This window comes from Anomaloglossus baeobatrachus, chromosome 9, assembly GCF_048569485.1.
Source record: "Anomaloglossus baeobatrachus isolate aAnoBae1 chromosome 9, aAnoBae1.hap1, whole genome shotgun sequence".
Classification (NCBI taxonomy): domain Eukaryota; kingdom Metazoa; phylum Chordata; class Amphibia; order Anura; family Aromobatidae; genus Anomaloglossus; species Anomaloglossus baeobatrachus.
Genome location: NC_134361.1, coordinates 20,933,780 through 21,005,451, shown reverse-complemented (window position 1 = coordinate 21,005,451; position 71,672 = coordinate 20,933,780). Strand labels below are relative to the sequence as shown.

At 48.4% G+C, this 71,672-nt stretch overlaps 2 protein-coding genes across 8 annotated transcripts in view; one reads left to right on the top strand and one right to left on the bottom strand.

The window, feature by feature from the left end:
- Window positions 1–6,343, bottom strand: part of LOC142250300 (class II histocompatibility antigen, M alpha chain) — a 13,306-nt gene extending 6,963 nt beyond the window's left edge. The window contains exons 1-3 of the mRNA XM_075322438.1: window positions 5,977–6,343; window positions 2,963–3,223; window positions 2,059–2,343 (exon numbers count right to left, since the gene is read on the bottom strand). Coding sequence (XP_075178553.1) covers window positions 2,059–2,343; window positions 2,963–3,223; window positions 5,977–6,058 — 628 coding nt within the window. The 5' untranslated portion in view covers window positions 6,059–6,343. The remainder of the gene's footprint in view (window positions 1–2,058; window positions 2,344–2,962; window positions 3,224–5,976) is intronic.
- A 41,370-nt stretch (window positions 6,344–47,713) lies between these two features.
- Window positions 47,714–56,745, top strand: BRD2 (bromodomain containing 2). Of its 7 annotated transcripts, none has more exons than XM_075323229.1 (13): window positions 47,714–48,020; window positions 48,122–48,889; window positions 50,138–50,438; window positions 51,432–51,569; window positions 51,935–52,091; window positions 52,172–52,377; window positions 52,458–52,826; window positions 52,960–53,088; window positions 53,170–53,376; window positions 54,033–54,262; window positions 54,718–55,022; window positions 55,283–55,405; window positions 55,516–56,745. In XM_075323229.1, the coding sequence occupies exons 2-13, from the start codon at window positions 48,858–48,860 to the stop codon at window positions 55,650–55,652; spliced, it is 2,334 nt and encodes a 777-aa protein (XP_075179344.1). In that variant the 5' UTR covers window positions 47,714–48,020; window positions 48,122–48,857; the 3' UTR covers window positions 55,653–56,745. The 7 variants fall into 7 exon arrangements, with proteins under 7 accessions (XP_075179344.1, XP_075179340.1, XP_075179346.1 ...); XM_075323225.1 differs by having other exon boundaries at window positions 47,715–48,020; window positions 55,256–55,405; XM_075323231.1 differs by having other exon boundaries at window positions 47,716–48,020; window positions 51,947–52,091.
- The last annotated feature ends 14,927 nt before the right edge of the window (window positions 56,746–71,672 follow it).

The window sequence follows — 71,672 nt, the reverse complement described above, 5'->3', positions numbered from 1 at the left end:
CCAGCCGTCTGCACACAGCCGGAGCGGCGATACCGTGAGAGGAGCATGGCACCGGGAGGCTGCAGACAGGTGAGTAAAACTTTTTTTTTTTTCTACTGTTCACTTTTGATTTAGCAGCCGCTTCCACCTCCCACCCAGACATGGCGCCGCACGGCAGCTGACATGCACAGGACTGGAGGTGGAAGCGGCGGTGACGGTACCGGGAGGATTCACGCTTCTGTGTTTACTGACAGAAGGAATCCTCTTCCTGTACATGTCACTTTACTACCCACCTCCTGCGTTTATAGCTGCATTTTTGGTCTTAGAAACGCACCAAAACGCAGCTATTTGCGTTTCTCATTGCGTCTTTCAACATCCCATTGCACTCAATGGATGAAAAGTGCAGTGAAAAACGCGGGAATAATTGACATGCTGCGTTTTTGTGGCACCACAAAAACGCAGCTGAAAAAAAACGCTGTGTGCAGACAGCAAAAATGAAAACTCATAGACTTTGCTGGGGAAGCAAAATCATGCAGTTTTCTGAGCAAAAACGCACCCGAAAACTGCGCAAAAACGCCGCGAAAAACGCACTATGTGAACTTACCCTAAAGCAAATATCCTGCTAATCAGCATGCAGCAGAGTTAGCACCACTAATCCCCCCCAACGGTTTAGTATATTTGGATATCATACACATGTTAAAGGAGAAATTGCCTATCAGTAGCACTAAATTACTGATGATCATTGGATTCCCTCGCTGGACTTGGCTTCTTCAATCATGGGCTGAAGTGCGGCTCTGCTGTGACCAGTGATCATCTAATTGGGTTCTCTGCATTTTTAATCGCTGGATGGGGCGGGTCACCTCTGGTGGTCAGTTTTTACCTCCTCAGGTTAACTGTCGGTCTCTGTTTCCTCAACTGCCGTAGGCAAGTCACCGTGATGGCCACTTAATTGTGTACCCTTCTGGTTTCTAATTCTTCAGCCACTGGTTGAGGCTGGTCATCTTTGTGGTCAGTGACTACCTCCTGAGGTGGGTCACCTCTGGGATCAGCTAATTGGGTTCCCCTCTGGTTTCTGCTTCTTCAATAATTGACTGAGACGGGTCATCTCTGTGGTCAGTGACTACCTCCTGAGGTGGGTCATCTCTGTGATTGTATAATTGGGTTCCGCTCTGGTCTCTCCTTTAGTCACTGGCTAAGACAGGCCATCTCTGTGGTCAGCTAATTCAGTACCCTTCTGGTTTCTGCTTCTTCAGTCATTGGTTAAGGCGGGTCATCTCTGTGGTCAGTGACTACCTCCTGAGGTGGGTCACCTCTGTGATCAGCTAATTGGGTTCCCCTCTGGTTTCTGCTTCTTCAATAATTGACTGAGACGGATCATCTCTGTGGTCAGTGACTACCTCCTGAGGTGGGTCATCTCTGTGATTGGCTAATTGGGTTCCGCTCTGGTCTCTCCTTTAGTCACTGGCTAAGACGAGCCATCTCTGTGGTCAGCTAATTGACTACCCTTCTGGTTTCTGCTTCTTCAATCACTGGTTGAGGAGGGTCACTACTGAGGCCAGTGTCCACTTCCAGAGGTGGGTCACCTTTGTGATCAGCTGATTAGGTACCCTTCTGGTTTATGCTTCTTTAATCACTGGTTGAGGCGGGTCATCACTTTGGTCAGTGATTACGTCCTGAGGTGGGTCACCTCTGTGATCGGCTGATTGGGTTGTCCTCTGGTCTCTGTTTCTTCAGTCACTGGTTGAGGCGGGTCACTACTGAGGCCAGTGAATAGCTACATGGTCTTTCCTGGGTATTGAGATGGGACCAGGAAGCAGAGACCAGCGGGCGACCCAAAGATCATGAGAACAGAAGTAGAGTAGCAAGGGATCAGTGGGAATAAGTTTTGCTTCTTTTGTATTTTATGCTACCCAGAGACATAAAAATAATTGTCCAGCCAACCCTTCAACGTTAACTTGATCAATGACAATCAGAAAGGCAGTTAAGTAAGTCAATCTAGAGCATGTCTGAATCCCTCTGTCTATACAAATAAAGCCATTAGGTTTAGAATCTATTCACACATGACAGTGAGGTACTTACCCCAGAATGCTATAATAGTTCTATTATCCCCTGCCACTTGCACTTCACATGAGAAGCCATCACCCTGGTAGGGAGTGACATTGAGGTAGGAGAACGCCTGGAAGGACAGGTCATTCATCACCAGATATTTATTTGAGGGTAACGATGTTGTGGTTAGATTTTTGCCATTTTTCCTCCAGGTGATGGTGAGAGCCGGGGGATAGACGTCATCAATTTCACAGATCAACGTGTTCTGTTTGCCCATTTGGAGAGGATGTGCAGTGAAAACACTCACAAGTGTACCACCTAGCAGAAGGAGAAAAGGTCACTGTGTAATTTAAAATGAAGAAGCAGTACAATCCCTTGCTTCTAAAGACTTCCTTACTCTCGTTCACTTTTAAAATCCCGTAAGGTCATCCTTGAAGCCTGGTGTGAATGCTGCTCTGGAGTATAATACAGGTGATAACTCATTATCGGGACTAGATTATTAATGATTTGCATTATAAAGTTGATTTCTCCTACTTTAAAACATAGTATGAATGGGCCCAGGGTTGAGATTTAGAAATAGAACACCTCTACTTGGTCCCATTGGGCAGAATTGTGTAGGCCGCACTGTCATCTATGCTACAAGACCAAAGGGGGACCAGAAGCTAGTGTGGAGGATTGACGTTAGTCTAGATTTTTTCATTTTGAGTTCCCCACCCCCAGGTCTATACACAATAAACTTTAAATTTACCTTTCATGTAGATTTTATACATAAAATAGTTAAGTGATATAAAAACACTACACATAGGCTTATTTTTTTTAAACTGAAGTCAAAGGAACTATCTTCAGAACACATGAAATGCTCCCTTGGGACCCTGTAAACTGTCTTTTAACAATCGTTATTAATTTACAAATGTGGAAGACCCCATTAATATCTGACCTCTGGCTTCAGGAGTGATATCTATAAGGGCTTCGGTCAAGTCTTGTCTAAACCGGTTACATAGATCAGCAAGGAAGGAGATATTTGAAGGGTTGGGGAAAGCCTGGTCACGCCAGTTGTCAAAGTCATTCATCCAAGGAGAGATGGAGTTATTATCAAAGTTGTAACCGAACATCTGATCTCCATCAAACATCTTCAGGAGCCCCAAAGACGGATTGCTGGGCTGACAAAACAACACTTCACTTAAATAATGATCATCATCTGAAAAAGACAATATAAAAAATGGGAATGAAAAGTGATGGCGAGAACTAAAACAGACTACAAAAAACACATCAAACATAACATATTGTTACAATTCCCCAAATGCCTAGAAATAAATATCTGGCACCTAATGTTGTCGACTGGCCAATAAAATTAATGGTCGAGTCTAAGTGGCTCCTAAAGTGTTCATGCATTCTTGTATGAAAATATTTTACAGTTTAGCTATAGGAGTCTCATAAGCAAGAAAAGGCAAGTCCTTTAAGATAGTTATGGCCCCACCTGGCATAACTGAGGGAGAGGCATCACGTGGTCACGGCCATGGCACTTGTCTACCAGAAAAAAATGAGGCACGGACTTTCGAGCTGCGCTCTGAGCAAGAGTTGTAGGTTGTTCTCATCTTGTATCATCATTAGCGCGCAGCTCCTCTCCCTCCCGGCTCCCTGGGGGTGGAGCACTCCTGATAATTGACAGTTTGGACCAATGGCATGGCTAAGCTGCTGGTCCAACCTGTGTGCTTGCCAATGATGCAGGCAGAAGGAGCTTTGTCTTTGCAGCATTGAAGAAGCGCAGGGAACACCGGAGACGGCTGGATTCACAGTTCTGTCCACCTTCAGAGCAGCGCTTATAAGCGCCATAGCAATGGGCTCCTTGTCTAATACACTGACCACCACTGATGGACTGAAGTGATGGCCAGTAACCTCGGCAATGAGCGACACAATTTAAAATGACAAATCCCTCTTTTCTTGACAGGAGAAGGGTTTTTTCAATAAAGTAGCAAATTGCAAAGTTGTTTGTTTTCATAAATGCTTTGCAATTAGGCTATGTGTACACGTTGTGTATTTGCATGCAGTTACGCTGCGTATTGCACTGCAGCGTAACTGCATGTGTCCTGCGTCCACAGCACAATCTATGAAGATTGTGCATAATCCATGCCCACGTTGCGTTTTAGAACGCAGCGATTTGCATGCTGCCAAATCGCTGCGCTCTAAAAAGCAACATGTCCCTTCTTTCGTGCGCATTGCATGCGGTCTCCATTCTGTCTATAGGGAGAGGCAGCATCCAGAGCGCACGAATTCTGCAGTCACCAAAGTTTCAGAACGGAGCTTTTCAGCTGCGCTCTTAAGCGGACATGCAGTGACTTTTACGCTCCGGTGGGCACTTACCCCTAAAAGCAGATGAGACACAACACCTCAAGACTCTGTAAAGGGGTATCTCAGATTGCATTTAAGGGGAACCAACCACCAGGTTTTTTCTCTATTAACTAGAGGCAGTGCCATAATGACGTTAGGATGCTGATTAAAATAATACCTATAGGCCTTGTGTGCACGGTGCGTTTTTGATGTCTTGTTTGGTGTAGTTTTTTGCTCATATCTGCATGCCTGCAAAATCAATGAAAATGTTGAAGTGCTGTGTGCGTGTTCCTTCTTTTTTCCTTGCAGTTTTGGTTGCAGAAAAAAGAAATAGTATGTCAATTGGTGGTGCGTTTTCTTCTTGCATTTTGTAGCCCTTCTAGCCATTGATTTCACTAAAAAAACACGTGGCACAAAAACACTCCAAAAAATGCACCAAAACAAGCATGCGTTTTTTAGTGCGTTTTTCTGCCACCAGGTGCAGATTTTGGTGTAGAAAATTTCTGCTACAAAAATTCAGCAGACACACATACCCTTAATGAAGAAATAAGGCTTGATTGCAGAATATCCTTGTCAAACCTTCAGAAATGACGTCATTGGTGCAGTGGCTGGAGAATCGTTGCGGAACTTTGTTGCCCAGGTCCTCTATAATGATTCCTGCTCCTGCCTTTCCTCCTTTTCTTCATTTAAATTTTGCGGCGCCACCATTACCACTGTTGGTGGTGCGCGCTTATTGCTATTGTGACCGTGCCTTCAATAAAATGGAGCCAGGATCAGAGCATGCGCGTACTGCGGTCTCCAGCACTATTTTACTGAGGACACTGTGGAGATGACTATAAGAGACGGCGGCGCATGCGCTGATGACAAGAAAATTCAATCTGCGCATGCACTGCTCATATTTGTCTCCACAGTGTCTTCAATAAAATGGCGCCGGAGACCGTGATACGAGCGTACGCTGATTCCGGCATCATGCAATTTAAATAAAGAAAAGAAGGCAAGGCAGGAGGAGGAATGATTCCAGAGGACCTGACCCACAAAGTCCTGTCTTCATGCTCAAGCCACGGCACAAATTAAGTCATTTTTGGTTTGAACAAGGATTATTCTGCAATCAAGCCTCGGATTTCTCAACTAAAGATATAATTTTAATCTGCATCTGAGCGCCATTATGGCACCGCCTCTAGTTTATACTCCAAAAACATGGTGGTTTGTTCACTTTAATAAAATGAATATACTGTATGACTTGCTCTGCATACCTCCGTAGTGCTGAAATGAAGCTAAAAGGAATTTTCCATTCATTTGTAGTGCCGAGAGAGATAGATGCAGGCACCGCACCTATCAGACATTCATGGCATCGCCTGTGGTTGTGCCCCATAAATGTAACAGATGGGAATGCAACGTTAATAATATCTTTCACAGTCGGGAACAAAACTAATGTATATACAGTATTTGTTTCTAGCAGCCCTGAATTAATTGTGACCACCCTACCGATGAAGAACCGATGCAAAATTATAGAAAAAAATACATTTCCATATACAGTAAGTTATTAGTTGTAACCACAAAAACAATCATTCTCCCCATGGAACTAAACCCATAATACAACCTGCAGATTTCATTGTCACTTACCACAAAGCCCCAGTGTGGCCATCAGGGGGAGCACTAGCACCAGGGTGCGGAGCCTGTCCCGGGATGGCCAGAGCCGCGGCATGTCCAGTCTGAGGAGTTCGGACTGTAGTCAGCGAGCGCCCTATAACCAGTGCAGCATCTAACGAGCCGCTACTGGGGTAACTCTACAGCCCAGAACCAACCGTGTAATAACGGGGAGTGCGCGCATTCCTGTGCTCGGACCCAGAGCAGCCAATAATAATAATATTAGGGATATAATGCCGGCCGGGCATCCTCTACATAATGTGCTGCTGCACGTCAGAGCGCTGTCTGTGTGACGGGCATGGAGTCCGGCACTGCTGTATGTATAGCACTAGGAGTACCTACGGCTGCACCACACACAACACGCCTCTCACCCTCCACACTCACACTGCAGCCAATCCTCCAGCTCCGCTGCCGCTCATCACCTGTTGCTGGGTAGACTCCTCGCTCAGCCTCGTCCCGTCTGTGATCAGTGATGATGATTTGCTGGAAATCTTTGGATTTATATCTTCTTTTATGTTTATGTTTTATATCTACACTAATGGCTTCCTGTGTTACTCATTACATAAGTGACAGGAGATGACGGGTCTATGTGAGAGTGGGAATAGGGTCACACAGGGGTAAAAGATCCGGATCGGGCTGTGCAGCAGGGTCAGAGCGGAGAGCTGTGAATACGGGGGTCGTGTATTGTGATTCTGGGGTAAATTAGAGTAAGTGGAAAATAAAGATAGATAGAGGGATAGATAGATAGATAGATAGATAAATAGATAGATAGATAGATAGATAGATAGATAGATAGATAGATAGATAGATAGATAGATAGATAGATAGATAGAGGGATAGATAGATAGATAGAGGGATAGATAGATAGATAGATAGATAGATAGATAGATAGATAGATAGATAGAGGGATAGATAGAGGGATAGATAGATAGAGGGATAGATAGATAGATAGATAGAGGGATAGATAGAGGGATAGATAGAGGGATAGATAGATAGATAGATAGATAGATAGATAGATAGATAGATAGATAGATGGATAGATAGATAGATAGATAAATAGAGGGATAGATAGAGGGATACATAGAGGGATAGATAGATAGATAGAGGGATAGATAGAGGGATAGATAGATAGATAGATAGATAGATAGATAGATAGATAGATAAATAGAGGGATAGATAGAGGGATACATAGAGGGATAGATAGATAGATAGAGGGATAGATAGAGGGATAGATAGAGGGATACATAGAGGGATAGATAGATAGAGGGATAGATAGAGGGATAGATAGAGGGATAGATAGAGGGATAGATAGAGGGATAGCTAGATAGAGGGATAGATAGATAGATAGATAGAGGGATAGATAGATAGAGGGATAGATAGAGAGAGAGAGAGATAGACAGAGAGAGAGATAGATAGACTACATATATATATAAAGAAAAAAACAAAAAACAAAAAGCAGCACCAAATGTGCACTACAGCACTAAACATTCCAAACTGTACTTATTTTAAAAATTTTGAGATTTTTGGCAAAAAATTGCAATTTCTTGAGCTGCTTCGCCACGTCACGGCAAATCTCATTTGAAGCAGTCCTACACTAAAATATTTTTATAAAATGTGCCATACGGCCTCACATATGAATAGCAGAACTGCTCTCAGCAGCACTCACCTGGTCTATTTCAATCCCGTACCCATGACTGAGTCATGGCTGTGGGCGGGACAGGTCCAAGCAAATGCTGCATGAAGTAAATAGCCTGTGGACAAAGCCTGATGACTTAATGTGAACAGTCACCAACCGCCAAAATCTAGACAGATGGAATACATCCCAAATTGGGGTGCAAAGCAAGGTGGAGGTCAACCACCGACCAATTCAATGAAGAAAAAACAAAAAGCAGCACCAAATGTGCACTACAGCACTAAACATTCCAAACTGTACTTATTTTAAAAATTTTGAGATTTTTGGCAAAAAATTGCAATTTCTTGAGCTGCTTCGCCACGTCACGGCAAATCTCATTTGAAGCAGTCCTACACTAAAATATTTTTATAAAATGTGCCATACGGCCTCACATATGAATAGCAGAACTGCTCTCAGCAGCACTCACCTGGTCTATTTCAATCCCGTACCCATGACTGAGTCATGGCTGTGGGCGGGACAGGTCCAAGCAAATGCTGCATGAAGTAAATAGCCTGTGGACAAAGCCTGATGACTTAATGTGAACAGTCACCAACCGCCAAAATCTAGACAGATGGAATACATCCCAAATTGGGGTGCAAAGCAAGGTGGAGGTCAACCACCGACCAATTCAATGAAGAAAAAACAAAAAGCAGCACCAAATGTGCACTACAGCACTAAACATTCCAAACTGTACTTATTTTAAAAATTTTGAGATTTTTGGCAAAAAATTGCAATTTCTTGAGCTGCTTCGCCACGTCACGGCAAATCTCATTTGAAGCAGTCCTACACTGAGTCATCAGGCTTTGTCCACAGGCTATTTACTTCATGCAGCATTTGCTTGGACCTGTCCCGCCCACAGCCATGACTCTGTCATGGGTATGGGATTGAAATAGACCAGGTGAGTGCTGCTGAGAGCAGTTCTACTATTCATATGTGAGGCCGTATGGCACATTTTATAAAAATATTTTAGTGTAGGACTGCCTCTAATGAGATTTGCCGTGACGTGGCGAGGCAGCTCAAGAAATTGCAATTTTTTGCCAAAAATCTCAAAATTTTTATAATAAGTACAGTTTGGAATGTTTAGTGCTGAAGTGCACATTTGGTGCTGGCTTTTTGTTTTTTCTTCATTGAATTGGTCGGTGGTTGACCTCCACCTTGCTATGCACCCCAATTTGGGATGTATTCCATCTGTCTAGATTTTGGCGGTTGGTGACTGTTCACATTGAGTCATCAGGCTTTGTCCACAGGCTATTTACTTCATGCAGCATTTGCTTGGACCTGTCCCGCCCACAGCCATGACTCTGTCATGGGTATGGGATTGAAATAGACCAGGTGAGTGCTGCTGAGAGCAGTTCTACTATTCATATGTGAGGCCGTATGGCACATTTTATAAAAATATTTTAGTGTAGGACTGCCTCTAATGAGATTTGCCGTGACGTGGCGAGGCAGCTCAAGAAATTGCAATTTTTTGCCAAAAATCTCAAAATTTTTATAATAAGTACAGTTTGGAATGTTTAGTGCTGAAGTGCACATTTGGTGCTGGCTTTTTGTTTTTTCTTCATTGAATTGGTCGGTGGTTGACCTCCACCTTGCTATGCACCCCAATTTGGGATGTATTCCATCTGTCTAGATTTTGGCGGTTGGTGACTGTTCACATTGAGTCATCAGGCTTTGTCCACAGGCTATTTACTTCATGCAGCATTTGCTTGGACCTGTCCCGCCCACAGCCATGACTCTGTCATGGGTATGGGATTGAAATAGACCAGGTGAGTGCTGCTGAGAGCAGTTCTACTATTCATATGTGAGGCCGTATGGCACATTTTATAAAAATATTTTAGTGTAGGACTGCCTCTAATGAGATTTGCCGTGACGTGGCGAGGCAGCTCAAGAAATTGCAATTTTTTGCCAAAAATCTCAAAATTTTTATAATAAGTACAGTTTGGAATGTTTAGTGCTGAAGTGCACATTTGGTGCTGGCTTTTTGTTTTTTCTTCATTGAATTGGTCGGTGGTTGACCTCCACCTTGCTATGCACCCCAATTTGGGATGTATTCCATCTGTCTAGATTTTGGCGGTTGGTGACTGTTCACATTGAGTCATCAGGCTTTGTCCACAGGCTATTTACTTCATGCAGCATTTGCTTGGACCTGTCCCGCCCACAGCCATGACTCTGTCATGGGTATGGGATTGAAATAGACCAGGTGAGCGCTGCTGAGAGCAGTTCTACTATTCATATGTGAGGCCGTATGGCACATTTTATAAAAATATTTTAGTGTAGGACTGCCTCTAATGAGATTTGCCGTGACGTGGCGAGGCAGCTCAAGAAATTGCAATTTTTTGCCAAAAATCTCAAAATTTTTATAATAAGTACAGTTTGGAATGTTTAGTGCTGAAGTGCACATTTGGTGCTGGCTTTTTGTTTTTTCTTCATTGAATTGGTCGGTGGTTGACCTCCACCTTGCTATGCACCCCAATTTGGGATGTATTCCATCTGTCTAGATTTTGGCGGTTGGTGACTGTTCACATTGAGTCATCAGGCTTTGTCCACAGGCTATTTACTTCATGCAGCATTTGCTTGGACCTGTCCCGCCCACAGCCATGACTCTGTCATGGGTATGGGATTGAAATAGACCAGGTGAGTGCTGCTGAGAGCAGTTCTACTATTCATATGTGAGGCCGTATGGCACATTTTATAAAAATATTTTAGTGTAGGACTGCCTCTAATGAGATTTGCCGTGACGTGGCGAGGCAGCTCAAGAAATTGCATTTTTTTGCCAAAAATCTCAAAATTTTTATAATAAGTACAGTTTGGAATGTTTAGTGCTGAAGTGCACATTTGGTGCTGGCTTTTTGTTTTTTCTTCATTGAATTGGTCGGTGGTTGACCTCCACCTTGCTATGCACCCCAATTTGGGATGTATTCCATCTGTCTAGATTTTGGCGGTTGGTGACTGTTCACATTGAGTCATCAGGCTTTGTCCACAGGCTATTTACTTCATGCAGCATTTGCTTGGACCTGTCCCGCCCACAGCCATGACTCTGTCATGGGTATGGGATTGAAATAGACCAGGTGAGTGCTGCTGAGAGCAGTTCTACTATTCATATGTGAGGCCGTATGGCACATTTTATAAAAATATTTTAGTGTAGGACTGCCTCTAATGAGATTTGCCGTGACGTGGCGAGGCAGCTCAAGAAATTGCATTTTTTTGCCAAAAATCTCAAAATTTTTATAATAAGTACAGTTTGGAATGTTTAGTGCTGAAGTGCACATTTGGTGCTGCTTTTTGTTTTTTCTTCATTGAATTGGTCGGTGGTTGACCTCCACCTTGCTTTGCACCCCAATTTGGGATGTATTCCATCTGTCTAGATTTTGGCGGTTGGTGACTGTTCACATTGAGTCATCAGGCTTTGTCCACAGGCTATTTACTTCATGCAGCATTTGCTTGGACCTGTCCCGCCCACAGCCATGACTCTGTCATGGGTATGGGATTGAAATAGACCAGGTGAGTGCTGCTGAGAGCAGTTCTACTATTCATATGTGAGGCCGTATGGCACATTTTATAAAAATATTTTAGTGTAGGACTGCCTCTAATGAGATTTGCCGTGACGTGGCGAGGCAGCTCAAGAAATTGCAATTTTTTGCCAAAAATCTCAAAATTTTTATAATAAGTACAGTTTGGAATGTTTAGTGCTGAAGTGCACATTTGGTGCTGGCTTTTTGTTTTTTCTACATATATATATATATATAGTCATAGACTTTGAGAAAGAGAACTATGATAAGCCATACACTTCCATATCCCCCACCCTAGATATGCCCCCACAGTCCCCACCCTGGATGTGCCCCATCCATCCATCCATCATCGTCCCTAATGTACACTTGCTTTGGCAAAACTAATTTGTATTTGGTCCTGCCAATAAAGCTGATTTGATTTGATTTAATAGATAGATACAGTGAGAGAGGGTTTGATAAATAGATAGAGAGATGGATAGAGGGATAGATAGTGGGATAGATAGATAGATAGATAGATAGATAGAAAGAGGGATAGATAGTGGGATAGATAGATAGATAGATAGATAGATAGAGGGATAGATAGATAGATAGATAGATAGATAGAGGAATAGATAGATAGATAGATAGATAGAGGGATAGATAGATAATAGAGAGATAGATAGAGGGATAGATAGATAGAGGGATAGATAGATAATAGAGAGATAGATAGATAATAGATAGATAGAGGGATAGATAGATAATAGAGAGATAGATAGATAATAGAGAGATAGATAGAGGGATAGATAGATAGATAGAGAGAGATAGATAGTAGATAGATAGATAATAGAGAGATAGAGAGATAGATAGATAGATAATAGAGAGATAGATAGAGGGATAGATAGATAATAGAGAGATAGATAGATAGATAATAGATAGATAGATAGAGGGATAGATAGATAGATAGATAGATAATAGATAGATAGATAGAGGGATAGATAGATAGAGGGATAGATAGATAATAGAGAGATAGATAGAGGGATGGATAGATAGATAATAGAGAGATAGATAGATAATAGATAGATAGAGGGATAGATAGATAGATAGATAGAGGGATAGATAGATAATAGAGAGATAGATAGAGGGATAGATAGATAGATAGATAGAGGGATAGATAGATAGATAGATAATAGATAGATAGATAGAGGGATAGATAGATAGAGGGATAGATAGATAATAGAGAGATAGATAGAGGGATAGATAGATAGAGGGATAGATAGATAATAGAGAGATAGATAGATAATAGATAGATAGAGGGATAGATAGATAATAGAGAGATAGATAGATAGATAATAGAGAGATAGATAGAGGGATAGATAGATAGATAGAGATAGATAGTAGATAGATAGATAATAGAGAGATAGATAGATAATAGAGAGATAGATAGATAATAGATAGATAGATAGATAGAGGGATAGATAGATAGATAGAGGGATAGATAGATAGATATATCATAGATAGATAGAGAGATAGATAATAGATAGATAATAGAGAGATAGATAGATAGATAATAGAGAGATAGATAGAGAGATAGATAGATAATAGATAGATAATAGAGAGATAATAGAGAAATAGATAGATAATAGATAGATAATAGAGAGATAGATAGATAATAGATAGATAATAGAGAAATAGATAATAGAGAGATAGATATAGAACGAGAGAGTGTTTGATAGATACATAGATATGTCGCAGGTGGAGGAGGGGACGCTGCGCTCTCCCACTGCTCGGGTCCGGCTATGGCTGCTGCTGCTCGGTGGTGGCTCAAGCGGTGGGCCGAATCCCGGGGACTCGAGCGGCGCTCCTCGCCCGTGAGTGAAAAGGGATAGGGATTGATTGTGGGGATGTTTGGTTATTGTCCGTGACGCCACCCACGGTTGTGGTGATATTAGTGACACCACCACTGCTCTGGACGGGGATCCCGGGAGCGGTGACAGGGAGCAGCTTTGTTGTTAGTTCTCCCCTCCGTGGGTAGGGGGTTGGTTGTCCCGGGGCCCGGTGATGGGGGTAGGGATGGTTGGTGCAGGCGGGCTACGGGGCCTGGCGAGGTGCAGGGTCGCGGGGGCAGTGCTGTGCCGCACGGCACGGTGGTACTCACTCAGCCCAATGATGAAGACACAGTTCTCGGTAAAACACACGGCTGGATGGACGGGTCCCACAGACGGCTGCGGTAGTTTTTCCCCCTGACCCTGGTTGGTAGTGTAAGTCCTTTCTTTCGCCTCCGTGCACACTCCTCCTGCGCTCCGGTTTCCAGCTGGCTCCCCGGTTCGGTACCGGTGGGCCACCGCCCAGCCCCGGCTACCTACGGTTCCACCAACTGTCTTCCCGGCTCCCACAGACGGCCACTACCGTCTGCCTCACTCTCTACCCGAGGGTCCTAGGCTCCAACCTAGGCCCCTGTCTGCTTCTGTCTCCCTGCAGACCTCCTCTCTCTTCCTCTGCCTGGACTTGTCTGGACCTGCCTCCTGCCTCAGGCCAGCCAGACTCTTCGGTGGGCGTGCCTATCTGCTTGACTCCGCCCACCTAGTGTGTCTGTCTGAACCCGAGGGAAGGAATCAGGTCTCACTGGGGATGTCTGCTGCGAACTGCTGGGGGTGGGGGTGTGTGTGTGTTGTTACCCGTGGCCCCTGGCTTGTCCAGGGCGCCACATTCCCCCTTAGTAAAATGCAGACCGTCCGCGGGCTGCCCGTCCATCACCGGTTTTATTTTCCTCTTTTTTTTTTTTTTTTTTTAACTGCTAAAGAATAAAACATTTAACAGGCATTTTCAATCTTCCCACAACGGGATGCACATTACTTTAACGTTGCAACAACAATCAAACACTTTTAATAATAACAGTGGAACGGGTCCTTCAGTCACCCACCCAAACAACCTGGCCCTGATGCTGCCCCTAAGAAGTGGGCAGCACCCCTTGACCCCAGTCCAGAACCAGGCTGCCCAGATAGTTAACGGGATGGGTGCTTCACTGCCGTTGCGGCCGGGCGGACTGCCGGAGCCGTCGTCATCTCCGTCGCGGCTGGGCGGACTGCCGGGGCCGTCGTCATCGGCGGTGCGGCCGGGATGGAAGCCGGGACCGGTGGCAGGGCGGTGACAATGGTAAGGCCTGGGCCCTCCCTCACAGACGCTGCGAGCTCCGCTACCGGTGACAGGGGTAACGGGTCGGTCGGGGCGTTGGCTGCGGGCACCGAGGTTTCAGCGGTGCCGGATGGACGGGACATCTCGTGCAGCGGTGTTCCAGGAACCAAACACTGGCAGAGTCCTGGCGTCCCTGCTTCCACAGCCGCGGTTCACATGCGGCCGGACGCCATCCCGTCCCCCTTAGTCTCTTTTTAGCACTTCCTTCTTCAGGGGGCGGGGCTCCACTTTTGCGCCTTTCCTGCTCGGGGAAGACACTCGAGCAGGAATTCTTCGCGCCCAAGATGGCGGCTTTTCAAATTTTCAGGCCGGACACCTCCGGCGGTCACACAAGGCGCACTTCCATCAGTCGGTAGAACGGTAGGATCCTGTTCGTGACGCCAAGTTGTCGCGGGCGGAGGAGGGGACGCTGCGCTCTCCCACTGCTCGGGTCCGGCTGCTGCTGCTGCCGCTGCTCGGCGGTGGCTCGAGCGGTGGGCCGGATCCCGGGGACTAAAGCGGCGCTCCTCGCCCGTGAGTGAAAAGGGGATAGGGATTGATTGTGGGGATGTTTGGTTATTGTCCGTGACGCCACCCACGGTTGTGGTGATATTAGTGACACCACCGCTGCTCTGGACGGGGATCCCGGGAGCGGTGACAGGGAGCAGCTTTGTTGTTAGTTCTCCCCTCCGTGGGTAGGGGGTTGGTTGTCCCGGGGCCCGGTGATGGGGGTAGGGATGGTTGGTGCAGGCGGGCTACGGGGCCTGGCGAGGTGCAGGGTCGCGGGGGCAGCGCTGTGCCGCACGGCACGGTGGTACTCACTCATCCCAATGATGAAGACACAGTTCTCGGTAAAACACACAGCTGGATGGACGGGTCCCACAGACGGCTGCGGTAGTTTTTCCCCCTGACCCTGGTTGGTAGTGTAAGTCGTTTCTTTCGCCTCCGTGCACGCTCCTCCTGCGCTCCGGTTTCCAGCTGGCTCCCCGATTCGGTACCGGTGGGCCACCGCCCAGCCCCGGCTACCTACGGTTCCACCAACTGTCTTCCCGGCTCCCACAGACGGCCACTACCGTCTGCCTCACTCTCTACCCGAGGGTCCTAGGCTCCAACCTAGGCCCCTGTCTGCTTCTGTCTCCCTGCAGACCTCCTCTCTCTTCCTCTGCCTGGACTTGTCTGGACCTGCCTCCTGCCTCAGGCCAGCCAGACTCTTCGGTGGGGATGCCTATCTGCTTGACTCCGCCCACCTAGTGTGTCTGTCTGAACCCGAGGGAAGGAATCAGGTCTCACTGGGGATGTCTGCTGCGAACTGCTGGGGGTGGGGGTGTGTGCGTGTTGTTACCCGTGGCCCCTGGCTTGTCCAGGGCGCCGCAGATACATAGATAATAGAGAGATAGATATAGAGCTAGAGAGAGTTTGATAGATAGATAGATAGATAGATAGATAGAGGGATAGATAGATACATAGATAGATACATAGATAGATAGATAGAGGGATAGAAAGATGGATAGGTAGATAGAGGGATATAGATAGATAGATAGATAGATAGATAGATAGATAGATAGATAGATAGAGGGATAGATACATAGATAGATAGATAGAGGGAGATAGATAGATAGATAGAGGGATAGATAGATACATAGATAGATACATAGATAGATAGATAGATAGATAGATAGAGGGATAGATAGATACATAGATAGATACATAGATAGATAGAGGGATAGAAAGATGGATAGGTAGATAGAGGGATATAGATAGATAGATAGATAGATAAGGGGATAGATACATAGATAGATAGATAGAGGGAGATAGATAGATAGATAGATAGATAGAGGGATAGATAGATACATAGATAGATACATAGATAGATAGATAGATAGATAGATAGAGGGATAGATAGATACATAGATAGATACATAGATAGATAGATAGAGGGATAGAAAGATGGATAGGTAGATAGAGGGATATAGATAGATAGATAGATAGATAGATAGATAGATAGATAGATAGATAGATGTTTATCATTATGATCATTAGTCTGGAGTTCAGTCGATCACACTTAGATCCACCTCTAGGGGAATCCCAGGACTTTAGTTCGGTTATTTCCAAGTTGCAATGATCATGTTCCTGTTTGTGCTTCTCACAAACAGATATTTCTTTACCTACATGAGTCATTCCAGAAGGTTTGATTTCCTAATAACAGGGGAAAAGAATCTATCAGCAGGAACCACACATAAAAAAATGTTTATATGGCCGTGTTGTAGACTTGGGAAGTGCTGCGACACTCCCAGAGCACTTAAACGGGTTGTCTACTACTTTTATATTGACTGTCTATCAATGTCTGATCGGCGGGGGTCCAACACACACTTCCCCAGGCAATCAACTGTTCTCAGTACTGGCAGCGGGCAGCCGGAAATGCTCAATGCCGGAGCTGTTCTGTCCTGTCCTCTGATAGGCTAGTTTCACACTTGCGTTGAACGGCATCCGTTGCATTGCGTTGTGTGACGGATGCAACGGATGCGTTGCATATAATGGCACAACGGATGCAACAGAAAGCATATATATTTTTTTTCTTCTTTACAGTTTTACCGGCAGCAGACTATTGTGAACGATCAGCTGATCGCTCACAGCAGCCGGGCGCTCAGCTGAGCGCTCTCACATGCCGGCGGCCGAGCGTTCAGCTGAGCGCTCTCACATGCCGGCGGCCAGGCGTTCAGCTGAGCGCTCTCACATGCCGGCAGCCAGGCGCTCAGCTGAGTGCTCTCACATGCCGGAGGCTGTGTAAAGCTGTAGGGGGGAAAAAGCGCAATAGGGTCTTACCCGGTATGAGGGTAGAGAGACAGAGCCATGCCGGAGGCTGGGCGCTCACATGCCGGCGGCCGGGCGCTCAGCTGAGCGCTCTCACATGCCGGTGGCCAGGCGCTCAGCTGAGTGCTCTCACATGCCGAAGGCTGGGCACTCAGCTGAGCGCTCTCACATGCCAGCGGCCGGGCGCTCAGCTGAGCGCTCTCACATGCCGGTGGCCAGGCGCTCAGCTGAGCGCTCTCACATGCCGAAGGCTGGGCACTCAGCTGAGCGCTCTCACATGCCAGCGGCCAGGCGCTCAGCTGAGCGCTCTCACATGCCGGCGGCCAGGCGCTCAGCTGAGTGCTCTCACATGCCGGAGGCTGGGCGCTCAGCTGAGTGCTCTCACATGCCGGAGGCTGGGCGCTCAGCTGAGTGCTCTCACATGCCGGCGGCCGGGCGCTCAGCTGAGAGCTCTCACATGCCGGCTGCCGGGCACTCAGCTGAGCGCTATCACATGCCCAGCTGAACGTTTGGCCACCGAGAGACAAAATAAAAAAAAACGATGAGCATGCGCAGTGAAAAATAGAGGATTCCGCCGCTCAAAAAACGTTACATGCTGCATTCCTTCCGCCCGGCGGAAGCAACGCAGCGTCGACCAACGGAAGCAACGCAGGTACTTTTGGCTCAATCCGTCATTCATACAAGTCTATGGGAAACAGCGGAATCCATTAACGGATTCCGCTATTTACCAAAGGGGGGATTGTGACGGAAGGGAAAAAACGCAAGTGTGAAAGTACCCATAGTGGTCGCGACCAGGCACTGCACATTCGCCTCCCACTCAAATCAACAGGAGGTGGATGTGCAGTACCCGGCTGTGGCCAATATCAGTTGATGGAGCAGCTCTGGAACGGAGCATTTCCGGCTGCCCGCTGCTGGGACCGAGAACAGCTGGCCATATACATATACAAATAGCTTTTTCAGAGAGAAAGAGGACAGGACCTCTAGTGCCACCTATGGGTGTACCAATCCTAAAAGTCCAGAGAGATAAAAATGGCAGCAGTTATGTGCCGAGGGTGGGATCTATTCTCCAGACTGTACGTTTTTTTAAATTTTGCTAAAGGGAGTAAGAGCTTTATGTAAAATTCCTTCGCCCGTCTTCTCATCACAGCTGACATTGCAGGGGTCCAGTCCTCCTGTTTAATCCACCTCCTTGAGTCGCCTTAATTGTGGAAATCAGTGACAGGTTTGTGGCTGTGTACAAATGGAACAATATGTCCATGATTTCACTGCAACCACAGATCTGCCAAAGATTAATCTCTGTGTGTGACGGGGCCTTTACTCTTTCTATACAGTCCTGTGCACCCACTTTCATGTTTGATGATGAATTGATGATGTTCTCCTTGAACTTTTTCTGATATTGTAAATATAAGACACAAACTATGAAGTTTAAAAACAAAACAAAAAAAGTAAACTAGTGAATCAGAATGAATGTCTTGCTTTGCTGTGTTCTCACTTCTATATACTCAATCGAGGCTCCTTTCATCCTCCGGCCGTGGATGTGCTGCCCCCTCCTGGAAAGCTGCTCTGACTGCCTCTATAATGACATAAATAGAACATCCCCGTACATATTACTCACTTTTAAGTTGGAATTAAACCTTGAATTAAAAAGAAAACAAAACCATTTATCTCTGGACTGGCTTCCTGGCAAACTTGACAAATGCAGCAAAGAAATATAATATCATGATGGTGATGTTACCTTACTAACACACAATGCATTGATACTCAGGAGTTAAATTTGAAGATAATTCCAAAATATAAAATAATAATTTGTTTTATTGCGATTTTAATAACCTGTATTTGAAGCAATCACAAAGTGTCCCTTTAGGACTTAGGGGCACTTTGCACACTATGACATCGCAGGTGCGATGTCGGTGGGGTCAAATTGAAAGTGACGCACATCCGGCGTTATCGTAGTGTGTAAAGCCTTTTTGATACAATTAACGAGAGCAAAATCGTCGTAATCGTATCATCAGTGTAGCGTCGGTCATTTCCATAATTTGGAAATGACCGATGTTACGATGTTGTTCCTCGTTCCAGCGGCAGCACACATCGCTGTGTGAAGCCGCAGGAGCGAGGAACATCTCCTACCGGCGTCCTGCGGCTCACGCCGGCTATGCGGAAGGAAGAAGGTGGGTGGGATGTTTACATCCCGCTCATCTCCACCCCTCCGCTTCTATTTTGGCCGCCTGCCGTGTGACGTCGCTATGACGCCGCACGACCCGCCCCCTTAATAAGGAGGCGGGTCGCAGGCCAGAGTGATGTCGCAGGGCAGGTGAGTGCATGTGAAGCTGGCGTAGCGATAATGTTCGCTACACCAGCTATCACCATGATATCGCGCTCGGCATCACAAGCATCGGCTTGCGATGTCGTAGTGTGCAAAGTGCCCCTTATTCTCACAACTTACTCTCGGTGCACCTGCGTGAGCCGGCAAGTTCTTTGAGCAGGTGCGAGAATTTGCCTGGTGATGTGGATGATGTTCCGTCGCCCGGCAAAATCTCATGCCTGTGCAGAGACATTGCCGACTCTCGCAGACGCAGCAATGTTTTCGGCTCTGCGAGCAATAGGGCAGAGCGAAGTGCATCTGTGCGAGTTGGCAATGTCTTCGCGCATCCGCAAGATTTTGCCAGGCTACGTGGATGGCGCCGGAGGCGTCATCAATGTCAGATATCAAAGGAGGATGGCAATCAGCGCCGAAAGGAGGGACAAGAACCGCAAAATAGACCGCCCATCGGACCGGACCCAACGAGTAGCATACATGGCAGGATATTTTATAAATGTATTTGTGGGGTGTACTGGGGGAGTCAGGGGGCAACATGCACCTTTATAGTATGCAGCACAGGAGCTGCTTAATGTGCTAATTTTGGCCTTCAATGCAAAAATCTGGTGATAGGTTCCCGTAAAAATTGGACTAACACACTTTAATATAATGAATTAACTAGGACAATAGAGAAGAGAATTTTTTTCTATAAAACAACCATAAAAGCAAATCTGATACGCATGTACAGTAATAAGGATAAAAAAGGCTGACCTGCTATGGACACCTGGACCTAAACTAACATGAAAATGGATGAAAAATGCCTACAAAACTATGACAAAATGCACTATTTTTCAGGATGAATATTGTCTGATTATGAGATCGGTCATATCAATAAGATCTTAGTGATCAGCTGCAATCTCTGAAAACCGATCAGCAAGTGTTCGATATACCTACAGCGCCTCCACAGGGGAAACTAAGCATTACACAGAGCCGCGTGCTGTCTGTGCACTGCAGGGTATGATGGGTCCTCCACAGTGAGGGGCGCTGTTTGGAATCCTAATTAATAACAATACAATTACCATAATGTTATAACACTAAAATATACAACCACAAGCTGCTATAAAAAGCAGATTCTAGATGTATTGGTCAAGAAATACAAGAGATATGTCATCAATATAAGATTAGTCATGTCCACCACTAGGCATTGCTCCAATGTAATCAGAAACCGAGCACCCGAGCATGGTAGTGCTCGCTCATCACTGGTTATGAGTACCGAGAACTTGAGCATGGTAGTGCCCACTCATCACTAGTTACGAGTACCGAGCACCGGTGAAACACAGCAGCCTCATACATTGTGTAGTGACAGATGCCACATACCGCTGATATCTACCATTAATTTTGATGAAAGATAAACTACATTACCTGTACATTGCTGAAACCGATTTCAGCTGATCGGTGGGGGTGTCCGTCCAGTCCTACCTAACGGATGGGTCATTATTAGGTAAGTACTTGGTAAACCCTGGGGTCACCAGAAAAATATAAGTTACAGCCTGTTCAGGCCCAACTAAACAAACAACAGACTGGTTTACTCACAACCAAATATCATAAAAATTCATCAATCCTAAATGTCTTCTTTATTAAGCTTAAATCTCATTATTTTAGAGCACTATTCGTCTCCATGGTCACATGGAGTACATTTGTCGGCATTAGTGTTAAGCACTACCATGCCCATCACTAGTTACGAGTACTGAGTACCCGAGAATAGTAGTGCCCACTCATCACTAGTTACGAGTACCTTGCACCCAAGCATGGTAGTGCCTGCTCATCACTAGTTATGAGTACTGAGCACCTGAGCATGGTAGTGCTCGCTCATCACTAGTTACGAGTACCAAGCACCCGAGCATGGTAGTGCCCGCTCATCACTAGTTACGAGTACCGAGCACCCGAGCATGGCAGTGCTCGCTCATCACTAGTTACGAGTACAGAGAACTTGAGCATGGTAGTGCTTGCTCACCACTAGTTACGAGTACAGACCCTGTCTTAGGGGTGCTTCACACATAGCGAGATCGCTACCGAAATCGCTGCTATGGCACGGTTTTGGTGATGCAACAGTGACCTCATTAGCGATCTCGCTGTGTGTGACACTGAGCAGCGATCTGGCCCCTGCTGCGAGATCGCTGCTCATTACACACAGCCCTGGTTCGTTTTCTTCAAAGGCGCTCTCCCGCTGTGACACACAGATCGCTGTGTGTGACAGCGAGAGAGCGACGAAATGAAGCGAGCAGGGAGCAGGAGCCAGCATCTGGCAGCTGTGGTAAGCTGTAACCAGGGTAAACATCGGGTAACCAAGGTGGTTACCCGATATTTACCTTAGTTACCAGCCTCCGCAGCTCTCACGCTGCCTGTGCTGCCGGCTCCGGCTCTCTGCACATGTAGCTGCAGTACACATCGGGTTAATTAACCCGATGTGTACTGTAGCTAGGAGAGCAAGGAGCCAGCGCTAAGCAGTGTGCGCGGCTCCCTGCTCTCGCGGTTATGATCGCTGCTTCGGCTGCTGTGTTTGACAGCTAAGCAGCGATCATAACAGCGACTTACAAGGTCGCTGTTACGTCACAGAAAATGGTGACGTAACAGCGACCTCGTTGTCGCTGTCGCTTAGTGTGAACCAGCCCTTACCCCCACAGATAACCCCTTCCCTGTATTTGCACCAGAACCCTCCTAGATAACCTCATCCCGACAACCTGAGATCGAATTCTTTGAGATCACACCACAAACACGTACATCCATCTCTATAGCAATCGAAATATGAATGTTCTCCTTCATATCTGCAAACTCTGCTATTAATAGAGATATCACTAATCAATTCCCCACAAATAATGTTCGAAATATCATCCCGCATCTGCTAATGATAATGCCATCATTCCTCCATGGTCAAAGTTTCTAATGTCCTAAACACCCATCATATTCTATAGTTTATTTGCTACTTGGCTATTGATAATATATTTTAACTAACAATGTTATATTCCGAGAATCTCTTTTAATCTCTTATTCTTTACAATGTTATTTGTGATATGTTTCGACACATATACAGTATATTATGTATTTGACCACATAAAAGGAAGAACTGATTACAAAGTTGGGCTAATAAAGTTTTTCCTTCCCTTCTATTTTTTCCCTTGGCAATTAAAAAAAAAGTCTAGAAAGAGAAAAAAAAGACAACTTTATGGACTTGGGGGTAGGAGGTTCAGCATCAACACTTCTACATAAAATGGTAATAACTAATTAACACATAATAGGTGGGGTCCTATTACAGATTCGTAAGACTGGGTCTCAAGAGCAGCAGCAGTTTCATCTTTAGGCTAGAATCACACTTGCTAGTGCCTTGCATGTAACTCGCGCGAGTCTCTCATAGTAGAACCCGGCTTGGCCGCACACTATGCATACAGGCGCGTCTGAGCTGCATAGAGATACATGCAACCGACCCGCTCCTGTCAGGGGAGTGTGCGGCCATGCCGGGTTCTGCCATGAGAGACTTGCGCGAGTTACACGCGAGGCACTAGCAAGTGTGATTCTGGCCTTAGACTGATTGATATTTGGGGAGTCAGCGTTCCTAGGAATGATCATTCTGGACTAATCTAAACGGGTCAGCAATCACCCCACCAAAAGTGAAAAACGTTTGTTTGTTGGGTGCAATAATTTATTAGCTTATTAACCATAGTTCGCGGCCCGATCAAACATGTCATGTGCTGCCAAGAGCATTAGCGAGCATTCTGCGCACAAAGAATTCTAGCCGGTCTGTCTAAACAGATTATTAAGCTACCACTGATCGGCTTGCATGTAGGTAGTTTAATTTCTGCGGTCAACATGTCTAATCCCAGCATAAGCCACTTAGGTGATACAATTACATTACTAGAATATGTGGTCAGCTAGAGGTATCACAGCTTTTGATGGGTTTTGGATGGTCAATAAACCTTGGGGTGGGGAAGGGAAATGGTCTACAGGTAATCACATATTCTTATTTGCCCTGGCTGGTACTGTGCACCTAGATAAGACAAAAGCGTCATCCTTTGAATTGTACTTTACTATTTAAACATCACATTCTTTTGCAAAATTTACAGACAAACGCATTGTACACTTGCAAATGAATAAACAATAGTTAGCCACCAATAGCTAACCAATGATTAGCCAAAATACTGACAATACATAGCAGCAGGTTCTCTACAGAACAGTTCACATGTAGCTACATCAAGACAAGATGGATAATTCCCTACCGTGGAAAGCTTCAAGAGGAACCTAAATACCCACCTCTTCCAACAAGCCTACAACCTACAATAGCCCTCACTCCAGTACACCACTGCGCAACCAGCTCTGTCCTCACCTAATGTACCCTCACCCATCCCCTGTAGACTGTGAGCCCTCGCGGGCAGGGTCCTCTCTCCTCCTGTAGACTGTGAGCCCTCGCGGGCAGGGTCCTCTCTCCTCCTGTAGACTGTGAGCCCTCGCGGGCAGGGTCCTCTCTCCTCCTGTAGACTGTGAGCCATCGCGGGCAGGGTCCTCTCTCCTCCTGTAGACTGTGAGCCCTCGCGGGCAGGGTCCTCTCTCCTCCTGTAGACTGTGAGCCCTCGCGGGCAGGGTCCTCTCTCCTCCTGTAGACTGTGAGCCCTCGCGGGTAGGATACTCTCCCCTTCTGTAGACTGTGAGCCCTCGCGGGCAGGGTCCTCTCTCCTCCTATACCAGTCTGTTTTGTATTGTTAATGATTGTTGTACTTATACCCTCTTTCACTTGAAAAGCGCTATGGAATAAATGGCACTATAATAATAAATAATAATAACAATAATAATTGGGGAGAGCACTGAATGTGATGGTTTTACAAGACACTGCTGCAGAGACTGGACGGCGATTGAGCTATAAGCGAATCAGTTTAATGACATAATCACCATTTCTAATAACTGAAATCAGTGACGGCGGCCAAAGAATCTGATACATGAATGATCATTCAGCTGAGGATCTGAAATGTCTCCAATGCTCAGATCAGCCCTGAATTTTAGGCACCCAGGATCATTAATATTTAAGCCCTACAGTAGTAACGTCAGCGTTTCAGCGCAGCCTTCGGCTTCAGATCTCGGATTCAGTTTTGTACATTTAGCTTAGCCAAAATAGATCAATGAGATTTGGTTGTGGGTCCAGTTTTTCTTCTGCAGCTATAGACTGTGGCTGAAGATCCAGCTATTGTAACAAGTTCAATTGTTTTTCTATTTTATCTAAATGTTATGAAAATACTAAATGACAAAGAGCGCAGCCTTATCTCTTGAAATGCATATTAGCTACTAGTTTACCTTTAAAAAGAATTACTCAACAGTAATGAATTCCAAGGTCAGGTTGTTGTTTCTTCCTTCTTTTGCAAGTGAGAAATTTGTCTCTGCGTCTTCTGATTGTAAAGGCCCTTTACACAAAGAAATTATTGCAAAAAGGATTGTCTGTAAATGGGTTGTAAAGCAATCAGTGGCAAATTATAACATTCTCATTTGTTGTTGATCCTATTTTTTATGTTTACATAAAAAAAAAATATTTCTGGGTAGTAAATCCTACTTATACACACGAAGGATGTGCGGAGGACAATAATGATAGAGGATCGAATAAACAATTGTATGAAAGATCAATCAATTGTAAAAAACTTTAATTTGCATTATTAAAGAGGTTTCCACAATTTTAACTTTGATGGCCTATACAGGTCATCAATGTCTGATCGTGGGGGTGTCTATGTGTTACGTCACCACCGGAGTCCGCTCCATCGACTTCTACTCCGATCGCCAGGCGACGCCATGTTCCTGCCGTGGATAGTGCTGGTGGTCGGAGAGGAGTCGATGCCAGCGGCGCTGCTGGGCGCAGGCTCCGATCATCCACTGGTTTGGGTTTCCTGGGGATCTGCAGTGCCACTGGCTGACTGTAGGTGGCGGGTGTCTCCCAGCTGAAGTGCCATCATTCAGCTACAGCCTATGGGAAGACACCACACCCTTTTTAATACCCTTCCTGTCTGCTAACCTCTGCCAGAGATAGTTCTGAGAATTCTGGCTCCTGTTTCGTCCTGTGATTTTGTGTGCTGAATACCGCTTGTTTCCTGACTACCCTCCTGCCTGCTGTTTTTGTACCTCGCTGCCCAATCTGGATTTGACCTCTGCTATGTTTTCTGATTACGTCTTTGCCTGCCGATTCTGTCCCTCTTCCGCAATTCCTGGTTTGACCCTGCCTGACGACTACTCTCACAGACTGCAGCCTTCCACAGGTAGTGATCTCCAGGGCCCTGTGTAATTCTAAATCCCTGTATAGGGGTTAAAGGGTTTCAGGGTTCTGGGGGTCCTGCCTGGTGAGTGGCTTCCCTCTAGCCTGTCCATTACAGCCAGTCTGAGTCTGTGGATCCAGGCAGGCGTTACATTATGATAGGGTAAAGTCTGGCTCAATTGTATATAGAATGGGTGCTCTGAAGTAAAAAAGATAAGTCTAAATATATAAGAAAAGACTTCGGCACACTATGGAATAAAGTTTGTCATAAAAACCACGGAAAGTCGTTCTTTATACTGTATAAACTACTTTTACTGTGTGCTCGGAAGCATATACGTGGGTGACATGTCACATATCCAACGTTTCGGCTTATTTCATGAGTCGTTTTCAAGGTGAACATGTCTGAAGAAGTAGCCTGAGAAGTGAGTCACTTATAGGTGAAGGTATATATGCGATAGATAAGTGCCTGTGGTAGATACATAAGGATTAATTTCAATCTATGTGCAGTGTGCCAGCCGGATGTGACCATGGTCTTTATGGTTATTATGATGGAAACACTCTCTCAGTTGGTATACCTGTTTGATGTGAAAGTTCCTGGATGGCAGCGGTGGCATTGGTAGTCGGGATGTGACACCCGGCACCACTGGCCAGTTATGGAACTGCACAGCGTTGTTGAAGGAATAGTGACCGTGGTCAGGTACTGCACGTCTGCCCCTTATTGATTTGGAATGTATTTGCAGTACCCGGCCACGGCCATTATACAATTTATGAAGCTGAGCTGGGCAGCACTGTAACTGGGCAGCTCCGGCTGTTACTGACACCGAGAACATCTGACCGTTGGGAGTTCTGGGTACTGCACCCCCACCAATCAGACTTTGATGACTGAAGAATAAGCCATCAGTGTTAAAGGAAACCTGTCAGGTCCCCCATGAACCCAGAACCACGAGCAGTTCTGGATACATATTTCTAATTTCTGCCTAACTGTCCCAGCCTATAGTAGCATACATAAAGAGATCTTTAGAAAAAGTATTTCTAAAGATCCTTTATGATATGCTAATGAGCGCAGGACTAGTCGCAAGAGTGTTATATCCTTCGACTAGTCAGCCCTCCTAGCATGTTAGCACGCCCCTGTGGGCGTCCATGTCCAGCATCATCGGCATGGATGTGCATACCTGTTTGCTGTTATCGCTTACGATGCTGGGTTTAGGCACAATGCGCATGATCAGAAGTCCTGACACTACCGGTCATGCGCACTAGACCTCTCTGAAGCTAGGACGCGGACATCCGGTTTCATAGTGTGCATGACCGGAGGTGCCAGGACTTCTGATCAAGCGCACTGAGCCAAAATCCTGTGTCTGAGGCGGTGACAATGGACAGGTATGCACGTCTATGCTGATGACGCTGGGCATTGAATAACATGTTAGCAAGCCCCTGTGGGTGTGCTAACATGCTAAGAGGGCGGACTAGTTGGGGGAAATAACACCCTTGCGACTAGTCACTGCGCTCATTTGCATATCATAAAGGACCTTTAGAAATACTTTTTCGAAAGATTTCTTTATGTATGCTAGTATTCGCTGGGACAGTTAGGCAGGGATTTGAAATATGCATCCAGAACTGCTCGTGGTTCTGGGTGCATAGGGGACCTGACAGGTTCCCTTTAAAGTCAAGGACAAACCCTTTAAGTTACTTCATATAAAGAGGTATATTGAATGATGAGAGGAGAATATAGAGCAGACTCTCTGATAACTATTAATTGCAGAAACCACAATTTATTACACAGTGCAAAAGTAATCTAGAAAAAAAAGACCATAGACATCAGATCATTTTGGGGTTTTTTTGTACATGCCCCTTTGCTTGTTTCCAATAACTTTTACTTACCCTTTCTAAACACCCATAAAACTTCAAGAAAACAATTCTCATTTATGTGTTCATTAAAGGAAATAAATATTTATTCTGAAACCATAATAATACACATAAAATAAGTTTATGAAAAATTTTAGTATTTAATTTCTTTGTCTTTACATTCAACATTTTATATATAGACAGTGAATAAACATCCTATAATAAAACATTGTAGCTGATCTGATCATGTAACACATCAGCTAAAATATTCTTCCTGTCTATTGCATTCAAAACCCAACTAACAATAGCTTATAGATTTCCACTTTCATTCATATAAATGGTGTTTCATCACTTCTTCAGTCTTATTCTTTGGTGTTACATTTGTGTATAGTTTTCACACTGGTCACCTAGTCTCCACAATAGGCAGAAACTCTTTGGGCCTGGTCTGCAGACATCTTATTAACATTAGAGATAAGATTAGAATGAAAAATAACACCTCTATTATACAGTTGGAGGAAAATAAATAAGGGTTGTGCCACTCACAACAGACGATGTAGTCAATGTCCAAACCCCAACTGTTCACAACTCTTTCCCCTATAATATAAACGTAAAAGGGCCACATAAGAGAGGTATTATTGGCAACAACTCAAGATAACAGTAAAACCAAAACAAGAGTCTTTAAAGGGAAGGTGTCGCGGTTTTTTATTTTTGTATTAAAAATAGTGATTATGAAATCAAGTATTTCTAATACAAAATGAAAATCGCAGCTTATTTAGTTTTTATGTAATTCTTATTTTACTGGAGGCACTGGGGGCTGCCATGCTGGAATTGCCGTGTGTGTAACGACAGTAACTCCTTCCTTTATGGCAGCCCCTGTGCATAGACTCTGATAGTCGGGCTCCGACCCCTTGCAATACATTACAGTGGGCGTCTGCTGTGACGTGGACGCGCCCCCTGGGCTGTCCAGAACACAAGAGGGAAGGAGTTCAGCGCCATTATTGTGGAGCTCACAGCGTGTGCTGTTTGCTCCACTTTACCCCTGTCACCCGCCGAAATGTGTAAGTACGGGCCACCTCCCCTCCCCTCCCCTTGTTACAGTCTCTGATGACACCCCATCCCTCCGTTCTCCCCAGCCCCTGCTCTGCCCCAGCTACTGACGCCGCCCCTCCCCCCTGCCGTTACCGTCTCCAATGACACCTCCGTTCTCCCAAGTCCCCTCTCTGCCCGCCGCCGCAGCTCACCCGGCTCTGCCCGCCGCCGCTCACCCGGCTCTGGCCGCCGCAGCTCACCCGGCTCTGGCCGCCGCAGCTCACCCGGCTCTGGCCGCCGCAGCTCACCCAGCTCTGCCCGCCGCAGCTCACCCGGCTCTGCCCACCGCAGCTCACCCAGCTCTGCCCGCCACCGCAGCACACCCGGCTCTGGCCGCCGCAGCTCACCCGGCTCTGGACGCCGCCGCCGCAGCTCACCCGGCTCTGGCCGCCGCAGCTCACCCGGCTCTGGCCGCCGCAGCTCACCCAGCTCTGCCCGCCGCAGCTCACCCGGCTCTGCCCACCGCAGCTCACCCAGCTCTGCCCGCCACCGCAGCTCACCCGGCTCTGGCCGCCGCAGCTCACCCAGCTCTGCCCGCCACCGCAGCTCACCCGGCTCTGCCCGCCGCAGCTCACCCGGCTCTGCCCGCCGCCGCAGCTCACCCGGCTCTGCCGTGTGTGTGTGTGTGTGTCACAAGGTCCCCATCAGGGGTGATGTGTGTGTGTGTGATGTGTGATGTGTGATGTGTGTGTGTGATGTGTGTGTGATGTGTGATGTGTGTGTGTGATGTGTGTGTGTGATGTGTGTGTGTGATGTGTGTGTGTGATGTGTGTGTGTGATGTGTGTGTGTGTGTGTGTCACAAGGTCCCCATCAGGGGTGATGTGTGTGTGTGTGGCGCACAAGGTCCCCATCAGGGGTGATGTGATTGTGTGTGTGTGTGTGTGTCACAAGGTCCCCATCAGGGGTGATGTGTGTGTGTGTGTCACAAGGTCCCCATCAGGGGTGATGTGTGTGTGTGTGTGTGTGTGGCACAAGGTCCCCATCAGGGGTGGGGTGTGTGTGTGTGTGTGTGTGTGTGTGTGTGTGCGCGCGCGCCACTGCATGTGAGTACCTGTGTGTGTACCGGTGATACTGTCTGCAGGGTTGTGTATCTAATCCTCTCCTGTGTGACACTGTCTGCTGAGCTGTGTATCTAATTCTATCCTGTGTGATACTGTCTGCTGAGCCGTGTATCTAATCCTCTCCTGTGTGACACTGTCTGCTGAGCTGTGTATCTAATCCTGTCCTGTGTGATATTGTCTGTTGAGCTGTGTATCTAATCCTGTCCTGGGTGATGCTGTCTGCTGAGCTGTGTATCTAATCCTCTCCTGTGTGATACTGTCTGCTGAGCCGTGTATCTAATCCTCTCCTGTGTGACACTGTCTGCTGAGCTGTGTATCTAATCCTCTCCTGTGTGATACTGTCTTCTGAGCTGTGTATCTCATCCTATCCTGTGTGATACTGTCTGCTGAGCCGTGTATCTAATCCTCTCCTGTGTGATACTGTCTGCTGAGCTGTGTATCTAATCCTCTCCTGTGTGATATTGTCTGTTGAGCTGTGTATCTAATCCTGTCCTGGGTGATGCTGTCTGCTGAGCCGTGTATCTAATCCTGTCGTGTGATATTGTCTGCTGAGCTGTGTATCTAATCCTCTCCTGTGTGATACTGTCTGCTGAGCCATGTATCTAATCCTCTCCTGTGTGATACTGTCTGCTGAGCTGTGTATCTAATCCTCTCATGTGTGATACTGTCTGCTGAGCTGTGTATCTAATCCTGTCCTGTGTGATATTGTCTGCTGAGCTGTGTATCTAATCATGTCCGGTGTGATACTGTCTGCTTAGCCATGTATCTAATGCTCCTGAGTGATACTATCTGCTGAGCCATGTATCTAATCCTATCCTGTGATACTGTCTGCATAGCTGTGTATCTAATCCTGTCCTGGGTGATGCTGTCTGCTGAGCCGTGTATCTAATCCTGTCGTGTGATATTGTCTGCTGAGCTGTGTATCTAATCCTCTCCTGTGTGATACTGTCTTCTGAGCTGTGTATCTCATCCTATCCTGTGTGATACTGTATGCTGAGCCGTGTATCTAATCCTCTCCTGTGTGATACTGTCTGCTGAGCTGTGTATCTAATCCTCTCCTGTGTGATACTGTCTGCTGAGCCGTGTATCTAATCCTCTCCTGTGTGATACTGTCTGCTGAGCTGTGTATCTAATCCTCTCCTGTGTGATATTGTCTGTTGAGCTGTGTATCTAATCCTGTCCTGGGTGATGCTGTCTGCTGAGCCGTGTATCTAATCCTGCCGTGTGATATTGTCTGCTGAGCTGTGTATCTAATCCTCTCCTGTGTGATACTGTCTGCTGAGCCGTGTATCTAATCCTCTCCTGTGTGATACTGTCTGCTGAGCTGTGTATCTAATCCTCTCCTGTGTGATACTGTCTGCTGAGCTGTGTATCTAATCCTATCCTGTGTGATACTGTCTGCTGAGCTGTGTATCTAATCCTGTCCTGTGTGATACTCCTGCTGTCCTTGGTGACACTTAAGGCTATGTGCACACGCTGCGTTTTTTTGACGCTGCGTTTTTGTGCGTTTTTGGCCGCTAAAAACGCACAAAAACGCACCTGCGTCGAAAAAACGCGGCAAAAAACGCACGCGTTTTGCCGCGATTTGGTGCGTTTTTTTGCTGCGTTTTGCTGCGTTTTTGCTCACTGCGTTTTTTATCAGTGAACAAAAAAAAAAAAGGTCTGATGTCATTTCCTTCTTCAATGTGTTCTTCATTCTCCACTAGTGTATGCAGAAGAGCAGACAGCTGCAGAACTACAAGGCTCAGCATCCTCGATCCAATAGTGTATGCAGGACAGCAGACAGCAGCTGTCGAACTACAAGGCTCAGCATCCTCCATCCAATAGTGTATGCAGGAGAGCAGACAGCAGCTGTCGAACTACAAGGCTCAGCATCCTCCTTCCAGGACTGTATGCAGGATTTCTTTGCCCCCCCCAAAAAAAAAAATGACGTGGGCTTCGCCATATTTTTGTATGCTAGCCGGGTACAGCAGGCAGGTACGGGCTGCCCCCAACCCCCAGCTGCCTATTTGTACCCGGCTGGGAACCAAAAATATAGGGAAGCCCTTTTTTTTTAAATTATTTCATGAATTTCATGAAATAATTTAAAAAAAAAAATGACGTGAGCTTCGCCCCATTTTTGAGTCCAGCCGGGTACAACTAGGCAGCTGGGGATTGGAATCCACAGTGCAGGGTGCCCATGCTTTCTGGGCACCCCCGCTGTGAATTGCAGTCCCGCAGCCACCCCAGAAAATGGCGCTTTCATAGAAGCGCCATCTTCTGGCGCTGTATCCAACTCTTCCGGCTGCCCTGATGCCGGGTGGCTAGCCAGGTAATAATGGAGTTAGGGCTAGCTGTATATTATCAGCTAGCCCTAAGGCCGAAATTCATGGTGTCACGCCAATATTAGACATGGCCACCATGAATTTCTAGTAAAGATAAAAAAAAACACAACACACAGAAAAATATTTTTATTAGAAATAAAACACAACACAATTAGTGACTCCATCTTTATTGAAATAAACCCCCCTCCGCAGTAATCCTGGGTCAGGGTCCCGCGCCGTCCAATCCAGATCCAATATCATCTGATCGGTTTGCTGGAAGGCAAAGCGATCAGATGATGTGTCAGGATCAAGTGCCTGAATCCCATCACACATCAGCTGAGTGTATAAACGCCGATTATACAATCAGCTGATGCATCAGTAGAAAAAAAAAAAAATAATACTCACTTATGTGCTGAATTACCGGCAGCTCCCGGAGCGATGGGGCGGGAGTCTGATCCCCTCCGATCGCTGCAGCAGCTGCCGGTAATCAGGGATGAAGTCTCCTGACGCATCCGCTGATACCGGCCGGGCGCCCGCGTCAGCCCGAGACTCGATCAGCTGATGCGTCAGGTGACTGCATCAGGTGATCCATCGCCAGGTCCTGCAAGCAAGGTCCTGCCCCGGGGAGACTGCACACAGCCGGAGCGGGAGCGGCGATACCGTGACAGGAGCTGGGAGCGGGCATGGCACCGCGAGGCTGCAGACAGGTGAGTATAACTTTTTTTTTTTTTATTCTACTGTTAACTTTTGTTTTCGCAGCCGCTTCCACCTCCTGCCTGTACATGGCGCCGCACGGCAGCATACATGCACAGGACGGGAGATGGACGCGGCGGTGACGGTACCGGGAGGATTCATGCTTCTGTCTATACTGACAGAAGGAATCCTCTTCCTGTACACGTCACTTTACTACCCACCTCCTGCGCTTATAGCTGCGTTTTTGGTCTTAGAAACGCACCAAAACGCAGCTATTTGCGTTTCTCATTGCGTCTTTCAACATCCCATTGAACTCAATGGATGAAAAGCGCAGTGAAAAACGCGGGAATAATTGACATGCTGCGTTTTTGTGGTCACCACAAAAACGCAGCTGAAAAAAAAACGCTGTGTGGGGACAGCAAAAATGAAAACTCATAGACTTTGCTGGGGAAGCAAAGTCATGCAGTTTTGAGGCCAAAAACGCACCCGAAAAACGCGCAAAAACGCCGAGAAAAACGCACCGTGTGCACATAGCCTTAGACATTTCTGGTCACCAGGAAAATGGCTCTGCACTGTGTCCCTACATGTCATTCTCTGTTATCTGTTGTAAACACTCAGATTAGGAGGGGGTAGGCGTGCCATCACACATAGGAGAGCAGACTCCGCCCACTTTACGGCAGGCTGTAATCTGAGCTTTTTATACAGTGAAAATTCAGTAGGATTTCAGAAGCTGCTCCCCCTAGTGTTTAACAGTGGAAAATATCAAACTTTTTAATTTTTTTCTTTATATTTTGCACAATTAAAAAAAAATAATAATATTTAAACAAAACATTTAAACATTATTACTTTACATTTTTTCAGTTATTATTTTTATTTTTTTTTTGACGATACCTTCCCTTTAAATTTGCCAAGTGACAGAGACACCCAGACAAGCCATAGTTATAAATGTACAAAACATTTTATTTATATAGTGCTGTAGGGATATCAAAAACATAACAAAAGACATAGAAAAAGGACCAAGGAGAAGAGGTGCTGGAGGGGAAACACCCCACGTGTCCCGGAAACAAGTCGGGGAGAACAAGTCTCCAAAGGATCTAAGAAACCTTCCCAGGGTTAAAGTAACCAAGCAGGTAGATGATAGCCCAAGAATGTAAAGGTGGCCTAATGAACCAAGTAGTTCCAAGTATAGCCTAAAGGGCAATGTACCTACCAGGAAGACGGATCACCAAATGACCGGGGTAGCACGTGGGGACCGGCGTCCCAACACATGTTTCGCTTTATGTGCTTCGTCGGGGGAAGACTCTTTTGTTTTGGTTTTACTCTTTCCTCTATAAGTTCATTAGAAATGTGTAATGTCTGGGTGTCGGCTGTAAACTTATTAAAAGAAGAAAAATAATCAGGAAATTAAATGAGAAAATACAGGTTTAGTTTGTTTTGCTATACAGTATTATAAATTAGTAAAAAAAAAATAACATAAGGTGCGATTAGGACCCGCTGCATCCTGGATGAGGTGGGTCCTGACCTCCATGGCTGCAAGTCTCCTGTGCAGGAGACCGCAGCTGCTCATGCCCAGATCCAGGCTTGGACAGTTGCGGTCTCTCTCTTCTGGTCTCCCTGTGGAGGACGCTTGTGACTCCGCAGCAGACAATTGACACGCAGTAGGTCGGAAAGTTGCACCACAGGTCAGCGTTTGCTGCAGGAAAAACAAGCACAATGGGCACGGGATTTCTAGAAATCCCATCCACTATGCTTGTACTGTACATCACAGCGTTTTGGATGCAGCTGAAGCATGCTGCGTACAAAACGCTGTGAACACTGATCGTGGTCACGTACCCTAATACATTCATACCACATGGCTCACACACGTCTATGCTCCTGTCTACCTTATGGTATAGGTATTTCTCACGCCACATATCTAATTTCTATATTTTTATTGTTCCCTCGGGATAGGTGATACCCTCTATGGTTATTTTTACCCTGTATAAATAAAAAAAATTGGAGGAGAGAAAGTTACTGTCACATTTGAAAAAATATATATACAAAATATACAATTAAAAGGATCTAATTATGAAAATTAAAATCAATAACCGTTTAGTTGAGCATTTTGAGAGACATTTCTCATACTACATTTAGGATTACATACAGAAATAGGTAAAAAAAAAAGACTGACTATACACAACACAACAAAGATTCTCTTAGAATTTTTTTGTCCTAAAAATTTTGGTGCCTTGCATTTAGGATTAGAGAACGAATTTCAAGTATAATGGCATATTGCAACTTAGGGATGCTTTACACGTTGCAACATCGCTACCGATATATCGTCGGGGTCACGTTGTTAGTGCCGCACATCCGGCGCCAGTAGCGACATTGCAGTGTTTAAATCCTATGTGTGACGATGAATGAGCACAGAAGCGTAGAAAATCGCTGATCTGTGTAACGTCGTTCATTTCCATAATGTCGCTAGATCACGAGATGCGATGTTGTTTGTCGCTCCTGCGGCGTCACACATCGCTGTGTGTGACACCGCAGGAACGACGAACATCTCCTTACCTGCGTCCACCAGCAATGCAGAAGGAAGGAGGTTGGCGGGATGTTATGTCCCGCTCATCTCCGCCCCTCCGCTTCTATTGGCTGGCCGCTCAGTGACGTAGAACAAGATGCCTATACAGCCAATTCCATTAAAAGTCTGTAATCAAATTAACCTAATTAAATACACCCATGGGAAAATGCTACAAATAATGAGAACCTGGACACAGTATACCCCTGTAGTGTTTCCCACTAAATTTTTTTTTTTACTATTAAACAATATTTATAGTGTAATTTTACTGAAGTCATTTTCCATTTTGATTATAGTTTTTATTGCTACTTAGTAAAAGCAATCAAATACTTTGAACCCCCCGCCCAATGCACTTCCAGCCTGGCTTGCATACGGCTTTTAGGCTAGATTTTTCATGACTGCTACATTCGGGCACCATATGTAAAAAAAAACGTGCTGACAAGTTTCCTTTAACTACTCACAGTATTGATTAGTAGGGAATCTGCTGTGAAAAGGGTGACCCCACTTAAAACTGCAGAACTAGACCTACGTAACTAAGCCTTATTACTGTGCTCATCTCAGATTGTCGCCTTTGTATTTTACTAAAGATGCGTTTACACAGACCGATAATCCCTCAGATTGTAATGTTAAATAACGACCCATCATTCACGATAATTGTGTATTGTGAATGAGATGAGCGACAGCGATTTGTCCAAAGACTCTTGGGTCACCGTGTATGAAATCGTTTAGGCAAGCAAAAAAAATTTCATTCAACTTTTGAAAATGATGTAAAGTACATGGAGATCGTTTACTCATTCAACGGTTTGACCAGCACAAAAAAGGAATGGAAATTCAAGTGCTTGATTATAAGTAGCAGCTGAAGCATTGGAATGAATACATATCAGTGATTGTTAGAGAGGGGCGAATAGTGAAATATTTGTATTATTCGAAATTATAGACATTTCTATTATTAGTGTCTTCGTCCCGAATAACAAACCCAATATGCAAGTCAATGGGAAACTCGAAAAATTTTCAGGAAGACCTTGGAAGTCGGTCTGGGAGGGCTGTAAAAATGCTGAAATGGAAGGAAAAGTGTTCAAATTAAAAGGGAACATCATGGGGAAGATGCCTGGATGAATTTCTGACTCACATTTGGTTTCTGGGAATAATATCGTCAGAGTATTATAGGGATTAAAAGCTTGAGAATTATACTTACTGAGATTCCCCGCAGCTGTCACACTACTTCCGGGTCTGCTCATTAGACCTCATGCATATTCACTGCTGCCCCCGCCCACTCCCTCTGCCAGTGTTTGTGACTGGATACAGTCAGACTGCCGGCGGGCTGTCATTTCTAATTGGCTGCCCTCACAGTAACAGTCTGGGTCCCCTAATGGAGTGTAAAAATAAATAAATAAAAAATATGTTGCAAGGTCCCTCGTATATTGATACCTAGCACAGATACAGCAGATGTCTACAGGCTGCACCCAAAGCCCTGCACTTGTATTGGTTGTGTATCAAAATAAGAGGTACCCCATGAGGCTTTTTTTAATTATTTAAATATATAATTTTAAAAAAAGTGGGGTTCCTCCCCCAATCTTGATACCCAGCCATAATAAAGCCGACAGCTGGTAGATTCAGGCTGGGGATGTCCATAGTTATTAAACCCCTCCAGCCTAAAAATAGCAGCCCACAGTTGCCCAGAATTGTCGCATCCATTAGAAGTGACAATCCTGGCATTTTACTGTCTCACCCCACTTGCCCTGCTGTGGTGGCAATTGTGGTAATATAAGGGGTTAATAACAGCTCACAGCTGCCACTAAGCCCTATATTAGTAATGGGGCCTCTCATTACTAATCCTTTCAGTGAAAAGAAATAAACACAAAACACAGAAAAAAATCTTTTATTTAAGGAAAAAAAAAAAACGTACCCTCTTTCTCCAAATTATTAACCCCAAATCAACCAGGTCTGACATAGTCCACATGACTATCCCAGCTGTGCTACATACTGATAGCGCATCACACAGGCCCAATTCAACACATGACCGCCTGCTGTGGCTTCAGGCAGAGACTAACTGAGACACAGCTGTGATGACACTGAGTTATGTGGTCACAGCTGGAGGTTCCTACAGTACCCCACTTGTAACCGTAGTTTAATTCACCTCAGGTGACCTCATGGAACTTATTGACCTCACCTGAGGTGAACTGAATTCAATCAGAGCTGCGTCTCCTGGCAGAAAAAAAACGCACAATAATGGTTTTGACGCCATTTTGGTGCAGTTTTCTGCCAGGAGATGCAAATTTGGTGCTGAAATGTCTGTGTACCGCCCCGGGGCTCGGCCGGCTACTGAGCTGCTCGGATCCGGGCTCGTCTGTGGGTGGCTCGAGCTCCTCCCGGACCCGGGGGTCACGTCGCTCTGAAGGGATGCTGGCGCTACGTGAGGGGTGGTGTTCGGTGGGGAGGTTCACGGCCGGGGCCGCGGTTGTTTGGGGGTTACGTTCGTGACGCCACCCACGGGTTGTGGTGAAGGTGGACACCACCGCTGCCGTTAACTAGGCTCCCAGGGACTGTGTTGTGCAGCCTGGTGTTGACCCCTTCGTGGGCAGGGGGGTGATGGTCCCAGGGCCCGGTGGTGGTGAGGTGCGGGCGGGATGGTGTGGTGCGATGCGCCGCCCGAGGGCACTGTTGTACTCACTATTATAAATACACCAGAGTCTCTGGTAAACCAAAAGGATGGTGGTCGGTGCCCGCAGCCGGCTGCGCTTTGCCCCTTACTCAGGTTGGTGGTTCCCACCTTTCTCCTGCACCTCTGTAGTAGAATGCTGACTTCCTTCGCTTCAGTGACTGGAGTCCGCTCCCTGGCTAGTGGATGTCGGGAAGCCCGTTTGCCAGCAGACGCTGGCCCGTGGGATCTCTATGCCTGGGCGGTGGCTTTCTATCCCCCTCGTTGGGCTGTTGCCTTCAGTCGGGACTTGGGTGGGAAAGAACCTAAGGTCCAGACCCCAATCAGTGAATTCGACTCGGTCCAGTGGCTTCTGGGCCTTGTACTGGGTCTGAGTACCCCTCCTGGTGCTCCGGTTTCCGTTCGGCTCCCCGATTCGGTACCGGCAGGCCACTACCCTGTCTCGATCCCTGACGGTTCCACCGGCTGTCTTCCCGGCTCCTGCATGCGGCCACCACCGTCTGCCTCCTGGCCACAGGGTATCTGGGCTCCTACCCAGATCCCTGACAGACGTTACTACTTTCCAACTACTCCACTCTCCTCTCCTAACTGATCTGTTGTGTTTTCCCGCCTCAGGCTATCCGAACTCCTCGGTGGGCATGGCCAACCGCTTGGTTCCGCCCCCGGGTGTGAACGTCAAGACCTGAGAGGGGTGACTCAGGGTTTTTAGGTTGGCTGCTGATACCTTTTTAGGGGAAGGGTGTTTGTGCAAGGGCCTACCTGTTACTACCTGGCTAGTCCAGGGCGTCACATCTGCACCAGATTTCTGTACTAAATTTGCATTTCTTTGCAGAAAACAGAACTCAAACAGCGTCAAAATTATTTTTCTGCGTTCTATTGCGAAGAGATGCATATTTGGTGCTGAAATTGATACACCAAATTCCAGCACCAAATCTGCATCTTCTGGTAAAAAAAAAAAAAAAAACATCTGGGACATCTCTTACCGAAGTTCACAGCCTCCAGGTGTCACAACAGCTGGGAACTCCAAAAGACTTATAGGCTCTCTTAAAGTCTCCTTTAAGGTTTCCTGGCCTCATAGCTGCTGGACTGTCAGATTATGAGACACGGCACCCCAGCAATCCAACAATCCAGCCGTAAGGTCAGTGGAGGTCACACAGGGTGAAAGTGGAACCCACTGCCGGATTGTTGGACACGACCACATGGCAATCCAGCAGCAGGTTCCACTTTCACTGAGAGCAGTGTGGAGTCCCGATTGTGACCTCCGCCGACCTGATGTCACTGCTTCTCACAGCCAGGTCCTCCCACTGCTGTCAGTATTTCCCGGAGTCTGCAGTGATTGGTCATGTTGTCACTGCAGACTCTGGATATAGCAGAGCCAGGATACGTCGGACCTGCGGGTATGTTTTTTTTTATTTTATTTAAAATAAAGGATTTTTCTGGGTTTTTTTTCCTTAGAATGTTAGTAATGAGGGGGTTTCATAGATCCCTACCCATTACTAATCCAGGGTTTAGTAGAAGCTGTGATTTTTGACAAATTACGGCTGTCACTAACCCCTTATATTACCCCAATTGCCACTGCACCAGGTCAATTGTGATGAGCCAGGTAAAGTGCCGGAATTGTTGCATCTAATAGATGCAACAACCAGATTACACCAGAAGAATGCGAGCAAACTGCTTGCACTAAAGACTTGTTAAAGATAGAGGACTTATCACCAGCACTGGGTATGGGGAAATTAGGGTATATATATAGACATCAAGGAAGTGATGATGAAAAGCAGCTGAAAAGGTGAGGAACTCGGCAGGGTCCTAAAGGGAAAGGGATGAAACAAAGCAGAGGAGATACATATAATATATATATTTATATATTTATTCATTTATATAGCGCTGTTAATTCCACAGCACTTTACATACATTGGCAACACTGTCCCCATTAGAGCACACAATCTAAATTCCCTATCAGTATGTTTTTGGAGAGTGGGAGGAAACCGGTGTACCCGGAGGAAACCCACGCAAACACGGGGAGAACATACAAACTCCTTGCAGCTACATAGGATACCAAATACATCAAGCAAGAATGATAGAAGGTCTGGGATAGTTAATGCAGGAAAATGATGTGACCTTCTATTGCCGGACACCACAGGACTGTCTGTCACCTGTGACACAACCGTGACAAGTTGCCAGTGCAGATGTTCAATATTACAATAACTAACATTCAGCCAACTGCATAGATCACTATAATCAGTGTATGTATCGGTGATCCGCAGGCACTACCATGTAGCAGTATCTGGTTTTACATGGTCAAAGCTGAACTAAAACACAAAAATAATGTAAAGAAGGGAATTTTGTTACTTACCGTAAATTCCTTTTCTTCTAGCTCCTATTGGGAGACCCAGACGATTGGGTGTATAGCTACTGCCTCCGGAGGCCACACAAAGCATTACACTAAAAAGTGTAAGGCCCCTCCCCTTCTGGCTATACACCCCCAGTGGGATCACTGGCTCACCAGTTTTAGTGCAAAAGCAAGAAGGAGGAAAGCCAAGAACTGGTTTAAACAAATTCACTCCGAAGTAACGTCGGAGAACTGAAAACCGTTCAACATGAACAACATGTGTACCCGAAAAACAACCAAAAATCCCGAAGGACAACAGGGCGGGTGCTGGGTCTCCCAATAGGAGCTAGAAGAAAAGGAATTTACGGTAAGTAACAAAATTCCCTTCTTCTTCGGCGCTCCATTGGGAGACCCAGACGATTGGGACGTCCAAAAGCTGTCCCTGGGTGGGTAAAGAATACCTCATGTTAGAGCTGCGAAGACAGCCCTCCCCTACGGGGAGGCAACTGCCGCCTGCAGGACTCTTCTACCTAGGCTGGCGTCCGCCGAAGCATAGGTATGCACCTGATAATGTTTGGTGAAAGTGTGCAGACTCGACCAGGTAGCTGCCTGGCACACCTGTTGAGCCGTAGCCTGGTGTCGTAATGCCCAGGACGCACCCACGGCTCTGGTAGAATGGGCCTTCAGCCCTGATGGAACCGGAAGCCCAGCAGAACGGTAGGCTTCAAGAATTGGTTCTTTGATCCATCGAGCCAGGGTGGCCTTAGAAGCCTGCGACCCTTTGCGCTTACCAGCGACAAGGACAAAGAGTGCATCCGAACGGCGCAGGGGCGCCGTGCGGGAAATGTAGATTCTGAGTGCTCTCACCAGATCTAACAAATGTAAATCCTTCTCATACCGATGAACTGCATGAGGACAAAAAGAAGGCAAAGAGATATCCTGATTAAGATGAAAAGAGGATACCACCTTCGGGAGAAACTCCTGAATGGGGCGCAGCACTACCTTGTCCTGGTGGAACACCAGGAAGGGAGCCTTGGATGACAGCGCTGCCAGCTCAGACACTCTCCGAAGAGACGTGATCGCTACCAGAAAGGCCACTTTCTGTGATAGTCGTGAAAGGGAAACCTCCTTCAGAGGTTCGAAGGGCGGCTTCTGGAGAGCAACTAGTACTCTGTTTAGATCCCATGGATCTAATGGCCGCCTGTACGGAGGGACGATATGACAAACGCCCTGCAGGAACGTACGCACTTTAGACAGTCGTGCTAGACGCTTCTGAAAAAACACGGATAGTGCTGAGACTTGTCCCTTAAGGGAGCCGAGCGACAAGCCCTTTTCCAACCCGGCTTGCAGGAAGGAAAGAAGATTAGGTAACTGGAATGGCCAGGGGGATACTCCTTGTGCAGAGCACCAGGATAAGAAAATCTTCCACGTTCTATGGTAGATCTTAGCAGACGTGGACTTCCTAGCCTGTCTCATGGTGGCCACAACCCCTTGGGATAATCCTGAAGACGCTAGGATCCAGGATTCAATGGCCACACAGTCAGGTTCAGGGCCGCAGAATTCCGATGGAAAAACGGCCCTTGGGACAGTAAGTCTGGTCGGTCTGGTAGTGCCCACGGTTTGCCGACCGTGAGATGCCACAGATCCGGATACCACGCCCTCCTCGGCCAGTCTGGGGCGACGAGTATGACGCGGCTGCAATCGGATCTGATCTTGCGTAGCACTCTGGGTAAGAGTGCCAGAGGTGGAAACACATAAGGGAGCCGGAACTGCGACCAATCTTGTACTAGGGCGTCTGCCGCTAGAGCTCTTTGATCGCGAGACCGCGCCATGAAGGCCGGAACTTTGTTGTTGTGCCGAGACGCCATTAGATCGACGTCCGGCACCCCCCAGCGGCGACAGATTTCCTGAAACACGTCCGGGTGAAGGGACCATTCCCCTGCGTCCATGCCCTGGCGACTGAGGAAGTCTGCTTCCCAGTTTTCTACGCCCGGGATGTGAACTGCGGATATGGCGGATGCTCTGTCCTCCACCCACATCAGAATCCGCCGGACTTCCTGGAAGGCTTGCAGACTGCGTGTCCCTCCTTGGTGGTTGATGTATGCCACCGCTGTGGAGTTGTCCGACTGAATTCGGATCTGCTTTCCTTCCAGCCACTGCTGGAAGGCTAGTAGGGCAAGATACACTGCTCTGATTTCTAGAACATTGATCTGAAGGGTGGACTCTTGCTGAGTCCACGTCCCCTGAGCCCTGTGGTGGAGAAAAACTGCTCCCCACCCTGACAGACTCGCGTCTGTCGTGACCACTGCCCAGGAAGGGGGTAGGAAGGATCTTCCCTGAGACAATGAAGTGGGAAGAAGCCACCACTGCAGAGAGTCCTTGGCTGGCTGAGAAAGGGAGACTTTCCTGTCTAGGGATGTTGACCTCCCGTCCCATTGGCGGAGAATGTCCCATTGAAGTGGACGCAGATGAAACTGCGCAAACGGAACTGCTTCCATTGCCGCCACCATCTTCCCTAGGAAGTGCATGAGGCGTCTTAAGGAGTGCGACTGACTTTGAAGGAGAGCCTGCACCCCAGTCTGTAGTGACCGCTGCTTGTCCAGTGGAAGCTTCACTATCGCTGAGAGAGTATGAAACTCCATGCCAAGATACGTTAGTGATTGGGTCGGTGACAGATTTGACTTTGAGAAGTTGATGATCCACCCGAACGTCTGGAGAGTTTCCAGCGCAACATTCAGGCTGAGTTGGCATGCCTCTTGAGAGGGTGCTTTGACAAGTAGATCGTCCAAGTAAGGGATCACCGAGTGTCCCTGAGAGTGCAAGACTGCCACCACTGCCGCCATGACCTTGGTGAAAACTCGTGGAGCTGTCGCCAGACCGAATGGCAGAGCTACGAACTGAAGATGGTCGTCTCCTATCACAAAACGTAGAAAACGTTGGTGCTCCGTAGCAATTGGCACGTGAAGATAGGCATCTTTGATGTCTATTGAGGCAAGGAAGTCCCCTCGAGACATTGAGGCAATGACGGATCGGAGGGATTCCATCCAAAACCGCCTGGCGTTCACATGCTTGTTGAGCAGTTTTAGGTCCAGAACAGGACGGAAGGAGCCGTCCTTTTTTGGAACCACAAAGAGATTGGAGTAAAATCCTCGCCCTCGTTCCTGAGGGGGGACAGGGATCACGACTCCTTCTGCTCTTAGAGAGTCCACCGCCTGCAGCAGGGCATCTGCTCGGTCGGGGTGTGGGGAGGTTCTGAAGAACCGAAGTGGAGGGCGAGAACTGAACTCGATTCTGTACCCGCGAGACAAAATGTCTGTTACCCACCGGTCTTTGACCTGTGACAGCCAAATGTCGCAAAAGCGGGAGAGCCTGCCACCGACCGAGGATGCGGAGGGAGGAGGCCGAAAGTCATGAGGTAGCCGCTTTGGAAGCGGTTCCTCCATTTGCTTTCCTGGGGCGTGAGTGAGCCCGCCAGGAATCTGAGCTCCCTTGTTCCTTCTGAGTCCTTTTGGCCGAGGAGAATTGGGCCTTGCCCGAGCCTCGAAAGGACCGAAACCTCGACTGCCACTTTTTCTGTTGAGGTTTACTTGCTCTGGGCTGTGGTAAGGAAGAGTCCTTACCCTTGGACTGTTTTATGATTTCAGCCAATGGCTCACCAAACAGTCTGTCTCTAGATAATGGCAAGCTGGTCAAGCATTTTTTGGAACCAGCATCTGCTTTCCAGTCCTTTAACCACAAGGCTCTGCGCAAAACCACAGAATTGGCGGACGCCATAGAGGTACGGCTCGTAGATTCTAGGACCGCATTGATAGCATAGGTCGCAAACGCAGACATTTGCGAAGTTAGGGACGCCACCTGCGGTACTGCTGGATGTATGATAGCATCCACCTGTGCTAAACCAGCTGAAATAGCTTGGAGTGCCCACACGGCCGCGAATGCTGGAGCAAACGACGCGCCGATAGCTTCATAGACAGATTTCAACCAAAGGTCCATCTGTCTGTCGTTGGCATCTTTAAGTGAAGCGCCATCCTCTACTGCGACTATGGATCTAGCCGCAAGCTTGGAAATTGGGGGATCCACCTTTGGACACTGGGTCCAGCGTTTGGCCACTTCAGGGGGAAAAAGGATAACGGGTATCCTTAGAACGTTTAGAGAAACGCTTGTCTGGATGAGCGTCGTGTTTCTGGATTGATTCTCTGAAGTCAGAGTGGTCCAAAAAAGCACTTAATTTACGCTTGGGATACAGGAAATGGAACTTCTCCTGCTGTGCAGCTGCCTCCTCTGCTGAAGGAGCTGGGGGAGAAATATCCAACAGTCTATTAATTGCCGATATAAGGTCATTAACCATGGCGTCACCATCAGGGGCATCCAGATTGAGAGGGGCCTCAGGATCAGAATCCTGATCACCGTCCTCAGTCTCATCACAGAGAGACTCTTGTCGCTGAGACCCTGAGCAGTGTGATGACGTCGAGGGTCTTTCCCAGCGAGCTCGCTTAGGCTGCCTGGGACTGTCATCTGAGTCAGAGACTTCAGCCTGTGATGCTTGAGACCCCCTTGAAGTACGGATTAGTTCCAACTGAGGGGGACCAGGGAGCATAGACACAGCAGTGTCCATGGTCTGAGTAATTGGCCTGGACTGCAAGGCCTCAAGATTTTTGTCATAGTCACAGACATTTTATCAGCAAAAACTGCAAAGTCTGTCCCCGTCACCGGGGCAGGGTACACAGGCGGCTCTGCCTGGGCTACCACCACAATAGGCTCTGGCTGACGAAGTGCCACTGGGACTGAACATTGCACACAATGTGAGTCATTGGAGCCTGCCGGTAGATCAGCCCCACATGCAGTACAAACAGTGTACACAGCCTGTGCCTTGGCACCCTTGCGTTTTGCGGATGACATGTTGCTGTCTCCTCAGAGCAGTACAGGGTGTCCAGCCAAGAAGCGACCTTACAGTGCAACTATATAAATATATATATATATATATATGGTACCAAGAAAAAAAGTACACTAATATAACACTGAGGCACTAGTGGGGCCAGCACTAAAATGCTGCTTACCGCCCGCTTAAGAGCGGGTGTGTGGTCGCCGAAATCCCTTTAGTCTGGGTCTCCCAGAGCCTGCTGCCTTTCCCCAGCCAGACTGCATGTGTAATGGCTGCCGGCGTCCTTGTGGAGAGGGGGGGCGGGCCCTGGGCGTATACAGACGAAGAGCGGGAAGCCTGCTTCCCACTGTGCCTAGTGAGAGGGCTGGAGCATGTAAATAAAGCTCCAGCCCTCGGCGCTGCCAATTGAGCAGCGTCTCTCCCCTACCCTGATTGACAGGGTGGGGGCGGGAACGAAGCGGCGCTAGGCCGCTGAAGCCGGGTACTAAAGTTAGAAGCGCCGCCGCCGTAAAAGCGCGGTCGGCGCAAAGTCCCCGGCGCACCACAAGTCGCAGCTGCGCCGCCGCTCCAGGAGCGGTCGGCGCAGTAGTTCCCAACATGTAACGTCACTCAGCCAAGCTGCAGTGACCTAACCCCAGCGCACAGCGCTACTGTCCCCGGCGCACCATAACGCTCAGCAAGCCTTGAGAGTGTCCGTGCCTGCCGGGGACACCGAGTACCTGAATGATGCAGGGCCTTGTCCCTGACTGTACTCATGCTCCGAATCCAGCAGGTTCTCTGGGTCTGTGGATGGAGCCCGGCCTCAGGGCTTGGGGCCGGCAAGATCCCACTTCCACAGAGCCCCCAGGGGATGTGGAAGGAAAACAGCATGTGGGCTCCAGCCTCTGTACCAGCAATAGGTACCTCAACCTTACAAGCACCACCGCGGGTGAGAAGGGAGCATGCTGGGGGCCCTATATGGGCCCTCTTTTCTTCCATCCGATATAGTCAGCAGCTACTGCTGACTAAACAGTGGAGCTATGCGTGGATGTCTGACCTCCTTCGCACAAAGCAGAAAACTGGTGAGCCAGTGATCCCACTGGGGGTGTATAGCCAGAAGGGGAGGGGCCTTACACTTTTTAGTGTAATGCTTTGTGTGGCCTCCGGAGGCAGTAGCTATACACCCAATCGTCTGGGTCTCACAATGGAGCGCCGAAGAAATAAACAATCCGTTGTCGATTAGCAGAAGCAATAAATTGTAAAGGATGCGCAAATACCATCAAAACGTGCTGCAGTCGTTCTGATTTCTAGTAATGGTATTTAGGCATGGCCAGAATGATCGTTCCCGAACCTGATCAATGCGCAGTTGAAGATTGATTTTTCATTTGCTGATTGCATGATTTTTCAAGACCAAATATCGCTGCTCTGAGGTAAAGAAAACGCGTCGCGAACAGTAACGTGAAGGGTTTTCGGACAAGACGATCGATATGTTAGATGAACGAGTGCCGATCGGCTTCCTATTTCGACGGTCGGTGATCATTCGTATAAAAAGACGTCTATACCGATTAGCACGAGTATATGGAGCGTAATCTGCGAGAGGGTGGCGGCTGAAAGCGCGTTATGCTGTGTGAACTTTCATGGTGATCTCATGAGGGAAGGATGACACTGTTCACAGAACGTAGCAGCCGTCTGAGGCAATCCAGACACAACTCTGAGGGAGGGGAGCGGACGGTGACAATCCAAATATACACGATGAAATGTCTGAATATTGCATCATACAGTGATTGGGGGGATCTGTGAGGCTGTCACGTGTGACTGAGGGGGTCTCCACTGCCACATGTGTGACTGGGGGGCTCTGTGAGGCTGCAACATGTGTGACTGAGGGGTCTCCACTGCCACATGTGTGACTGAGGGGCTCTGTGAGACCGCCACATGTGTGACTGAGGGTTCTCCACATCCACATGGGTGACTGGGGGGTCTCCATTTCCTCATGTGTGACTGAGGGGTCTCCACTGCCACATGTGTGACTGAGGGGTCTCCACTGCCACATGTGTGACTGAGGGGTCTCCATTGCCTCATGTGTGACTGAGGGGCTCTGTGAGACCGCCACATGTGTGACTGAGGGGTCTCCACATCCACATGTGTGACTGGGGGGCTCTGTGAGGCCACCACATGTGTGACTGAGGGATCTCCACCATCATGTGTGACTGAGGATCTCCACACACTGCATGCAGTATTCACTGCTCGGTCGCAGCTGCAGGAGGGGGTGAGGCAGACAGCACACCACACCGGCGGGCTTTTTCCTGTCAGACACATTATCTGCTGTTATCACCGAGTGTGTGAGGAATATGGCTGTGGTGGGTTATCTAATCCCACCTTTCCCGCCATATACTTTTATTATTTTTTTCGCCTTTCGTCTGAGAAATTTAGCAGAACAACGAGCGGCCGCCATTTTAGAGCAATGACTATGCACATATCAGACGAGGAGGAAGAAGGAGGTGTGGAGAGAGAAGGGGGAGGAAATCATAATGCGGCCGCCAGTAGGTGGCGGAAGGGATCCAGCATCCGGGGGCCGGGGCGTCCCAGGAGCTGCGGGAGAGCGGCGGCAGGGGGAGAGGAGAGCTAGAGGAGGAGGACGGACAGGCACAGCGTAGCTGCCTCAGCTCCTGACAACAAAATGGCGGCGGATCTAAGCAGGCGGGGGCGGCGTGTGCCTGCGGGGACAGGGAGCGACATTCCGGCGGACGAAAGTCACGGAAACCGGCTCATTTTAACAAGCGGAGTTGGATTTATCCGGACACCTTGGACATTTTTGCCTAAAGTCTTTGGTTATGGCGGGAAGCCGCCGAGTTTCGCTGTATGGAGTCTGAAGGTGACTTGACGTAAATGGACCCATTTCTAGTCAGGGTAAGCGAATATCTATTGATTTCTGTGGTGAAATGTTTATTTTTCGTCTTTTTCGTGTCATTTTGTAAGTTTGTGTGTGTTTGGCTGATTTTTTTTCATAGATTTATAGTTATACTATGAAGTCTTCGACATGGAGCTGTGAAATATGATTCAGGACACGATGGAAATGGCTTTATAGGTCATATACGGAGACCGAATGGTGCGACAAAATGGCTGCTTCTCCTTTGTCTGGTGAAGAGCATTATATCTGCGCAACAAGATGGCGTCGTCTCCTTCAAGCTGCCAGAAGGAGAAAACAACGGCCACGTCGCGTGATCTGGGAACTCCGCCCTGTCTGAGCTCTGCTGCCTAGTAACAACCAATAATCTGAAGCCGAGCCGCTGAGTTCTGCCTGGTTCCAGCCAATGAGAGAGGAGGTTTTCTTGGGTGACGTGGAAGCGGCGCTGAGTCACTTGTCCTGGAGTCCTACGATGGGAAAGGGCGCGTCCTCTTTTGCTGCTGCAGTAGTCGTGCTCAAGGCAACCACTAGGGGCAGTCAAGCTACGTGAGTCCTGGCAACCAATAGGAAGATGCTTAGACCGGAGTGGGCGTGTATCATGTTAATTGATGGGCAGGTCGACCAATGGAAGCGCTGGAAGGATCTAGGGGGCTGCCCCTTTTCAGCCAATCATGAGCGGCCGCTATATTTATATAAGACCGGCCTCAGCCTTCGAGGCGCCATTTCGCTGAAGCGGAGAACGGAGCTGGAAGGGGGAAAAACCTGAAGTAGTTTGAGCCAAAGAGATCGCTACGCCCTCAGCCGGAGAGCGGGCGGCTTCACAATCGCTATCCATCCGCATGGAGGCGGCCCTCAATCCAGCGTTTAAAAGGTACAAACGACAGATGGAGCGGTGTTGTACCAGAGAGAACCGATATTATTACATTAAAACCGAGTTTTCATAGAAATCCGCGGGTTCCCGCAGTGCCCCCCCTCCCTCTCCCCGGGCCTTCCATAGAGATGGCGTCCCCCTGTCCGCACCGATACAATCCGCAGCCATCGGCCGTGTCCGCTGCCTCCGATCTCCGCAGTCTTCACTGTGTCCTCCCGACCGGCGGCGGTGTACCGGGACCGATGTGTATTGTGGGCCGGGGACGGATTGTGTTGGTTTTCGGGAGGATTTCTCGCCTGAGCCCTCCTTACTCTGCGGCGCCGCCATTTTCTTCCGGCTGTCCAGACTGCTGTGTCCCGGGGGAGGGGACGCAGCGTATCCCGGCAACGGGGGGACCGGCGGCTACAACGGCTGCGCCTTCGGGCGCTCCGGGGAGTGATTGGTGACGGCTCGGGGCAGATCGACGCAGCGGTGATGGCTGTGGGTACGTTGTTGCTGTTGGTTTCCATGGTTTCTGCTGTCCTTCCTGGGGTCGGGCTGTAGTGGAGCTCCGGCTGCTTTATATTTGTGCCTTTTGTATGTCACGTTGTGTCCCGGGCTCCGGTGGCTCGTCAGGTCCCTGGTCACCAGTGTTTACACCCGGGGGTTTGTGTTTGGGGCGTTTCCTGGCTGATCACACGCGGGTTTCCGGCACAAGGTCTGTGTGATGATGACTTGTTTGTGGTGACGTCATTGATCACACACCGTGATGTCACCGCCGTGTACAGTCAGGCTATAGCTGCTCTGTGGACTTATATAGATACAGAATGAGGCCATTTTAGTTATTTTTTTCCATTTTTGTAGCATCAGCGGATTCCAGCTGTCTTCTCTGTCCCCATTGAGGCTCATATCGTGGCCTCTGTTTACATTGTCCCCGCTGCCCTGAGTAATAACCCCGGTGATTGATTGGCACAGCGTAGCCCGTGTCATGTGACTAGGGGGATTTTTTATTTTTATTTTTTTTTACATTATTTTTGAGAAACAAACTACTTTTTCACTAAAAACAAAAATGGTTACTGACACGTTTCAATCTCTGCAGTCTGTCTTACAATAGTGTAGATTAGATTGTTTCTTGTTTGTACTCCATATTGCTTTTTTTTTTTTTTTTTTGTGCCTTTTCTTTTTTGCTTTTATTTTGGCTTTCTCCCATATGACTAGCTCAGCCTCCATAGCACTGATCGCTTACTGGAGCCTTTCTGCTTTCCGCAGGCCTCCCCTCGATATAAATCATGCTATAATGGGTCAGTCAGCGGAGGGAACACCAGGGAAGCGTATCCGCAAGCCGTCCCTTCTGTATGAGGATTTCGAGGGGCCTAACATGACGTCTGGAGTCTTTGGTCACAGTCTGCAAGCCAATCCACCTGCACCCGAAGTCAGCAATGCAAAGAAGCCCGGCCGCTCCACCAACCAGCTGCAGTATCTGCACAGGGCCGTCATGAAGTCCCTGTGGAAGCACCAGTTTTCGTGGCCTTTCCGCCAACCTGTGGATGCGATGAAGCTCGGATTACCGGTAAGTGTTTTTCTTGGTTTTCTGGCACAGGGGGCATTAAGATCTGTCTGTTTATAGTAGCATTGTGTATTATTGCGTTCCTGTGTTATATGATGTGTTGTGGACACGACCTGGTGACAGCTCTGGTGGTGCGGTGGGCTCAGGGACCCTTACATGTAAGGGCAAACCTCTGTCAGGAACAGCAGCTCCCATCTTCTCCTACCCCCGCACTCCGGTCCCTTCCATCCCTACAATGGTACGGATGTCTTATCTTGCGCTGCGTAGAGCTTCACGTAATGTAGCCACAACCCGATATTTTGTGATTTGGTTGATTTTTTTACTTTGTGAAATGCAAATTTCCAATTGATACATTTTGCAGATCTGCCCATCCATGAATTTGTACAGGACCCCAACTGTGACAGTATTAAAAGGCACACATACTGAGATGTCTTGGATTAGAAGTGTGACGGTACATTAATCTGGTAGGTGTCCTATTACTTAGCTTTTAGTCCTATTCTCCCTGCACATCGCCAGCTTGTCACTCTCCAACGTTTGGCAAGTTTGTGTCTCCCCCGAATCCTTATCGATACATTTGAGCGTCAGCGCCTGTACGGCCGTCTTCACGATGGATTCTGCCATCTGGTTTACGCCGTGTGGGGAAATCTCGCCCTGATTACCAAAGCGCTGCGCGTCGCTGACTGTATGGCAGCATTGCCACTGACTGAAGGTCACAAGGACTGCGTATAACTGGTATGTGACAGTCCTGTAAGTTCAGTCCTGAAAATATCCCAGAGCTGTCACCAGGCGTGTGTATGCGGGGAGTCAGCTTTGGGGGACATCAGTTTAGGACTTGACTTTTTTTTTCTTTTATTGCTGCATTGTGTACTTTTTTTATTTTCCAATGTTGTAAACAGTTCCGGTTAAAGTTTAAAATTTTACTTTTTATTCCTTGTTGTGTTGGATCTGATGTCAGAGTTCGCCATGATTTATTTCTGTTATTGGCTGGTGTTACAGGACTATCACAAAATCATCAAGCAGCCGATGGACATGGGCTCCATCAAGAGGCGGCTGGAGAACAACTACTACTGGAGCGCACTGGAGTGTATGCAGGACTTCAACACCATGTTCACCAACTGCTACATCTACAACAAGGTACGTGAGGCCTGATTTATACGTGAGGCCTGGACGGGGCCCGAGTTATTAGAAATTGTCCCTGGTCCTCCTGGTTGCCTAGAGGACCCCATAGTCACTCCTCCAGGAAGGCAAAGGAGGTTTTATGTGGTTGTCATTCATTAGTTTGGCCATCTGTGTAATGCAAAGGCTCTACTACATAGTGGCTTATTAATAGGGAAGGTGACCTCTGTAAGGAACACCTTCCCCCAATGACGTTCCTATGTCCTTTTTAGCCACGTGACAAGGGCTGTCGTCTTCTATGCGGCCTCTTTACTATGAATAACCATAATGAATGTGATTTTATATATTTTATTCTAAAGGTTTTACTGATTTTTAACCTATAGTGGATCTTGCAGCCCACAGATGATATTGTACTAATGGCCCAAAGCCTGGAGAAGATGTTCCTGCAGAAAGTGGCTCAGATGCCCCAAGAGGAGCAGGAGATCCCCAATACCACTACTAAGAGCAAGCACGTGAAGTCGCCTAACTCCAAGCTACCAGGTAAAGGATTGTAACTTTCATTGTATGTTACTTCTTGACCTTCACAGTGAAGAATATGACACAATACTGACACTTATTAGTTGTTACAGGTGGAATCACGAGCGCACAACAAGTGCCAGCAGTCTCGTCAATGTCTCAGACTATGTTGTACCCAAGTTCTCCTGAAGTGCCCACCACGATCATTAACTTGCCACATCCCGCTGTCCTGTCTAATCCTCTGCTGAAGTCCATGTCCTCTGCTCAGACGCTGCTGCCGGTCGTCGCTGCATCCCCACAACAGACTAAGGTACACGCCGGTTAGAAAATGGCGTATTATTCTCTGCTGAACCTGTCTGTGCAGTAGCTAATGTTCACTTTCCCTTAAAGAAAGGAGTGAAGAGAAAAGCCGACACTACAACCCCCACCACCACCGCCATCATCATTGCCACCAGCGGAGATTCCTCCCCTCTTACTCCATCCGAGAACAAACCCGCCAAGATCCCTGTCCGAAGGGAGAGCGGCCGGCCCATCAAGCCGCCCCGAAAGGACCTGCCGGACTCACAGCAGCACCAGACGTCTAAGAAAGGCAAACTGACCGAGCAGCTGAAGTACTGCAACGGCATCCTGAAAGAGCTGCTCTCCAAGAAGCACGCCGCCTACGCCTGGCCCTTCTACAAGCCCGTGGACGCCTCCTCGCTGGGGCTGCACGATTATCACGAGATCATCAAATATCCCATGGATCTGAGCACCATTAAGGTGGGTAGAGGGCCCGACAGGGCCATACGCAGTAAATACCTGGGCTAAGCCAACATGACTGAAGTAATGTAAGGTGAGAACTTGGTGCTATTTGTGTTTTTACTTATGGTCTTTACATTTTTTTTGGGAACAGAAAAAAATGGAAAACAGAGAATTTCGCGACGCTCAGGAGTTTGCTTCGGATGTCAGGCTCATGTTCTCAAACTGCTACAAGTACAATCCCCCGGATCACGATGTGGTGGCCATGGCCCGGAAGTTACAGGTGAGGATGACTGAGCCGTGCTGGGACTCATTAGTGGGGTCTTCTGGGGGCATCGGCGACTCATCTGCATAATCTCCCCAGGACGTGTTTGAATTCCGTTACGCTAAAATGCCGGACGAACCGATCGCCGTCACTCCCCCGACCACGTCCACACAGCTGCCCGCCTCCGACTCCAAGTCTTCATCCGATTCTTCCAGCGAGAGCAGCAGCGACAGCTCCGATGACAGCGAGAGCTCCGATGACTCTGAGGAAGAGCGGGCGAACCGGCTGGCGGAGCTGCAGGAGCAGGTACAGCGCGGACCACTTCATGACCGACTATAATGGGTGTGTTTAAAGGGGACGACTGGATCTTTATACTGATTATTGAGGCCTTAAGCAATGAATGTCCACTCAGCGCTTTTTCTTATTGACTTGAAAGAGCAGGTGTCTGCTTTGAGCCCCACGTCCCTTCACCAGGCATAGCACCATTTTTTGTCGTAGTGGTTTTCTCTGGTATTGCACCTGTTCCATTTATTTTAATTGCACCTGTTCCATTTATTTTAACATAAAGTTGCAGTCCGCTGTAAAATTGGGCGCATTCGCTTTACTTATACAATGTGCCTAGAAACTAATGAAGGGTTAGGGCTTCCGTCAAATATCTGGTGGTCGGGGGCCATCTCTCATCTTTAATGCTGGCCACGGCTGTTGGCCAAATGCACCTGTGCTCTCTGAGCGGCTGCCAAATGTCTGTGGCTCCTATCACGGAAAACAAAGGGACTGTCTGAAATCGGACATACTGGATTGTTATTTCTCTCCAGACTGTCTATATTGGTGGGCCTGGTCGCCATTAATCTTCTCTTTATGGGGGCTATAGACTAAACTCTGTTAGAGCCAGATAACTAGGAGTTGTTCGGTCTCTGCCAGTGACTGGATCTCTCGTAAACTCTTGACTCCTTTTCTTTCAGCTCCGCGCCGTACACGAGCAGCTGGCCGCGCTCTCACAGGGTCCAATCTCTAAGCCGAAGAAGAAGCGAGAAAAGAAGGAAAAAAAGAAAAAGAAGAAATCCGAGAAGAAGAAAGTGAAAGATGATGATGAATGGAGATGTGGCAAGTCGCGCACATCCGGGAATAAAAAGTCCAAGAAATCTGCGTCTGGGACCACGAGCTTAAGCGGCATGACCACCATAGTCTCTAAGTGAGTGGTAATGCGTCACTATGAAAGTTATTGAATGGTTCCTCGCCTCTGATGCTGCACATGTATTTTGTCAGCATGTTTAGGGTATGTGCCCACGATCAAGAATCGCTGTGATCAGAGTCCTGATCGGCGGGGGCAGGTGAATGCAGCTGCTTGTGCCCACGATCAGGGTTCGGTGCGCTGCGGTCTCTCGCGTGTGCTCTCTCTATGGAGGACGCACGCGAATCCGCAGCAAACAATTGACCTGCTGTGGTCTGGAAAGCCGCACTGCAGGTCAGTGTTTGCTGTGGAAAAAAGCAGTGGGCACAGGATTTCTAGAAATCAATTGACTGCTTATACTGTACAACACAGCTGAAGCATGCTGCGTCCAAAACACTGCATATACTGATCGTGGGAATCCACCCTTACCCATATTTTAATGCATATATTTTTATTTATTTTTTTTATCTCTTCAGGAGTTCTAAGAAGTCCTCAAAATCGCTGCCTCCCCCTCCCCCGGTCATGTACGACTCTGAGGAAGAGGAGGAAAGTAAACCCATGACTTACGACGAGAAGCGGCAGCTCAGTTTGGATATCAATAAACTACCTGGGGAGAAGCTGGGTCGTGTAGTGCACATTATCCAGTCCCGGGAGCCCTCGCTGCGAGACTCCAACCCCGAGGAAATTGAAATAGACTTTGAGACATTAAAACCTTCGACGCTCCGGGAGCTCGAGAGATACGTGATGTCGTGTCTGAGAAAAAAGCCAAGAAAGCCGTACAGTGAGTGTCCGCTCTACCTGTCCTGGGTGTGGTGACCCCATAATTACCCCTTACCATTTTCCATACACACTGTAGTACTATGTGGCTTTCTGAGCACAGCAGGGAGCATTGGGCCCTGTTCCTGGCTGTGAGGAAGCCCTTTAATTTTTGGAGTCCTCTAGTAATCGTGCGGAGGGTGTTTCGGGCCGCGGCACTTCTGGGTTTATAATGCTTGTCCTTTGTGCTCTCCTCAGCTCCCCCTAACTCTGTGCTCTCTGCAGCACTGAAAAAGCCGGTGGGGAAAACAAAAGAAGAGATCGCTCTGGAGAAGAAGAGGGAGCTGGAGAAAAGACTGCAGGACGTCAGCGGGCAGCTAAACTCCACCAAAAAGCCACCCAAGAAAGGTGCGTGCCCCTGCCTCTGATCGGGGCTGGTTAGTGGTTGGGATGTGAATGTTTGTACTTTGCTCATAGTTTTTCGTGTGATGTTTACATATTTCTCTCTTCCCTTACAGTCCATGAGAAGTTGGAGTCGGCAGCGCAGCCGGTGTCTGTCTCCCGCCTCAGTGCTTCCAGCTCCAGCTCGGACTCTGACAGTAGCAGCAGCTCCACCTCCAGCTCCTCCGATACCAGTGACTCTGACTCCGGGTGAGGGGCGGAGGGATGTGACTTTCCCTGGAGCGGCAGGAGGCCGGGTTATGCTTTGTACACGGTTCTGTGAAGGATCTGCAGGAACAGAGTCCTTGTGAACCAGACTTCACCCCTTTTTTTGGGCGATAAACAAACTGCGGCCTTTGGATGTTGGATCCCCCGCCTTTCTTCCCACGTCACGTGGTGCACATAACACAGTTGGGGAGACTCCTGGAGCATGAGGCATCACCCTTAGTGTCGGACTCCTGTGTGGGGGCATAGAGCATTATTGAGGGTGGGGGGCGCGGGGTAGAATTGCTGAGTGTCCTTATTTTATTCTGTTTACAAGTTCTCTGAACGCACAGACGCCTGGAGGAGGGACGGTCCTGATTTGGGGACAATTTTAAGAGCGCTTGCGGGAGCTTTGGGTTTGTTTTTCCCCAGCGTTAAGCAAATTGTTCTAGTGTTCAGTTTTTGTTTTATTTGGTGGATAACAGCGAGGCGACTCCGGAGTATTACTAAAGTGCATCTGAGGAGTCCTGACGAAGGGGGGCGGCTGAAGGGTCCTGATCCCCCGGGCCTTCACAACGTCTTACACCTGAGGCGCCCGGATAAGGTTTTCTACGATTGTCCCCTCGGCCCTCCGATGCATGCAGCGTATTAGGTGACGGCAAGGTCTGCCTCTGGGCACGGGCGACTCGTCTCCAGACCCATGCGGAAGTCTTGTATAGCCTTTCTTGTTTGTGTTTTTTCCCTTTTTGTATTTATTTTAAGAGAAGGAAAGAAGTTTTGTTTTTTCTTTTTTTTTGTTTTATAATGTAAAATAATTACAGAGGGCTCCTGTTGATACAGGGGCCGATGTAGATGTAAGATTTTATAAGCTCTGTATATATCTAAATATATATATATATTACAAGTTGCACAAGCGGCATGTTTCTCAATGGAAAGGGCGACTTTTATTTTTTACCTGGAAGCAAATGTTTTTTATTTTCTTCCTTTTGACTGTTTTTTGTTTGTCGCTCTGTATGACGTCTTTACTATTTGTCTCTCTTGTATCTGTTCAAGCCCTTTTAGTTTGGAAACATGGAAATAAAGAAAAAAAATATACTTCCAAATACAGCGTCACCGTCATTCATAAAATACAGCGTCCCCGTCATTCATAAAATACAGCGTCCCCGTCATTCATAAATTACAGCGTCCCCGTCATTCATAAATTACAGCGTCACCGTCATTCACAAGTTACATTGTGCGCTCGTTTCCTGGCTCTGGGCAAATGAATGTGCTCAAATCTGATGAGTTTTGTGACTTTCTTGAGGGGCATTTACACAGCACGATTTTTGATGTTAAGATCTCCCGTTCTGCCAAACAAGCAAAACGCTTGTCAGGTGAAATGATATTTTTCGGCTTCATTTAAAGATCATTGTTGTCGACCAGCACATTGTCCTGTGTTTTCCAGAGATGGTTGGCAGCCCATGCGTCCTATATGATCTGTTGCCGATAGGCCGGTGTGATCAAACTAATCCACTGGCGATAACAAATAAGCTGGTTGACTTGTGCCACAGGATGGTGGGGAACACTGGCTATTCCTGCCAACTTTTTTTTTTTTTTTTTTGTCGAGGAAGAAGGCTATAAATACTCAACATCTGCATATAGCCGCCCAGTGGATTGGATCTATAGAGATCTCATGCCAAAACCAGATCTCTTGGCGGGGAAGGGGGGGGGGGGGGGGGAGCAGCTGCAGGTTCTGCTGCATTTTTTTTTTTTTTTTTTTTTTTAGTTTTTGTTCCAGGATTGCAAAGTTCAACTTTACTTCCGATTTTGTAAGCATGAACAATAAAAGATGTTAAAGCTCGTGTCCATTTGCGATTTTGATGTGCGAGTGCGATCCGAAAAATCGGAATGCACTCGCACCATTGTTAATCTATATGGTGCAGTGTCCTTTTGCTATTTTTATTCTCTTGAATCGGTTTCTCAATGCAATCACAGCACGCTGCCTTTTGCACAGAGTCTCGGCTCACGCACCCCCAATATCGCACTGCACTCATAGACAGCGGAGGAGATGGGGAGACAGTGCTCCCTCCATCTCAGAGGCTGTGATGGGATTGCAAAATTGCATCAGTCGCATGACCTTTGGCTGATGCATGCAGCAGAGGGTCATTAGCATATTGCTTCGGAAGCGGTACACAAGTGGACATGAGCCCTTAGGCCGACAATACGAGATGCATGAAGACATAACACTTTTGGAAAGGGTAATTTTGGCAAATCTAGAGGAAAAAGGTTTGTGTGGGTTTTTGTTTTTTTTGAGGAAAATTTAGCAATGATTCTGAACAAAAAAAGCTGGATTCTTTTAATGATTGAGTTTCAAAATACTTGGATTTGCGATACTCATAACGAGTACTGTCTAATACTCGTATGCATTCCAAATAGTGTGTGCAATGCAAGTCAATGTTGGAAAACTCGCAAAGTAACCCGAATGCAGCACTATTGGCTACTTGCACGAATAGTACGGCATTTGGGTTACTCTTTACATTGCGAGTGTTCCCCATTGACTTGTATTGCACACACTACTTGGAATGCATAGCGAGTATAGACTACTCGTTACGAGTATCACAAATCCGAGTATTTTGAAACTTGCTCATTAGGATTCATGTGTGAAGAGTGGCTGAAGGTTACAAGAGTTCATGGAAAAACCATTGCAAACTTCACGGTGGAGAGAGAAATAGAATTACTGGGGTTTGTTTCCTACAGTGATGTAAATGTACTAATACTAACATCCCTGCTCCTGTATGGAGACCAAGCATGGTATAAACTTGGGAAAATCACAGATACGTTTTGCTTCCTGCTTTTTTTTTTTTTCTCCACTTATTGCTCTCTATGGGAGAATAAAAAATGCTGAATGAATTGACACTTCCAATTCAGTCAGGAAAAAAATGCAGATTTCTGAAATCTCAGCTCTTACTATAAAAAGCAGCTTTTAATTTGCAATAAAAAAATGCAACGTAAACATGGCTTAAATATGACAAAGGGGGAGATTTGTCCAAACAAAAAAGCATACGGATGCACCATCAATAAATATGTATAATATATAGATTGTAAGGGGGATGTATATGTGCCAGACTAAATGATAGGAGTCCCTCAGCAAAATTACTTTGTTTATAGGCTAATAGGAGAAGGGGGTGAGAACTCCTGGCAAATTTCCTAACTTTGCCTGGTCAAACGAATGAGATTTTGGGATACTGAAATAATCAAACCTGTAGATAAGTGTCACAGAATCAACCCGGCATAAGATGACCACATACAGACTGTGTCTTAATCTGGCAGTGTACCATGTGTTGTATCACAAGAAAGACAAAAACTTGGACTGCCAGTAATAATGTAACTATCCTCCCTTCATACGGGCAGTACATCAGAGGCAAACTGCAGAGATACAAGCACACTGCACCCAAGGTTTCTAATCTGTAGAAAATCTGCAACATCCAAAACTTGAAATATTCATTGTGACAACTTGGCCTGAGGCTTCTGCAAAACAAAGTGTGAAACAATCCAAATATAAAGTGCTTGTCCAGTGCCATAAAGCTGGTAGCTGAGCAGCGTTTGTATCTGGTGTATGGGGTCCTATGTTCTTCTCCAGCCGTCCAATTAAAATTATTGGAGCGTCCGTGCACACCATCAACCACCACTCCATTTACACCAGACTCTAGTTCCGGGGATCAATGGAAACTCCAGTTATTGGGATGTGACCTATCTTTTAGACAAGTCCTTTTATCTTCAGTATCTCACACCTTCCAGATAGATTTTTTTTTTTTTTTTTTTTTTAACTTGAGCAATTGGATAAGTATTTGAAGACACTGCTGCTGGTTTTTTTTTATATTTATAACTTGCACTAATATAATCCACACCTTTTCTACTCTAGACATCGTGCAGTGTCATGGCCACCGGCAATTTAGATGTGTACAAAAAGTGTCAAAATTTTATATTTGTATGAAGCAATAACCAGAGTCGTAGAAGAACCCTGTATCTAACAGATGAGAAGTTATGGCTCCTGTAGACCAGATAAGGCCAGAATCACACTTGCTAGTGCCTTGCGTGTAACTCGCGCGAGTCTCTCATGGTAGAACCCGGCTTGGCCGCACACTCCCCTGACATGAGCGGGTGGATTACATGTATCTCTGCAGCTCAGACGCTCCTGTACGCATAGTATGCGGCCATGCCGGGTGATTCAATGAGAGACTCTCGCGAGTTACACGTGAGGCACTAGCAAGTGTGATTCTGGCCTAAGAAAGCAACTCTTGTCCCCAATCATAGGGTTGTAGAAATGCAGCCATTCAGCTCTGCCTTCTCTCCCATAACTACCCCTTTTCCCCTCTCCTCACTGCTCCACCTTCTGTTTCCTCATTTCTCCGCCTTTTACCTATTCTCACTTTCACCTCCCTCCCATATCTGCTCCGCCTTCACCATCCTCTCACTTCTCTACCTTTTCCGTACCCTCTCTTTAGTTCGCTTTCTACCTCCTTTACCATCCTCTCTGCTTCATCTCACTATTCTGCCTTCTTCCTCCTTTCACTACTTCTTTCTCCCACACCTTTAACTGATTCTCCCTTCTTTCACTACTCTGCCTACTCCCTGCCATCACTCCCCAACCTTCTCCCACACTGCTCCACCTTTTTCCATTTCTGACTGCCCAACCTTCTCTCGCCCCTCGCTGCTCTGTCTTGGGATATGTTCACATTTCCGTTGTTTTGCCTCACTCACAATCCATCGCCTTTAGGAATTACGGTATCCTGCAAAATATTTTGCAGGAATCTGTTTTTCTTTTTCGCTCCTAATTGGGAGACCCAGACAGTGGGTGTATAGCTACTGCCCTCTGGAGGCCGCACAAAGAACTACACTTAAAAGTGTAAGGCCCCTCCCCTTCTGGCTATACACCCTCCCGTAGGAGTACAGATTCCTCAGTTTTAGCTTTGTGCGCAAGGAGGTCAGACACGCACGCATAGCTCCATTGTTTTTAGTCAGCAGCAGCTGCTGACTATGTCGGATGGAAGAAAAGAGGGCCCATACAGGGCTCCCAGCATGCTCCCTTCTCACCCCACTGTATGTCGGAGGTGTTTGTAAGGTTGAGGTACCCATTGCGGGTACGGCGGCAGGAGCCCACATGCTGATTCCTTCCCCATCCCTTTTTACAGGGCTCTGGGTGAAGTGGGATTTACTGGTCTCCAGGCACTGAGACCGTGCTCCATCTACAGCCCCTGGAGAAGATGCTGGATGGAGCGGAGTACATCAGGGACATGGCCCTGCTTCCTCAAGGTACTCTGTGTCCCCGTGCATTTGGCGCTCACACCGCAGCATGCTGGGTGTTGTAGTGCGCCGGGGGACATCAGCGCTACGGCGCTTGTGCCATGGCCTCATTCAGCTTCGCTGAAGCAGGCACACTTCTAGGAATCGGTCGCGCCGGCCGCTGGGACTGCGGCGCGGCTGGCACTTGTGGTGCGCCGGGGACTTCAGCGCGGCCCGCGCTTTTACGGCGGCCGCGCTGATAACTCGAGTCCCCGGCTTTTGCGGCCTGCTTCCGTTCGTTCCCGCCCCCGGACCTGCCAGTCAGGAGAGGGGCGGGACGCTGGCCACGTCTAGGAATCGGTCATGCCGGCCGCTGGGACTGCGGCGCGGCTGGCACTTGTGGTGCGCCGGGGACTTCAGCGCGGCCCGCGCTTTTACGGCGGCCGCGCTGATAACTCGAGTCCCCGGCTTTTGCGGCCTGCTTCCGTTCGTTCCCGCCCCCAGACCTGCCAGTCAGGAGAGGGGCGGGACGCTGGCCAGTGCATCAGCGCTGAGGGCTGGAGTCGTTTTTACATACTCCAGCCCTCACAATCGGCACAGAGGGGACACTGTTTCCCGCACTTTTGTTTGGGAACTCCCACGGACCGCCCCTCTCCACAGACGCCGGCAGCCATTCCTGCTGACACGCTGAGCTGCAGAGGGGAGCCGGGGAGACCCAGACAAGGAATTCTGCACATCTAACCCCGACCCAATCTCTGACTTATCTTGGCATGGAGTTTCATACTCTCTCAGCGATAGTGAAGCTTCCACTGGACAAGCAGTGCTCGCTACGGACTGGAGTGCAATCTCTCCTTCAGAGCCAGTCGCACTCACTGAGGCGCCTCATGCATTTCCTAGGAAAGATGGTAGCAGCAATGGAGGCAGTCCCGTTCGCGCAGTTTCATCTGCGCCCTCTACAATGGGACATTCTACGCCAATGGGACGGGAAATCGACGTCCCTCGACAGGACTGTCTCCCTCTCTCAGACTGCCAAGGACTCTCTGCGTTGGTGGCTTCTCCCCACCTCATTGTCACAGGGAAAGTCGTTCCTTCCCCCGTCCTGGGCAGTGGTCACGACGGATGCGAGCCTATCAGGGTGGGGAGCGGTGTATCTCCACCACAGGGCTCAGGGGATGTGGACTCTGGAAGAGTCCACCCTGCAGATCAATGTTCTGGAAATCAGAGCAATCTATCTTGCCCTGCGAGCCTTCCAACAATGGCTGGAAGGCAAGCAGATTCGGATTCAGTCGGACAATTCCACGGCGGTGGCGTACATCAACCACCAAGGGGGAACACGCAGTCGCCAAGCTTTTCAAGACTTGGTTCAGGATTGGTCGCAATTCCGACTCCCCTATGTGTTCCCACCTCTAGCATTGTTACCCAGAGTTCTCCGGAAAATCAGGTCCGACTGCCATCGAGCCATACTCGTCGCTCCAGATTGGCCAAGAAGGTCGTGGTACCCGGATCTGTGGCATCTCACGGTAGGCCAACCGTGGACACTACCAGACCGTCCAGATTTGCTGTCTCAAGGGCCGTTTTTCCATCTGAATTCTGCGGCCCTGAACCTGACTGTGTGGCCATTGAGTCCTGGATCCTAGCGGCCTCAGGTTTATCTCATGAAGTTGTTGCCACAATGAGACAGGCTAGAAAACCATCCTCAGCTAAGATCTATCACAGAACGTGGAAGATATTCTTAGCGTGGTGCTTGGCTCAAGGGTTTTCTCCCTGGCCATTTGCATTGCCAATTTTTCTTTCCTTCCTGCAGTCTGGGTTGGAAAAAGGTTTGTCGCTTAGCTCTCTTAAGGGTCAAGTCTCCGCGCTATCCGTATTCTTTCAGAAGCGCTTGGCACAGCTTTCTAAAGTACGCACGTTTCTCCAAGGAGTTTGTCATATCGTTCCTCCTTACAGACGGCCATTGGAACCCTGGGATCTGAACAAGGTTCTCATTGCTCTCCAGAAGCCGCCTTTCGAGCCTTTGAAAGAGGTTCCCCTTTCTCGGCTTTCACAAAAGGTAGTTTTTCTTGTGGCGGTCACGTCTCTTCGAAGAGTGTCCGAGCTAGCGGCGTTATCTTGCAAATCTCCCTTCCTGGTGTTTCACCAAGACAAGGTAGTACTGCGTCCAATTCCAGAGTTTTCTCCCAAGGTGGTTTCTTCCTTTCATCTCAATCAGGATCTCACTTTACCATCTTTGTGTCCGCATCCAGTTCACCAATTTGAAAAGGGTTTACATCTGTTGGACCTGGTGAGAGCACTCAGGATTTACATTTCTCGCACGGCGGCTCTACGCCGTTCTGATGCGCTCTTTGTCCTAGTCGCTGGTCAGCATAAGGGATCGCAAGCTTCCAAATCCACCCTGGCGCGGTGGATCAAGGAACCAATTCTTCACACATACCGTTCTGCTGGGCTTCCGATTCCATCTGGACTGAAGGCCCATTCTACCAGAGCCGTGGGTGCGTCCTGGGCATTGCGGCATCAGGCTACGGCTCAGCAAGTGTGCCAAGCGGCTACCTGGTCGAGTCTGCACACGTTTACCAAACACTATCAAGTGCATACCTACGCTTCGGCAGATGCCAGCCTAGGTAGACAGGTCCTTCAGGCGGCGGTGGCCCACCTGTAGGAAGAGGCTGTCTGACAGCCCGTTCATGTGGTATCTTTTTACCCACCCAGGGACTGCTTTTGGACGTCCCACTGTCTGGGTCTCCCAATTAGGAGCGAAAAAGAAGAAGGGAATTTTGTTTACTTACCGTAAATTCCTTTTCTTCTAGCTCCAATTGGGAGACCCAGCACCCGCCCTATTTGTTCTTAGGGTTTCGTTTTTCGGGTGCACATGTTGTTCATGTTGTTTCTTAAGTTCTCCGATCGTGTTATCGGGTGAATTTGTTTTTGAAACTGTTATTGGCTTTCCTCCTTCTTGCTTTGGTACTAAAACTGAGGAATCTGTACTCCTACGGGAGGGTGTATAGCCAGAAGGGGAGGGGCCTTACACTTTTAAGTGTAGTTCTTTGTGCGGCCTCCAGAGGGCAGTAGCTATACACCCACTGTCTGGGTCTCCCAATTGGAGCTAGAAGAAAAGGAATTTACGGTAAGTAAACAAAATTCCCTTCTTCTTCGGCGCTCCATTGGGAGACCCAGACGATTGGGTGTATAGCTACTGCCTCCGGAGGCCACACAAAGTATTACACTAAAAAGTGTAAGGCCCCTCCCCTTCTGCCTATACACCCCCGTGGGATCACGGGCTGCTCAGTTTTCAAGCTTTGTGCGAAGGAGGTCAGACATCCACGCATAGCTCCACTGTTTTAGTCAGCAGCAGCTGCTGACTATGTCGGATGGAAGAAAAGAGGGCCCATACTAGGGCCCCCAGCATGCTCCCTTCTCACCCCACTCTTGTCGGCGGTGTTTGTTAAGGTTGAGGTACCCATTGCGGGTACGGAGGCTGGAGCCCACATGCTGCTTTCCTTCCCCATCCCCCTGAGGGCTCTGGTGAAGTGGGATCTTACCGGCCTCCAGGCTCTGAGGCCGGGCTCCATCCACAGACCCGGAGATCCTGCTGGAATGGAGCGGAGTATCGTCAGGGACAGGCCCTGCAACGTTAAGGTACTCTGTGTCCCCGTACAGTCTATGCACAGACACACTCCAGCGTTGCTGGGTGTGTTAGTGCGCCGGGGACAGTAGCGCTGCGCGCTTGGGCTTTACTCACTGCAGCTTAGCTGAGTGAGTTTATGTGTCGGGAACTACCGCGCCAGCCGCTGCTGGAGCTGCGGCGCGGCTGAGACTTGTGGTGCGCCGGGGACTTTCGCGCTGCCGTGCTTTTACGACGGCAGCGCTTATAAATCTAGTCCCCGGCTTTTGCGGCCTAGTTACGTTTCGTTCCCGCCCCCAACCCTGCCAGTCAGGGAAGGGGCGAGACGCTGTACAATGATCAGCGCCGAGGGCTGGAGTCTTATTTACATACTCCAGCCCTCTCACTGGGCACAGGGGGACGCCAGTTTCCCGCTCTTGTCTGGGGCACGCCCACGGCCCGCCCCTCTTCACAGGACGCCGGCAGCCATTCCTGCAGGCAATCTAAGCTGGAGAACGGACACAGGCTCTGGGAGACCCAGCAAAGGGATTCTGACGACCACTTACCCGCTTATGCGGGCGGTAAGCAGCACCTTGGTGCTGACCCCACTATTGCCACAGTGTTTTTTTGTGTACTTTATCCTTGTACTTATATTTGCAAGACCATACACAGACACACGCCAGCATTGCTGGGCGTGTTAGTGCGCCGAGGACAACAGCGCTGCGCGCTTGGACTATACTCACTGCAGCTTAGCTGAGTGAGTTTATCTGTGGGAAACTGCCGCGCTGGAGGCTGCGGCGCGGCTGAGACTTGTGGCTGTACGGTCGCTTCTTGGCGATATACCCCTAGATAGCTCTGAGGAGACAACAGCATGTCATCAGCATAGAGCAAGGGGGCCAAGGCACAGGCTTTCTATGCTGTCTGTACCGCACGTGAGGCTGTTTTACCGGCAGGTTCCACTAACCCCTAATGGGTAGAGTCTCTGCTAGTGGTGGCCCAGAGAGGGCCACCTGTGAAACTGTCCAGAGGACAGAGTTTGCAGTTTTTTTGCTGATAAAATGTCTTGGACTATGAACAAAATTCTAGCAACTTTGCAGTCCAGGGCGGTGACTCAGACCAAGGGCATTGTTGAATCAAGGCTCCCCGGTCTCCCTCAGTTGGAACTAATCCGTGCTCCAAGGGGGTCCCATACATCCCAACACGGACGACAGTCCCAGACAGCCTAAGCGAGCTCGCTGGGAGAGACCCTCGACTTCACACACTGGTCAGGGTCTCAGCGAGAGGATTCTCTGTATGATGAGGTAGCTGATCAGGTTTCTGATCCTGAGACCGCTTTCATTCTGGATGCTCCTAATGGGACGCCATGGTGAATGATCTCATAGCGCCCATCAATACACTGGTGGATATTTCTCCCTCAGCCCCTCCAGTGGAGGAGGCAGCTTCAGCAGGAGAAATTCCATTTCAGGTATCCCAAGCGTAAATTCAGTACTTTTTGGGCCTCTCTGACTCAGAGGAGCAGTCCAGAAACACTACGCTTATCCAGACAAGCTTTTCTCCGCCGCGCCATCCTCCATAGTTGCAGTGGAAGATGGGACTTCACTTAAAGATGCCATTGACAGACAGATGGACCTCTGGTTGAAATCTGTCTGTGCAGCTATCGGCGTGTCGTTTGCTCCGGCATTCGCAGCCGTATGGGCACTCCAAGCTATTTCAGCTGGTCTTGCGCAGATAGACACTGTCACACGTACATCTGTGCCGCAGGTGGCGTCCTTAACCTCGCATGCATTGCGACTTACGCTATTCATGCTGTCCTGGACTCTACGAGCCGTACGCCGGTGGCGTACGCCAACTCCGTGGTTTTGTGCAGACCCTTGGGGTTAAGGGAATGGAAGGCAGCTCCTGCTTCCAAAAAGGGCTTAACCAGTTTGCCATTATCTGGTGACAGACTGTTGGCTGAGCGATTGGATGAAATCATTAAACAGGCCAAGGGTAAGGATTCTTCCTTACACCAGCCCAGATCAAACAAAACCCAAGGAAGGACAGTCGACGTTTCGGTCCTTTCCAGGCTCGGGCTGGTCCCAATTTTCCTAGTCCAAAAGGCTCAGAGGGGCTCAGACTCCTGGCGGGCTCAATCACGCCCAAAGAAGGCAGCCGGAGGAACCGCTACCAAGGCGGTTTCCTCATGACTTTCAGCCCTCTCTCTCCGCATCCGCGGTCGGTGGCAGACTCTCCCGCTTTGGCGGCATTTAGCTGCCACAGGTCAAAGACCGGTGGGTGAGAGACATTTTGTCTCACGTGTACAGGATAGAGTTTTGTTCTCGTCCTCCGGCTCGATTCTTCAGAACTTCCCCACCTCTCGACCGAGCCGATGCTCTTCTGCAGGCAGAAGGAGTGATAATCCCTGTTCCTCTTCAGGAACAAGGTCACGGTTTTTACTCCAATCTGGTTGTGGTGCCAAAAAAGGACGGCTCTTCCGTTCCGTTCTAGACCTAAAACTGCTCAAAAAGCAGTGTAAACCAGGCGGTTCCAGATGGAATCCCTCTGCTCCGTCATTGCCTCAAGGTCTCAAGGAGATTTCCTAGCATCAAGAGACATCAGGATGCTTATCTCCACGTGCCGATTGCTCCAGAGCACCAGCGTTTGCTGCGATTCGTTATAGAAGACTAGCATCTTCAGTTCGTAGACCTGCCCTTAGGTCTGGCGACAGCCCCACGGGTTTTCACCAAGGTCATGGCAGCAGTGGTAGCAGTCCTGCACTCTCAGGGTCACTCTGTGATCCCTTACTTGGACGATCTACTTGTCAAGGCACCCTCTCAAGAGGCATGCCAACGCAGCCTGAACGTTGCTCTGGAGACTCTCCAGAGTTTCGGGTGGATCATCAACTTTTCAAAGTTAAATCTGACACCGACCCAATCACTGACATATCTTGGCATAGAGTTTTATACTCTCTCAGCGATAGTGAAGCTTCCGCTGGACAAACAGCGTTCACTACAGACGGGGGTGCAGTCTCTCCTTCAAGGCCAGTCACACCCCTTAAGACGCCTCATGCACTTCCTAGCGAAGATGGTAGCAGCAATGGAGGCAGTCCCTTTCGCGCAGTTTCATCTGCGTCCACTTCAATGGGACATTCTCCGCCAAAGCGATGGGAAGTCGACGTCCCTAGACAGGAACGTCTCCCTTTCTCAGACGGTCAAGGACTCTCTTCAGTGGTGACTTCTTCCCACCTCATTGTCAAAAGGAAGGTCCTTCCTACCCCCATCCTGGACGGTGGTCACGACAGACGTGAGTCTGTCAGGGTGGAGAATAGTCTTTCTCCACCACAGGGCTCAGGGTACGTGGACTCAGCAGGAGTCCACCCTTCAGATCAATGTTCTGGAAATCTAAGCAGTGTATCTTGCCCTGCAAGCCTTCCAGCAGTGGCTGGAATGCAAACAGATCCGAGTTCAGTCGGACAACTCCACAGCGGTAGCATACATCAACCACCAAGGCAGAATACGCAGTCGGCAAGCCTCCCAAGAAGTCCGGCGGACTCTGATGTGGGTGGAAGACAGAGCATCCACCATATCCGCAGTTCACATCCCGGGCGTAGAAAACTGGGAAGCAGACTTCCTCAGTCGCCAGGGTATGGACGCAGGGGAATGGTCTCTGCACCCGGACGTGTTTCAGGAAATCTGGGGCCTTCGGGGGAGGCCGGACGTCGACCTAATGGCGTCTAGGCACAACACCAAGGTCACGAGTTTCATGGTGTGGTCTTACGATCAACGAGCTCTGGCGGCAGGCGCCTTAGTTCAGGATGGGTCGCAGTTCCAGCTACCCTATGTGTTTCCCCCTCTGGCACTGTTGCCCAGAGTGCTACGCAAGATCAGCTCCGATTGCCGCCGCGCCATCCTCGTCGCCCCAGACTGGCAGAGGAGGTCGTGGTACCCGGATCTGTGGCATCTCACGGTCGGCCAGCCGTGGGCACTACCAGACCGGCCAAACTTACTGTCCCAAGGGCCGTTTTCCATCTGAATCCTACGGCCCTGAACCTGACTGGGTGGCCATTGAGTCCTGGATCCTAGCGTCTTCAGGATTATCTCATGACGTCATTGCCACCATGTGACGGGCTAGGAAGCCGACGTCTGCCAAGATCTACCACTGGACGTGGAAGATATTCTTACCTTAGGGCTCTGCTCAGGGAGTGTCTCCCTGGCCATTTGCATTGCCTACTTTTCTTTCCTTCCTGCAATCTGGTTGGGAAACAGGTTTGTTGCTCGGCTCCCTTAAAGGACAAGTTCCAGCGCTGTCTGTATTCTTTCAGAAGCGCCTAGCACGACTTCCTCAGGTACGCACGTTCCTGCAGGGGGTTTGTCACATTGTCCCTCCGTACTGAGGCCGTTAGACCCATGGGATCTGAACAGGGTACTAATTGCTCTCCAGAAGCCGCCCTTCGAGCCTCTGAGGGATGTTTCACTTTCTCGACTTTCACAGAAAGTGGCCTTTCTGGTAGCGGTCACGTCTCTTCGGAGAGTGTCCGAGCTAGCAGCGCGGTCATCCAAAGCTCCCTTCCTGGTGTTTCACCAAGACAAGGTAGTGCTGCGCCCGATTCCGGAGTTTCTCCCTAAGGTGGTATCCCCTTTTCATCACAATCAGGATATCTCCTTACCTTCCTTTTGTCCTTATCCATTTCATCGATATGAAATGGATTTGCATTGTTGGATCTGGTGAAGAGCACTCAGAATCTACATTTCCCGCACGGCGCCCCTGCGCCGATCGGATGCACTCTTTGTCCTTGTCACTGGTCAGCGCAAGGGGTCGCAGGCTGCCAAATCCACCCTGGCTCGATGGATCAAGGAACCAATCCTTGAAGCCTACCGTTCTGCTGGGCTTCCGGTTCCATCAGGGCTGAAGGCCCATTCTACCAGAGCCGTGGGTGCGTCCTGGGCATTACGGCACCAGGCTACGGCTCAGCAGGTGTGCCAGGCGGCTACCTGGGCGAGTCTGCACACCTTCACCAAGCGTTATCAGGTGCATGCCTACGCTTAGGCGGAGGCCAGCCTAAGTAGAAGAGTCCTGCAGGCGGCGGTTGCCTCCATGTAGGGAAGGGCTGTTTTTACAGTCCAAACTTGAGGTATTAATTTACCCACCCAGGGACTGCTTTTGGACGTCCCAATCGTCTGGGTCTCCCAATGGAGCGCCGAAGAAGAAGGGAATTTTGTTACTTACCGTAAATTCCTTTTCTTCTAGCTCCAATTGGGAGACCCAGCACCCGCCCCTGTTTCCTTCGGGATTTTTGGTTTGTTCGGGTACACATGTTGTTCATGTTGAATGGTTTCAGTTCTCCGATGTTCCTTCGGATTGAATTTGTTTAACCAGTTATTGGCTTTCCTCCTTCTTGCTTTTGCACTAAAACTGAGCAGCCCGTGATCCCACGGGGGGTGTATAGGCAGAAGGGGAGGGGCCTTACACTTTTTAGTGTAATACTTTGTGTGGCCTCCGGAGGCAGTAGCTATACACCCAATCGTCTGGGTCTCCCAATTGGAGCTAGAAGAAAAGGAATTTACGGTAAGTAACAAAATTCCCTTCTTTCTGCATAGACTTCTATTAGCGACGGATTGTGACTGATGGGCTTGCGTTGCATCCACCGCCTGACAATCAGTCGTTTACTGACTGACCATCGGGCAGGAGCAACGCTGAATGTAACGTTTTGGGGGGTTTTTTTTGTGCAGTGGATTGTTTTTTTTTTTTTGTTTTTTCTTCGGCGCTCCATTGGGAGACCCAGACGATTGGAGACCCAGACGATTGGGGTGTATAGCTACTGCCTCCGGAGGCCACACAAAGTATTACACTAAAAAGTGTAAGGCCCCTCCCCTTCTGCATATACACCCCCCGTGGGATCACTGGCTCCTCAGTTTTCAAGCTTTGTGCGAAGGAGGTCAGACATCCACGCATAGCTCCACTGTTTAGTCAGCAGCAGCTGCTGACTATGTCGGATGGAAGAAAAGAGGGCCCATACTAGGGCCCCCAGCATGCTCCCTTCTCACCCCACTCTTGTCGGCGGTGTTTGTTAAGGTTGAGGTACCCATTGCGGGTACGGAGGCTGGAGCCCACATGCTGCTTTCCTTCCCCATCCCCCTGAGGGCTCTGGGTGAAGTGGGATCTTACCGGCCTCCAGGCTCTGAGGCCGGGCTCCATCCACAGACCCGGAGATCCTGCTGGAATGGAGCTGAGTATCGTCAGGGACAAGGCCCTGCAACGTTAAGGTACTCTGTGTCCCTGTACAGACCACGCACACACACACCAGCATGCTGGGTGTGTTAGTGCGCCGGGGACAACAGCGCTGCGCGCTTGGGCTATACTCACTGCAGCTTAGCTGAGTGAGTTAATGTGAGGGAAACTGCCGCGCCGGCCGCTGCTGCGGCGCGGCTGAGACTTGTGGTGCGCCGGGGACTTCCGCGCTGACCGTGCTTTTACGACGGCAGCGCTTATAAATCGAGTCCCCGGCTTTTGCGGCCTAGTTTCGTTTCCTTCCCGCCCCCGGGCCTGCCAGTCAGGGAAGGGGCGAGACGCTGTACAATGGTCAGCGCCGAGGGCTGGAGTCTTATTTACATACTCCAGCCCTCTCACTGGGCACAGTGGGACGCCAGTTTCCCGCACTTTGTCTGGGGCCCGCCCACGGCCCGCCCCTCTTCACAGGACGCCGGCAGCCATTCCTGCATGCAGTCTAAGCTGGAGAACGGACACAGGCTCTGGGAGACCCGGTCAAGGGATTCTGGCGACCACACACCCGCTTAAGCGGGCGGTAAGCAGCACCTTGGTGCTGACCCCACTAGTGCCACAGTGTTTTGTGTACTTTATGCTTGTACCTATATTTGCACTGTACGGTCGCTTCTTGGCTATATACCCCTAGATTGCTCTGAGGAGACAACAGCATGTCGTCCGCAAAAAAGCAAAGGGTGCCAAGGCACAGGCTTTCTATGCTGTCCGTACCGCATGTGAGGCTGTTTTACCGGCAGGTTCCACTAACCCCCATTGGGTAGAGTCTCTGCTAGTGGTGGCCCAGAGAGAGCCACCTGGGAAACTGTCCAGAGGACAGAGTTTGCAGTTTTTTTGCTGATAAAATGTCTGGGACTATGACCAAAATTCTAGAAACTTTGTAGTCCAGGCCGGTGACTCAGACAATGGGCACTG

Bases quoted from the DNA above. Each gene is read 5' to 3' on its own strand.
- BRD2 (XM_075323225.1), top strand. From the start codon at position 48,858: ATGGAGGCGGCCCTCAATCCAGCGTTTAAAAG. The intron at 50,439-51,431 runs GTAAGTGTTTTT...CTGGTGTTACAG, and splicing joins CGATGAAGCTCGGATTACCG to GACTATCACAAAATCATCAA. The intron at 52,827-52,959 runs GTGGGTAGAGGG...TTTTGGGAACAG, and splicing joins TGGATCTGAGCACCATTAAG to AAAAAAATGGAAAACAGAGA.